The sequence below is a fragment of the Perognathus longimembris genome, chromosome 17 (genome assembly GCF_023159225.1).
Source record: "Perognathus longimembris pacificus isolate PPM17 chromosome 17, ASM2315922v1, whole genome shotgun sequence".
NCBI lineage: Eukaryota > Metazoa > Chordata > Mammalia > Rodentia > Heteromyidae > Perognathus > Perognathus longimembris.
Window position 1 is genome coordinate 51,507,314 of NC_063177.1, and position 63,651 is coordinate 51,570,964.

The 63,651-nt window shown below is 52.9% G+C and overlaps 2 protein-coding genes and 1 pseudogene across 6 annotated transcripts; all 3 read left to right on the forward strand.

Annotated features, from left to right (window-relative positions):
- The first annotated feature begins 2,768 nt into the window (after positions 1-2,768).
- Gprc5c (G protein-coupled receptor class C group 5 member C) lies at positions 2,769-19,335 on the forward strand. 5 transcript variants are annotated; one of them, XM_048365614.1, is made up of 6 exons: positions 2,769-2,954; positions 3,876-4,025; positions 11,351-12,448; positions 14,455-14,549; positions 16,975-17,124; positions 19,077-19,335. In XM_048365614.1, the coding sequence occupies exons 3-6, from the start codon at positions 11,383-11,385 to the stop codon at positions 19,107-19,109; spliced, it is 1,344 nt and encodes a 447-aa protein (XP_048221571.1). In that variant the 5' UTR covers positions 2,769-2,954; positions 3,876-4,025; positions 11,351-11,382; the 3' UTR covers positions 19,110-19,335. The 5 variants fall into 5 exon arrangements, with proteins under 5 accessions (XP_048221571.1, XP_048221572.1, XP_048221570.1 ...); XM_048365615.1 differs by lacking the exon at positions 19,077-19,335 and having other exon boundaries at positions 16,975-17,563; XM_048365613.1 differs by lacking the exon at positions 3,876-4,025 and having other exon boundaries at positions 2,805-2,954.
- A 20,449-nt stretch (positions 19,336-39,784) lies between these two features.
- LOC125366299 (CMRF35-like molecule 6) lies at positions 39,785-42,844 on the forward strand. Its single transcript, XM_048366886.1, has 3 exons — positions 39,785-40,004; positions 41,192-41,309; positions 42,663-42,844. Exons 1-3 carry the CDS (start codon positions 39,785-39,787, stop codon positions 42,787-42,789), a joined length of 465 nt encoding a protein of 154 aa, XP_048222843.1. The 3' UTR covers positions 42,790-42,844.
- A 6,033-nt stretch (positions 42,845-48,877) lies between these two features.
- LOC125366300 lies at positions 48,878-60,326 on the forward strand (annotated as a pseudogene).
- The last annotated feature ends 3,325 nt before the right edge of the window (positions 60,327-63,651 follow it).

Here is a 63,651-nt window from a genome sequence, read left to right on the forward strand (position 1 = left end):
TTGCAAAGCCACTGGTATGGGGAAAGGAAGCAGGAGTCTGCAGAGGACAATGGGGATTCTACAAGCATTTACCGAAAACATCTGTGTGCCAGGCTATGTGGCAGATGCTGGGGACAGCAAAATGAGTCACTGTTCTTGAGGGAGGCAGTTTCACCGGGGAGACAGCCATTTAGAGAGCTCATTATCACACCGGTGAGATCATAAATACGTAAATACATGCATAATGGGCTTGGGTAAACAGGGCAGCTCATTCATGGTAGTGGTTCCCCCTCACCTTCCGTCCCCCCGGGGAAAGCAAGGAGGAGACCTGGAAGCAGGGCAGAGGCCACGCACTGGTGGCTACTCTGAGGATCAAGGTTTGAAGCCAACCCAGGCAGAAAAGTCCCTGAGACTCTTATCTCCAATTACCAAAAGGCTGAAGTGGAGCTGTGGCTCATGTGGTAGAGTGCCATCCTTGGGCAAAACATCTAAGGGACAACGCCCGGAGTTCAAGCCCCAGGACTAGCTCTTACCAACAGACACCAGCAATTTGGTCAGATAAAGATAAGGCAGGGCAGGGCGGAAACACAGAAAGAAAGATAACACAGGCCTGGCTAAGAACACAGCGTGGCAATCTCACCCTGTGATGCTGATGATGAAATGGACTTGAAAGAATGTTGGAGAAGCAACCCTGGCCCTCAGGAATGTGGATGCAAACCGTTAGATGTCTGCAGCTGAAAGGCCTAATGCACAGAAGCTAGACACACACGGGGAGGGGAGACTGGCCACTGATGGTCTGTGAGTGCCAGACTTGTGGGAAATGCATATCTAAAATTAGACAGGCTACACTTTGTGCCTATACTGTGGCTTGAACTAAGGGCCTGACCACCATCCTTTAGTGCTTTTTTTTCTCTTTTTGCTCAAGGCTGGCACCGTAACATTCTAGCCGCGCTTCCGTGACCAGCTAGTTTGGCGGCTAATTGGAAATAAGAGTCTCACAACTTTCTGCCCCAGCGGGCTTTGAAAAACTGATCTTCAGATCTCAGCTTCCTGGGCCTCCTCAGACTCTGACATTGTGGTCTTCTTGGCAGCTCAAAGAAGGGGCAGGTGAAGAAAGGTAGCATCACCCTGCCTGCCAACTGTCGGTCCCGCAGCTGGGATTGGGTGCTAAGAGGAGGGACAGCCAGCCAGCAGTGCTTGGAGCACCAAGTGGGCGGGACCTGTCTGGTTACTTCCCGAGTTTTGTTGGTTTTTTTTTTTTGGTGAAAATGCCCAATGACTTAAACCAAGGGAGGGACATGGGGGGGGGTGGGGCACTGGTAGCCCTGTGGTCCAACTCAACTACAGGTCCACGGAACTTTCCTTCTAGAAGGCCTTGTAGGCTGTGGAATGTAGCTAAACCCACCAGGGTCTGATTCATGATGGGGTGAGGAGCAGGCCCTCCCCATCTCCCTCCCCCCCTTACCAGCTCAGGCTCTGGCAACCAATGATCCTGGAAACCCAGAGGTCCTGGTCATCTGTGGAGAGGAATTGTTTTATCCTTTGAAGGTAGATCTGGTACCAGAAGAGGTGGGGGGAAGAAGAGTAGGGGAACAGCATAGCCCCTCAGATGCTGCCCTAATTCTACACCGCCCCCCCCCCCCCAGCTGCCTGATGAAACTGGTGGAAGAGGGCAGGGCTCCCCAATGCCAGCCCCTTTCCAAATGACTCTTGGGGCGGGGGGTGGGTGGGTGGGGGGGAGGTGACCAGGCACCAGACATCTCAACCCCTTTCCCTGCCCAAGGCAGGAGATAAAGAGATACAGGTGGGAAGATCTAGGTAGGGAAAATAAGTTCCTGAATTCAGCCCATGGGATCCAAGATTCAACTTCAGCTCTGTGGGCCTTCCCTTCTCCCAGGCTGCTTCCTCCATAGTTCTGGGATCTATTAACTGGCTTTTTATTTATGTCAATAAGCAACTCCTCCAGGCCAACCGAGTTAGGTATTAATTTCTGTTTGCCTTTTCCGCATGGACACCCATCTGCTAGCACAGAGGTAAAAACTCCAGCCATCTGTCCATGGGGCCCCTGACTCCAGAGTGAAAGATAAAGGGAAGCTGGGCCACCCACCCGGTGGCTCCCACCTATAATCCTACCTGTTCAGGAAGCTGAGATCTGGGGATGAAGCCTGAAAACCAGCCTGAGCAGGAAAATCCACGAGACTCTCATCTCCAGTTAACCAGCAAAAAGCCAGCCGTGGAGCCGTGGCTCAAGTGATAGCAAGCAGCCTTACTTTAAAAAAGTGAAGGGACCCGGTGCCCGGGTACTGAGTTCAAGCCCCAATACGTGCACCCACTTCTCCCGGGGTAAAAGGGGAGGATGGAAGAGAAATCACACGCAGCTCTGCCCACCCCAAGGCACTGAAACAATTCAAGGTTTGCCACTTTCTCCAGCCGGACCAGCCATCCAAGACAAAGCACGGCAAGGGACAGGAAAGAGACCCAGGGTTCTAGGAAGGCCTGGCCCCACCGCCAGCCCCGCTGCTGAGCAAACATTCCCTCCCCGAGTCAGGCGGGAGCGCGCGGGGAGGCACGGGCTGAGGTTTATCACTCGGGCAACCCGGAGCGGTTCACTGAGTTACACAGTCTCTCGGGTAGCCGTGGACCGGGGCACGCGCGCGCGCGCACACACACACACAGCCCGGAGGTCCTCCCTCCTCCCGGCCCTCCCCGCCCGCACCTGGCGGTCCCCTAGCCCGTGACCAGCCGCCTCCCCTCCCCCCTGCCGGGCGCCCGGGGTTGAACAAACAACGCCCGGGCCGCCGGCCCCCGCCGCTGGCTGGCTGCGACCGCGCGCGCCGCTGGCGATCCCCCAGGCAACTCGGCGTCACGGGAGCCCGCACCCCGACACCCTGCCCTCCCCTCTCGTCCCCAGGGCCCCGGCCAGGCCCCACCACCGCCGCCTTCCCGGAGCGTCTCGGCCCCTCCGGGCCTTCAGCGTAAGCCAACCAGGCCGGGCACGAACCCCGGGGGCCGCGCAGTCCGACTCCCGCCCGGCACCGGGGGTCTCGGGGGAAAGTGGCCGGAAAAAAAAAAAAATCGCTTGTTTACCGGGCCCGAGAGGCCCCAGCTGGGATTCGCTTCCCTATTCCTGCGGTTCCCTTTCGGCCAATTCTTGGGACCAGAGGGGGAAAGGGTGGTAACCCGCGATCCACCCGGGCCGGGAGCGCAGAGGAAGCCGATTCCGTCCACACATTTCCCCCCCACCCCCCTCCTCCCCGCCGGCCGCCCGAGGGGCCGGGCTGGGAGGCCGAGCCGACGTGGCCGGGAGCGCCGAGGCCCCCGGGGGGGGGGGGTGGCGGGCTAAACCCTGCCCCCCGGGGTACAAACCGAAGGCTGAGGGGGACCGGTCGGGACGGGGAGCGGGGACGCGGAGCGGCGAGCGCGCTCCGAGTTGGGCCGGGTCCGGAACGCGGGGCGGGGCGTCGGCCCACGGTCCGCAGCGGTTCTGGGACCGGCCCCGCTGGGTAAGGGGTGTGCGCGGTGGCACCCCCCCCCCCCGGGTAATCCCGTTGAGCAGCAGAGTTCTCCGGACAGGACCGCGCGGTGCCAGAGCTGGGCGCACGGTGCACGGCGCGTCCACGTGTGCAAGTTGGGGAGGGGAGAGAGGGGGCGCGGGAGGCGTGACCTCCAGGGACTTGGTGTCTCGAGCGTGCACCTCGCTGCAGCCCAGAGCGGCGGACGGTGGGTGCCCCAGGTGTGTCTCCTGAGGCGGCCAGTAGGGTGACAAAGTCTGGGTGTTCACGGGGGGGTGGGGGGAGCCGATCGAGGGGGGCCCCCACGCCCTGGGGGTGGGCGCACGTACCGGGAGAGGCGGGCGGGGGGAGCGCGCTGAGCTGCACCCCCAAACCGCTTTACAGACGGAACGCGGAGCCCAGGAAAGTCAGCCCGTGCGCGGGAGTGCGCGCGCGCGCGGTGGGGGCGTGGCGGCCCACAGCACCGACCCACCCGCCAGCGGGGCCAGAAACTCCGATTCCCGGCCGGAAAGTGCGACTCGGCCGAGCCTGGAGGTGAGTGGAAAGGCGGGGGAGGGAGGGCGGGGAGAGGAGAGGAGGAGGGCGGGCTTTGTTACTGTGTAAACGGATTGCGCGTACCTGGAGCTCTGGGGGCGCCGGATCCGCGTCCGGAATGGAGGTGATGTCACGGTGATGCGGCCCGGCCCACCCTTACCGAGGAGAGACGCCGAGCTCCCGGAGGGAGAGCCTGCGGTCCAGCGCGCCCCGCTCAGCCTGGGTCCCCGGGAGGCCTGCGCCCCGCGCCCCGGCCCGGGCCCCGCCACCCCAGCCAGGGCTGGCCCTGGCCGCGAGCCCCGCGCGGAGCCCCTCCCACCCCGGCCCGCGCTCCGCCTCGGGCCGGAGTTGGCTCCAAACACGGTGCCGGAGCGGGGCTGGCTGCGCGTCCCAGGTAAGGGCAGCCGGCCGCGCGCTCCGCCCTCCCGGCCACCGCCCGGAAGAGCTGGGTCCGGCCGGCCGGGAGTGGGCGAGGACGGAGGCCTGGGGGTGGAGACCTGGGGGGGTCCGGGGACGCCGACCTAACTCCTCTCCGGGTGCAGAAAGTTTCCAGATTCGAGTCAGCTGGGGACTAGGGGTGGGGTGCAAGCCTGGCGCCGCGGCTTCGGGTGGAGGGCCGGGGAAGGACTCGCCGGTCGGTCGGTGTTCTCCGCAGCCCCTCGGCGCGCGTCCCCGGTCCGCGGAGCGCCGGGAAACGGGAGGAAGTGGGGGGCTCACCTGCGCGGCGAGACTTGCTGGGGCGTGGGGCAGGGGGTCGACCCCGGCCACCGGACCGGAGGGAGGAATGCCCTGGGCGGGAAGTTTAGAATGTCCCATTTCCAGGCGCCTGCCCTTCGGATAGCCCCACTTCTAGATCTCTCTCTCTCCTCTGGCTTTTCCGGCTCCCCTCCTATCTCCCCCCCACCCCAGTTTTACAATCAGGAAGATCCAATTGCTTTAGACTCCCGCCATCTGGATCCTTCAGCCGGAGGGCTGGTTTGGGGGGGGGGGCTTGGCGACTGCCCCCTCCCCAACAGTACGCCTTTAAAGGCGGTTGTGGGGAGGGCGGGGGTGGGGGTGGGGCGCATTCCAGGGTGACATTCCAGGGCAGACCCTTGCCTGCCTCGGAGACTTCAAGTCTCTCAAAGGCTCTGGGCATTTAGGTTCAGATGCCCACTCCTGGTAAAGTGGGGGGGGGGGGGGGGGAGAGCACCTGAAACTGGCGTGGCTGAGGCTCCTTCCCCGCCCAGCGTCTCCCAAGACCCTCCCCAGAGGGCGAGTTAACCATTGGCCCCCTGGAGGGAGGGCCGGAACTAGGCTGGGGTGGGGAAAGGTGGAAGCCGTGGGTGGGAGAATGAGCGGCAGCAGCGTGGGGAACGCTAGCTAGGTGGGCAGCCCTGAGAAGAGAGCTCAGCCCCAGTTACCGGCCCGGTAGTCCACGTCGTAACTCTTTCGAGCCTGAGATTCTGGAGCTGATTTTCCCCCATGAGTTTTCATGTGTGTAAGTGTGAGTGGGTGTGAAGGGAGGGAGAGGGTTGTGTACTGTAAAGGTGAGAAGGCCTGGAGGTGAACCCCCCTCTTCCACTAGTACTGCCAAAGCCTTTCTGGTCCCCCCCCCCCCCCACCACCAAGAAGGGGATTCAGGAACTGGATTAGACTGCCTGGGACCAGGACTGGGGTCTGGGTGGTTGATCTGAGCCCAGGGGAAAGGCCGATTTCAAAGGTGATTACAACTATGTGTAAGACTGACTTCAGAGAGGTGAATCCAGAGGGCCCCTCTCGTCCAGAAACAAATCTGAACGAATCTGAGGGCCTCTCACCTCTTCTTCCCCTGGGAATCTTTTACACCCATGCAATTTCAAAAATGGAGGTAGAGGAGGGCTGTGGGCTGTTGAGGGGGTTGGTGGTCAAATGCCCACTGTGTCTTAGGCCTGGTGTCTGTCTGGGTTGCCAACCTCAAGCTTACACTGCCTGGTAGAAGATGCGGCTCCACAGAATAAAGCTGTCTCAGTCAGAGAGCCTATCTGGGTACAGCGGGGTCCCCAGGAAGTGCCTCTGGGCAGGCCTGTTCTCACCTGGGGCCACTTACTCACCACTGGCTGACTGAATGACCATGCACTGCTGGGTGTCAAAGGTGTTCGGAGCTGACCTCCTCCCAGTTGTCTTCCCTTGGATCCTGTTTGTCGGAAGGGCCCCTGTCCTAGCAGGGGGCGGGAGCCAGACCCAGCTGGTCTCACTTTCCCTGCTACTACGCCTATGTATTTCTGTCTCCCCACTTGTCCTTCTCCATTTGAGAGGAAGCAGAGGAATGGAGAGCTTTCGGGGCTCTTTGGGTACAAGTTGTCTCAGCTGTGGCTGAGCTGTCGGAGCAGCTGGGCAGCCTGGATGGGATGAGCAGGCTTCTGGTGGATTCTTTTTAAGTTCTTTATAGTGAAGCCAGGTGCAGGTGGCTCATGCCTGTAATCCTAAATATCCAGGAGGCTGAGATCTGGGGATTGCAGGTTCAAAGCCAGCAGAAAAGTGTGCTTACGCACTTTCTCCAAAGAACCAGCAAAAAAAGCCAGAAGTGGAGCAGTCGCTCAAGTGGTAGAGCCAGCTAACCTTGAACAGAAGAGCTCAGGGACAGCACCCAGGCCGTAAGTTCAAGCCTCATATTGAGGGGCTGGGCGTCAAAGATGAGACTTTTGGGAGGGGGGAGTTGGTGGTGGGGCTTGAACTCTGGGCCTGGGTGATGTCCCTGAGCTCTTCAGCTCAAGGCTAGCGCTCTACCCCTTTAAGCCACAGTGCCACTTCTGGTTTTCCCGTGGTTAAATTGGACTTAAGAGTCTTGCGTACTTCCTGCCCTTGACTGGCTTCAAACCACACTCCTCAGACCCCAGCCTCCTGAGTAGCTAGGATTCCAGGCATGAGCCACCGGGCGCCCGGCTAAGATGAGACTTTTGAAGGATGCACTCCAGGAAGAACTTGGTCAGTCAGTATAAAAGGAGAAATTGAAGGTGAGGAGGCTGATCTAGGCCCTAGGGGCTAGCAAGACAACAGGCAAGGCTTCCTTCCCCTCCCTTTCCCTGCCTTTCCACTCCTTCCCACTCCCTCCTCCCTTCCTTCTTCTTTTTTTCTCCCCTCCCTTTCTCCTTCCACGTCTCCTCTTCCTTCTCTCCCCTCCCCCCCCCCTTTTTTTTTTTGCTTTTGTTCCACTATCAGGGCTTGAGCTCAGGCCCTTCTGCTCTTGCTCAGCTTTTTTTTTGCTCACATCTGGTGCTACCCTACCACTTGAGCCATGCCTCCAGTTTGGCATTTTGATGGTTACTTGGAGATAAGAGTCTCAGAATTTTCTGCCGTGGCTGGCTTTGAGCCACAATCCTCAAATTCCAGCCTCCTGAGAAGCCTGGATGACGGAGGTGAACCACCAGTACCCATGGAACCCAGGGCCTCATGCTCACCATGTAAACATTCCACCACTGAGTTCAACCCCTAGCCCTGCCTGTTGCCAGGTATGGAGCCGAGTTATGTGTGGCACCTTTTTCCGTACGCTCTACTAGTCAGCCCTTCAGTGGCTTGATAAGGCCATCGTTGTTTTACCCTTGGCTTTGCTCTTTAAGCGGAGATAAACATGTCTCCAACAAATTGATTGCTGGTCTCTTTTTTTTTTGCCAGACTCTTTTTGGGTGGTCCTAGGGTTTGAACTCAGGGCTTCTTGCTTGCTTAGGCAGATGCCTGACCACTTTTATCACTCTGCCAATGTTGTGTTGTATGGGTTCTTTCCAAGATAGACTCTCATGTTAGGCGTGGGCTGGCCTGGACTGTGATCCTCCTATTTGTTCTTCCTCGTGTGCATCTCTGCACCCAGCTCTTTTGCTTTGGGCACAATTTGGGACATCAGGCTCATATACCCCACAGCCCACCACTGATTGGATGAGGTCTCTTGAACTTTCAGGCTCAGACCACAATCCCTGACCTTTACTTCCCAAGTAGCTAGGATTACAGGCTGAAGTCACCAATACCCAGCTCAGGTTCATCTGTTAAAGCAAGCCCTGATATGTCCTCTTCAGTGAGTTCCCATTGCTTTTTTAGAATGCATTACTAAGTTCTTGCCATACAGCGTTTCTGTCTTGTCACCAGCCAGCTGTAGCCTCCTATACGAGTTTACTCCATACTTGGTGAAGCCATATATATATATATATATATATATATATATATATATATATATATAAAGTCTCTTTTGACTTTGGGCTGAACTCAAGACATCTGGTGTGTGTGTGTGTGTGTGTTTTGGTCTTGGGTCTTGAACTCATGGCTCCGGTACAGTCTGTGAGCTTTTTACTCAAGGCTAGTACTCTACCACTTGAGCCACAGCTCCACTTCTGGCTTTTGGGTGGTTAATTGGAGATAAGAGTCTCTTGGGCTTTTCTGCCAGGGGTGGCTTTGAACAATAATCCTCAGAGCTCAGCCTCCTGAGTAGCAAGGGTTACAGGTCTGAGACACTGGTACTTGGCCAGATCTTTCCTGTTCGGAAGGTGTGAATGTATCATGATTGCTTTTCAGTGTTCCGTTTCATATTTCCAACTATTCCCCAAGTTCTAGCTGGGTTATTGTGGGCCATCCTCCCCAAGATTGGGTTAAATCACCCATCTCCCAGATGGGTCCATAGTATTCCTTACCATTCTCTCCCATTGTTTGTGTTCCTAGTACTGGCTTTTTATTGATTCAGACCACACAAAGGCCCTAGGAAAGCAAGTCTCAGAGGAAAGGAGCTTTTTCATTATAAGCAAAGAGAAACTATAGCTTTTATGATCCCCGTATTTTAGGAAAAATAATGATAAATAAGCAAACTTAATTGGTGAACAGGGGGTTGAGTTGGTTTAAGATACCTAAAACATTTTGAAGGAGCAAGAAAATTTGAAAATGGGCTATTTGTCAGTTACGGAAGGATGTGGTTTTGAGATTTGGGAGTTGGGGTTATTACGGGAAATGATATAGCCAGAGCTGGGTGTGGTGGTACAAGCCTGTAATCCTAGAACTTGGAAGGCTGAGGCAGGAGGTTTGGAGTGTGAGACCAGGCTTGGCTGCTGAGGGGGGGGCGGGGGGAATAAAAAAGGTGGGTAAGTTGAGATAGTGAAGACCACAAGTTAGAGATGCTATTCTAGTATCAGCCACTAGTGGTCGCTACTGTCACAGTAAAGCTTGGTTGCTGTCTTTATGGAGACATAGGAAAGGCCCAGCTTCAACTAGTTACTTGAACATTTAGGGTGACATAAATGTGGAGGGCCTGCATGCCAAAGAATTTTGGACTTGATAACTTGACTTTCAGAACATCTAAGTTTTCTGTGAACAAAAAAGAGATCAGGGGCAGTGCCCTCCCTGGGTGCAAGCCTCTGGACAGCCACAAACAACAACAAAGGGACAGTCTTTTCCTTTCTGTCTTTGTTGGTCATGGGGCTTGAACTCAGGGCCGGGGCGCTGTTCCAGAGCTCTTTTGCTCAAGGCTAGCACTCTACCATTTTGAGCCACAACACCACTTCCAGTGTTCTGGTGGTTAATTGGAGGTAAGAGTCTCGTGGACTTTCTGGCCCAGGCTGGCTTTGAACTGCAATCCTCAGATCTCAGCCCCCTAAGTAGCTAGGATTACAAGTGTGAGCCACCAGCACCTGGCTGAACTTGGGTGCATATCTACAGCATTATTAACACCCTCCTGGTGTTAATAATTATTAAGATATGGGTCTTAGCTACAATGTCTTAAAATCTTCCATTAAATATTAATGTCTTTGGGTTTTGCATTGCTTTTGCCTGGCTGTAGCTTTTAAAATGGTAAAAGCTTTGTAGAAGAATTTTTGGATTAAGCCATTAACACCTTAGTGGCGAGGTTAGTTTATTTGTGTGTGCGTATGTGCACACGTGTATATGTGCCCGTGCTGGTACTGGAGCTTGAACTCAGGACCTGGGCACTGTCTCCTAGTTTGTCTTGCTCAAGCTGACACTACCACTTGAGACATAGCTTCACTTCCAGCTGCTTGGTGGTTAACTGGAGATGAGAATCTCTTGGACTTGCCCACCTAGGTTGGCTTGAAACTGAACGGTGATTCTCAGGTCTCAGTCTCTTGAGTAGCTCAGATGATAGGTTTGGGCCAGGAGTACCTGGCGATTGCTCGTATTCTTAGCTTCAGCCTCTGAGTCACACAAAGAACTCTAGACTCTCAAGAGGAAAGGTGGTTGGCACTAAAAAGGGGGAAATGAAAGACCGAAGAGGGAGGAAGTGGGAGGGTGGGGAAGGTTTGGTAAACACAACTTTTAGACTTATCTCTTCTTTTTTTTTCCTGGCTGGCAGCTGTGCCTGCCACAGGTACTTGTTAAGTCCTTATTAAGTGTTTGTTAAGTACTTGTTCCGTGATGAATGATTAATGTAGGAATGCATGGCTGAGGAGGCCAGGGACTTGGGCATAGAATTTGACCTGAACCCTGGAAACTCCAAGGCGGAGGAGGAAGTGCTGAACAGGTTTTCTAGCTCCAACCCCTGGATCTCAGGGTGTATTTAAACCCAGGATTTGATGGGTGAAACTCAGTGATAATTTTCTCGTTTCCCGTGGTTAGGAATAAGGTGACAAATGGATTTTTATCTCTGGTCAGTTGATAAATCTTTATGAGTTCTGTGTTAAGAAAAAATCTGAGCCAGGAACCAGTGGCTCATGCCTGTGAATCCTCACATTACTCGGGAGTCTGAGATCTGAGAATCATGGTTTGAAGCCAGCCTGGGTAGGAAAGTCCATGACACTCATACCTCCAGTTAACCACTAAACAGCCAAAAAGTGGAGCTGTTGCTCAAGTGGTAGAACACTAACCTTAAGCAAAAGAGCTCAGGGGCAGTGATCAGGTCTTGAATTCAAGCCTCAGGACCATCACACACACAAATAAAAAGGATTCTGAGGTGAGCTTTGGCTCATGCCTGGAATCCTAGCTACTCAGGAGACTGAGATCTGAAGATTATATAGTTCAAAGCCAGCCCAGAAAGACAAATCTGAGAGATTAATGGCCAATTAACCACCAGAGAAAGGCAGAAGTAGAAGTGTGGGTCAAGTGGTAGAGCTCTATGCCTGAGTGAAAAAGCCAGTTGAGAGCACAAGGGCCTGAATTCAAGCCACAGCACCAAACAACAAAACAAACACTATCCTTTTATCCCCCACCCCCACCCCCGGAAAAAAAAAAAAAAGAAAGGTTCTGAAGCCCAGAGCTCTGGGCGATCATCTCCTGATCGGCTAGCACTGTCTGTCCTGGTTCTGATGGAGGAGGAATCTCGCGCTGCTGGGAACCTGGCTCTGGGGAGCTGATTTTGCCTTTTCTTCCTCTGACTCCAGGGACCCAGCTGGAGCCTGGCCCGCGAGCCAGGATGGCCACCCACCAAACCCTGCTGATATGCCTGGGATTGCCTCTCTTCCTCTTTCCCGGAGCCCGGGCTCAGAACCACGCCCCGCCAGGCTGCAGCCCAGATCTCCACCCCATCTACTACAACCTGTGTGACCGCTCGGGAGTCTGGGGCATCGTCCTGGAGGCCGTGGCCGGGGCGGGCGTCATCACCACGTTCGTGCTCACCATCATCCTGGTGGCCAGCCTGCCCTTCGTGCAGGACACCAAGAAGCGCAGCCTGCTGGGGACTCAGGTCTTCTTCCTGCTGGGTACCCTCGGCCTCTTCTGCCTGGTGTTCGCCTGCGTGGTGAAGCCCGACTTCTCCACCTGCGCCTCTCGCCGGTTCCTGTTTGGGGTTCTGTTCGCCATCTGCTTCTCCTGTCTATTGGCCCACGTGTTTGCGCTCAACTTCTTGGCCCGGAAGAACCATGGGCCCCGGGGTTGGGTGATTTTCACCGTGGCTCTCCTGCTGACTCTCGTGGAGGTCATCATCAACACCGAGTGGCTGATCATCACCTTGGTCCGAGGAGGCGGAGGAGGCGGAGGAGCGGAGCTGGGCTCCCTGAGCAACGGCAGCGCGAGCTGGGCCGTGGCTTCCGCCTGCGCCATCGCCAACATGGACTTCGTCATGGCGCTCATCTACGTGATGCTGCTGTTGTTGGGGGGCTTCGTGGGGACCTGGCCGGCCCTGTGTGGCCGCTTCAAGCGCTGGCGGAAGCACGGGGTCTTCATGCTGCTCACCACGGCCACGTCCATTGCCATCTGGGTAGTATGGATTGTCATGTACACCTACGGCAACCAGCAACACAACAGCCCCACCTGGGATGACCCTACGCTGGCCATCGCCCTGGCCGCCAATGCCTGGGCTTTTGTCCTCTTCTACGTCATCCCCGAGGTCTCCCAAGTGACCAAGCCCAGCCCAGAGCAGAGCTACCAGGGCGACATGTACCCCACCCGGGGTGTAGGCTATGAGACCATACTGAAAGAGCAGACTGGGCAGAGCATGTTCGTGGAGAACAAGGCATTTTCCATGGATGAGCCGGGCTCAGGTAAGTCCTGGCGGACACTCTGTCCCTCCCTCCTTTGTCTCGCATCTTTCCACTGCAAGCCAGAGAGAGCTGGTCGTGAGCCTGATGGGAGGAGGTTGTGGACAATTTTCTACCCTAGAAGTCTGGATTCAGAGGTCTGAGTGTGTCAACCAGGGGACCCACTTAGGGTATCACCTAGTGAACTCTGCACTAGCATTTACTGAGCACCTACTGAGTCCCACGCTCCAGGCGAAGCCCCTCTTGCCTGGAAGCATCTTGGCAGCCTGATCTAACCTGACCCGGGAAACTGCGGGCACAATCTCAAAACTCTGCCCTGACCTCAGGCCCTTTGTGTTAAGTCGCTTGAGCAAGCCAGGAACAAAGTGGTTCAGGCCGGTTATCCTAGCTACTCGGGGGGCTTAAATCTGGCTCAGGTGTTAGAGCACTAGCCTTGTGTGGAAAAAAAACCCTAAAGGACAGTGCCCACGCCCTGAGTTCAAAACCCCCAGTACTTACACCCATGAAAGAAAGATGGTTGGAGCAGGTCTAATAGCTATGCGGGTGAATCCCAACATTCAGGTGACCGAGACAGAATGATCGCGAGTTTGAGGCTAGCCTGGGCTTACCTAGGAGACCATATTTTCAAAAAAAAAAAAGAACAAAATAGGACACACAAAACCCAGAAATTAAGTAGCAGGAATTGGTAAAGAAAGAAGGTAAACGTTGCAATCTCCTCATAACTGCGGCACCCCCCCCCCTGCAAAGAAGAAAAGGCTAGGTATGGTGGCACGTCCCTGTAACCCCCAGCACCTAGGAAGCTGAGACGGGATGTTTACGTGTAACTGCTGCGTCATCATGGTTACTGTGCACACGTTTATTGAGCCTGGGGGGTGGGGGGTGGGGGTGGGGAGGAGGGCCACTGGGTGTTCCAGAATGAATGCCTCTGTTTGCCCTGGGAGAGCCTCTTAGTCCCTGCTATGGGGACAGGAGTGACCTTTGCCCCCCTGGGCTCTGGGACCTGTGGCTCCCAAGCTACTTGCTGACCGCTGTCCACCCCTGGGGTGCTGGGCGGAGCTTCAGGGCTCAGTTCTTGCCTCCCGTCTCCCATCTTATTTTTGAGATGTATTTGTCAGGCCCCCCATGGTTCCAGCCCTGTGTTCTCCTGGCTGATACTTCTGGGCTGTGAGTTTCTTTTTTTTCCAATTTTATTTTATCTTTATTATTTTTTTTAATGAAATGGGAAAATCAATAGGATGAGGCTAGCACTTAGGAGCCATGTATATATGTCTATACAGCCTGTGGTCTGGGCCTGCAGGAGACGGACCAGCCCTGTGCTGCCGCCCTGTGCTTGGCTAGGCCAGGCACCCCAGGGGTGCCCAGCGGGGTGGAGCAGATCGGGAAATCAACACCCAAAGGCACAGGAAAGTCTTCTTGGAGCTGCAAATAGTGCCGGAGGCCTGCCAGGGGGCCGGGGACGGGATGGGCACGCCATCTTTGTGACCAGGCCCTGGATTGGGCCTGCCACACAACACCCTTCGTGGCCAGCCCTGACCCGTGGGGGCTTGGAGACTTGGGCTGGGGGAGGGAGGGTCTCAGCTGTCAACACCCCCCCCACACACACCCGCCCCCGCCATCCAGTGCCTGGCAGCTGTAGAGGCCAGAGCTGGAGGCTGGCCATCTTGGAAGGCTGCCGAAGGCCCATGTGCCCCTCTTGGCCTCTGGCCCTGAGGGCGGATGAGGATGTGAAGGTTGCTGACGGGGCATTTTTCTCAGCTGTTGAGGGGGGGCGGGGACTGGGGGCCCCCCCACACTGCAGAACCAAGCAGCACTGTGCTCTCCCGGGTATCTGTACTAAGGGGGTGTCTCGCTTTGGGGGAGGGGGCACCCCAAAGTCGGCTCCTCTGGGTCTGATGTCACACCAGAGGCAGTGTGGTTGTCTCTTCTTTCTGTTGCTCGGTTGTGGGAGGTGGAAGAGGGGGGACCCAGGTCCCCCAGGATTCTCTAATCACACCTATGTCTCCTTGCAGCTAAGAGACCCGTATCACCCTATAGTGGCTACAATGGGCAACTGATGACCAGTGTGTACCAGCCCACCGAGATGGCCCTGATGCACAAAGGCCCGGTGAGTGGTTCCTGGGGCTTCCCTGTGGGTAGGTGGGGTACAGAAGGCTGATGAGCGGGGAGGTGGTAAGGGGGAAGGCATGTGAGTCCTACTCCTTACCATTCTGTGTGTGTGTGTGTGTACTGGGCCCTGCTGGGTGCTGTCCCTTAGTTTTAATGGCTCAAGGCTGGCACTCTACTACCACTTGAGCCACGGACGGCTCCGCTTTCAGCTTTTTTTGGTGATTACTTGGAGGTAAGAGTCTCATGGACTTTTCCTTCCCAGGCTGGCTTTGAATTGTACCCTCAGATCCCAGCCTTCTGAGCAGCTGGGGTTACAGGTGTGAGCCCTAGGCCCCTAGCCTCGTTCTTTCCCTTCTTTGTCTGCAGTTGACTTGGCACCACCTTTGAGGACGTTGTACATGGGACCTGCCGGAGTCCCTGAGCCGCACGCATGGCCGGGGACCTGGTGCAGAACCCAGCTGTCATTTAGCTGAGCTTGAGACCAGGCAGAGGTGGGACTCAGCCAGGGAACCCCCTCACCGCTCCCCCCCCCAAAGTGACAAGTATCGCATGTCTGGATAAGGTGTCATTGCTTTTTTGCTTTTTTTATGCTGGACCTGGGCCTTGAACTCAGGGCCTGGGCACTGTTGCTCAAGGCTGGTGCTCTACCATTTGAGCCACAGCACCGCTTCAGCTCTTTGGCGGTTAATTGGAAATAAGCATCTCATGGACTTCCCTGCCACGACTGGCTTCGGACTGCGACCCTCAGAGCTCAGCCTCCCGACTGGCTGGGATGACAGGCCTGAGCCACTGGCACCTGGTCTGGATGGATATTTAGTTCTGAGCCACGGCTGTCCCTAGAGGGCCTCTGACTCCCCCCACCCCGCATCAGTCAGCCAGTCCTGACCTTAAAACCTCCTTTGGGGACTGGAAGCCAGATGCTGCCTTAGCTGCGGGGGGGGGGGGTGGGGGAGGGTGGGAACAGGAAGGCGGTGGGTCAGATTCCCACTCCATATATGTTCCGACTCCTGGCTGGCAGTGGCTGCCAGAGAGGTCAGCGACCTGCCTTGGCAGGATGCTGGGAACAGGAAACCGGAGGTCAGTGGGGGGCGATTCTCACCCCCTCGCCCCTCCTGCTGAGCCTGGCCGGGGGGGGGGGGGGGGGGGGGGGCTGGGGTATCTGAAACTTCCAACCTCAGCTTCCAGACTGGGGTGAGCAGGCTATGGCCAAGGGTAGGGATGGGCTGGAGTTCTCAGACCCAGAGCACAGTCCAGCCCCTGGCCACGAGGAAGGAGCTGCTCCGTGCCTCCCCGCTGTTTGTTTGAGTACGATGTGGACTGGCTAGCTGGGAGACTCTTTGTGCCTGGTTCTCAGAGCCTGGTCCCTGAATTAGCATCCCCTGGGGACTTGTTGGAAATGCAGATTTGGGGCTTGGCGGAGGCTCGGATGGGTTGTCAGCCTGCCTTGGCATCTGCAGCCTGGGATTGGTGAAACCACCAGCGTAGCCAGGCCAGTCACCCCAAAGACAAGTCTACAAACAGAACCTCAAGGCTCCCCGCTTCCAATCCCAGTAGTCAGACATTTGTTTACCAGTTCCCCTGGGGGTGGGGGGGGTGGGCCCCGATACATGGGGGTGTGGCTTAAACAGTTCCTGGGATTCTGGTTGGAGCCCAGGTTTGGGACCACCAAAGGATCTAGATGTTCCCGGAGTGGTAGGGCTGGCAGGGCGGACACCTGTACCTGATTAGATAAGGTCTTGGGAATCTAGAGGTCTGGTGGCATTTCCTTCCTGCTGGGATCTGGCAGGTGGGGCCTGGGGTTTACTGCCCCCCCCCCCAACCCCAGCCCCAGGAACCGACTGCCTTAGGACCCTGTTCTAGAGCCAGCAGGTCCCAGCTGTGCAGCTCCAGCATTTAGAAGTTGAGTCTCCACACCAGACTGGCCAGCCCCGGACAACCACACCAAAGTTCCATGGGCTTAGCCAGGGCCTCAGAGAAAGGGCACACTTGGTATTATCGTGGCCTTGGATGGGATGGGGCGTTGGGTAAGATTGAAGATTGACAAAAGGGAGCCTGGGAAGGTTCCTGGGTAGGGTAATGGCAGTTCAGTGCCGCTCAGCTTCCACTGGACTGGCCGTTTCCCTAAGGAACTAGAAAGCAGGAGAGGGCTTGGGGGGGGGGGCGAGGGGGGAAGAGGGTCCCGATCTGGGAAGCCCCACTGTGGCCAAGGGGCCACAGTCAGGATGAGTTAGGGGTTCCGGGCCAGCCCTCCTGTTCCCCAAAGTGGAATTATCTGTCTGAGGCTGCCCGGCCCTACTGGGCCAGAGAATGGGCAGAGGGGACAAGCAGAAGGTTGCAGGAAGTAGAGTATTGGTGCATCCCGCCCCCCCCCCCCCCCAGAAACGGGCTCCCGAGCCACCGTGACCACCTGTTGTTCCTTCCAGGCCGAAGGCTCTTACGACGTCATCCTCCCGAGAGCCACCGCCAACAGCCAGGTGATGGGCAGTGCCAGCTCCACCCTGCGGGCTGAAGACATGTACGTGGCCCAGAGCCACCAGGCAGCCCTACCTTCCAAAGACGGCAAGAACTCTCAGGTCTTTAGAAACCCCTACGTGTGGGACTGAGGAGGCGGCCTGGCCAGGAGAAAGCGGGGCAGATCTGGGGAGGGCCCTTGAGATCCAGCCTGGGCCGGGACCGCTCCCTGCTGCCCCAGGGACCTTGTGCTCTGCCGCTCTTTTCTGGCTCCGGGCGGCTTGTGACTCAGAGCCAGGAGGTTCCCCCATTTGCCAATGTTGTTGTGTGTGGGGGTGTCCTAGAGGCCCCCACCCATTCCTCAGTGTTTGTGGAGTCCAGGAGCCAGTCCAGCCTTATGCTTGGGCCACTTCCTGCTCTGGCCAAATAGTGTTCTTGGGGTGTCGGCCAGTCCGTGCTTGCACTCCCCGGAGCTCTCCGAGCTGGCACGGCGGGCCTAGATCTTGCTCCTCTGTGAGGACCAAGGGTGCCTAATAAACACATTTCTGCTTTGTTAACTCACACTGTGGCCTCATGCTTTCCGACCCTCTCTCTCCTTCTCCACAGCCAGGGTTGGTTCCCACCCCCCCACCCCCCAACATTCAGCCCATGGTACCAGATACTGCTGGGGCCATCAGGAGTTGACTCAGGGCCAGGGCGCTGTCCCTGCACTCTTTTGCTCAGGGCTAGCGCTCTACCACATGGGGCCACAGCTCCACTTCCGGTTTCCTGGTGGTTCATTGGAGATAAGGGTCTCATGGACTTTCCTGTCCAGGCTGGCTTTGAACTACGATCCTCAGATCTCAGCCTCCTGAGTAGCTAGGATTACAGGGGTGAGCCACCAGCACCCATCTTGGGCTTGGCTCCTGCCTGGGATGTAGCCCCACAGTATGACCCCCCCCCCTCCCCAGGCAGCTTTCCTCTGGGACTCCCTCCCTCTCCCCCCCACCCCCCATTGGCTGCATTCGGGGAGCAAGGATGGCAGGACCATCACTTGGCAGGCAGTTCTGGGGTGAGAGGGAGCTCTGCTAATCTCAGTTCCTCCTGGGAGGGAGAGAAGGAAGGTCCCTTAGGGGACTGGGGATGAAATGGCACTGGGCAGCGTGTGGAGGAGTCGCTTACCACGTGGACGTAACCAAGGTGGAGCCGAGTCCTGGCTGGCTCAGGAATTAGTGTTGCTTTGCGCAGGACTTCGCGGCCAGCAAAAGCCCTTTTCCCTCTAGCTGTCCCGGGAGGCGGACAAGACCACCCCATTCTCCTTCCTTCCAGACCCCACATCTCAGAATGGAGCTGCGCTAGGCTTCACAGAGCCTCGGGTTGTTGATCCTGAGAGCCCCAGTGAGGCTGCACGGGGCCTGAATCTTCAGGCAGCAAGACTAAAAAAGCTGACCAGCTTTCCTTTCTTATTTTATTTTTCATTTATGCCAGTGCTGGGGATTGAACTCAGGGCCTGGTGCTCTAGCTTGGCTTTTCCACTCAGAGCTGGTGCTCAACCGCTTGAACCACACCACTTCTGGCTTTCTGCTGGTTCAAGAGAGATAAGCGTCTCTTGGATTTCGTCCGTCCAGGCTGACTTCAAACCAGGGTCCTCAGATCTCGGCCTCCTGAGTAGCTAGGAAAACGGGGCGTGAGCCACCAGCTCTGGGCTGGGCCAGGTTTTCTTGGGACTGCAGTGTCCTGGGTTATGAGCTGCCCCGGGCTGGGATGGGAGCTCCTGTGTCCTGACCCTAGGACACAGCTTTTCTAGGGAGCTGGGGAAGGGCCTGCCCATTATCCCAGGCCCGGAACTTGTTTGTTTCCAACTAGCTAGAAGTTATTTTCTGACACTAGTTATAAGGGGAAACATGTTTGTGGAAAGGGAAAATGAAAGGCTGCCGGAAGCAAAATAAAACTCCCGGTCTCGTCCTGTGTTCAGATGGCAAATGCCCTCCTGGGAACTGAAACCTTTTTTTTTAAAGCACTGCATCAATAGTACTTGGGCCCAGGGCAATCCGGGTCCTTCCTCGTTGACGCTTGTTCTTTCTGGTTGCTTTAGGCTCAGTCCCCGCAAAATAAAACAAGATGGTAGACGCCCTCCTCCCTGGACCGCACGGTATCCTGATGCCCTCTTCCCTCACGGCCAGGCTGAGCAGGGTCCAGCACCTCTCCCGACCTTGCCCTTGGAGCTGGGAGGGACCGGAGGCCCGTCCGTCGGAAGCAGTGCGCTGAGTGAGGGCACTGGCAAGGCCTGAGGCGCGTGGCGGGGGCTCCCGGGGCCGCCCTCTTTCTGTGCATCCACTGTACGAGGAGCTGGCCTTAGCTGCCCACCTTCTGACACCTCGTCAGGCCTCTGCGTGGGCCTGGGGGCCGGCACTGGGGGCTGGGGACTCAGGGCCTCTAGCTTGACTTACTTTTTTTTTTTTTTAATTCATGGCTGGAATTCTGCCACTCGAGTCGCATCACTTCCGGCTTTTTGCTGGCTAACTGGAGATGAAAAGAGCGTCTCGGATTTGCCTGCCCAGGCTGATTCCCAGCCTCGGTCATCCAATCTCGGCCTCTTGAGTAGCGAGGGTGTGGGACATTGGATCTTCCTGGTCTTGCCGTCCTGGCGTCCCGTCATCCTGTTCCTACCCTGCCCAGGTGAATTTCCCGCAGGAGTTTTGAGAAGCTAAGCCATCCAGAAGCTGTCCCTCACTCTTCTCCCCAGGTGGGGCCTTCTGTCACCACCTGGGTTGTGGAAGGAAAGTCACGGAGCAGGGGACAGAGCTCAGCATGGCTGGGCGTTGTTTTCCTCCATCACCTGTGGGTCCCAGATGCCGTTGGACCTTGACCTTGACCCTGACCCTGACCCTGACTGAGCCTTCCCTATCTCCAATGAACTGGTTCCACTGGCTGTTCTCTGCTCCCAGCTGCCCCTCAAGGAGCCCTGGGGAGCGAGGTTCCCTCAAGGAACCCAGTGAGGAGTTAGAGAGGTGGCAAGTCACGGTGTCCCTCTCTCCCTGGCTCTCCTCCCATCTGGATGTATTTGGCTTCTCGCGCGGTTCGCAAGGCGGCCCTGTATTGCCTTCATCGCACAGGTTCTGGGGGCTCAGCTGGCACCTGCTGAGGCCACCTGTACATGTGGTTAGGGCCTGAAGCACCCTGTACATGCAGGGCAGTGCTCTCGGGCTACATGAGTTGAGGGTTTTAAGACTTTGCTGGCTCAGACTTGGGGGGACATGGGGAGGCTCCTGAGGCAGAGGGAGTCCAGGACTGAAGATTGTACTGGTTTTACTTTTTGCTTTTTTGTTGGCCGCGGGGCTTGAACTCGGGGCCTGGGCGCTGTCCCTGAGCTCTTTTGCTCAAGTCCAGTGGTCGACCATTTTGAGCCACAGCTCCACTTCCGGTTTCCAGGTGGTTAATTAGAAGTAAGAGTCTTACAGACATTCCTGCCCAGGCTGGCTTCAAACCGGGATCCTTAGATCTCAGCCTCCTGAGTAGCTAGGATCACAGACGTGAGCCACCAGCGCCTGGCAGGTGTGTGTGTTTTCGCCTCCCCCGGGGTAGCTTATGCCCTCGGGGCACCTGGAGATGCCAGGACTGCCTTCCAAACGGGAAGAGCTTGTGTTCTTGGCCTCAGGACAAGCTCCTGGGGGTCCTGACGGCTGCCATCCGGCTAAGAGGATGCCGTTTCTGGGACGTGCCTACGTCTGGCACCAAGGGCAGAGATGGAGCAGAGCTCAGACTCATGGGACGATCGCCACAGCATCCTCTGCCCTGCCCTGGGGCACCGAACAGAACCGGCTCAGCCAGCATCACCCTGCTGCGGTCAGATTGCGGTCCTCCAGGGCCACCCTCCTGTCCCCACAGCCTGTGCCTTGCTCACTGGCGTGTTCTCCCAGAGCTCACCTGGTGAGTGGTCCCCACAGAGCAAGGCTGTGCCCCAAGTATGACCTCCATCCTCACCTCTCTAATGAACTCAAGCTGCTTGATTCCTTAAACGGCCATTTTTCCAGTGGAGGGAAGTGGGGTTCCTTTATGCACCTCAGGATTGCTTTTGATCTGGGGTAGCAGCCTCAAGATCCCTTCCAGTGAGCACAAAGCACTAAGGTGCTAAGAATATCAGACAGCCAGGGGTGTAGCCCTTAGTGGATGGGCAGCGAGTGTGGCCTGAGTCTTCTGTGGCCTGCAGGCTCAAAAAGGAGGGGTTCCTGGCAGATGAAGGCTAGCCCGGATGCAGGAGCTCGAGGGGTCCCGAATCCTCCAGTCTGGGGCCAAATGGGGATCATGGATGCTTTTTTTTTTTTTTTTTTTTTTTTTTTTTTGGAGGAGAGAGGTACTTTCTCCAGGATGGCCAAGCTCTGTCACACACATCCTTGAATGGGAGATAACTCACCTGGGCCAGAACCAGGTGCAAGTGTGTCAACCAGTGGTTTGGTAAATGTCACACGCACCTTGTCCAATCCTGTAAGCTGGAAGCAGAAGCTTCCACTTCATAACTGCTTAGAATTAAAGGACCTGTCCCTTCCATCCGTGAGGGGGTTCCTGTGTATGGGATGTCTGTCTGTCTCTCTCTCTATCCAGCCTTCCATACCAGCAAAGGCTGTTTGATTCCAGCTAACCTTTCTTAAGGTCAGGGTCAGGGACTTCCATTAAAGAGGAAAATTGGGCCTCCAAAGATACTGAGTTATCAACGAGCCAAGCCCCAGTTGACCTCCACACAAGAGGTAGGAGGGGTGGGACCAGAGAGGGGCCATCTGTGATAGCAGCCCTGCTGCTTCCTGATAGGGCTAGAACACAGCCAGGAGAGCCCTTTGGGTGCAAAGGGGTGCTGGGCCCAGAAGGAGATCTATAGCTGCCTGGTCAGGAATCTATGTCACATGGTATCAGCATACTCATGGGACTCTTTGCATTTGAAGTAGGGGACAGGAGGGCGGTTGAACTCGGGGCCTTTAGCTCTCATTTAGCTTTTTTGGCTCAAGACTGGTACTTTACCACCCATACCACAGCTCCACTTCTGGCGTTTTGATGGTTCATTAGCCATAAGCACCTCACAGACGTTTCCTGCACAAGCTGGCTTTGAACCATAATCCTTAGATATCATAGCTGGGACTATAGGCCTGAGCCACCAGCACCTGGTTTGGCTGTGACTTGGATAGGAGTAATCTACAGCTAGACCACCAAACACAACCTAGGGTATTGGCTCATCCATTTTCCATATGAGGAAGCTGAGGGAAGGCCAGCATCACAGACAGAAAGCCAGTATCGCCGTCCAGTGTTTGAGTCTTTGATTCCTTAAGCTGTGTTCTGTCTGATCTGCACAGCAACCTCCTGCTCCAACGGCAGTCAAGTCCCTGGTGCCCAGCTTCTTCCTGAGTGCCTCTCTGCCCACCCATGGCCACCCCGCCTCTGCCTATTAGCAGCTGTCTTTCCTGCAGGAGGATGAGGTCACAGCCATGCCCGGGCCCAAGGAGGATGAGGTCAGAGCACTGCCGGCAGTGGTGGAGATGCTAAATAATTCATGGGGCTGCTGTGGTAGGAGCTGCAGCTTCCGGGCGGGCCCTGCCCCTGCGTGGAGACAGCAGACAGGAAGCCATGTCTAGTTACCAGCACCCGTGCCTGACCTTGGCACGTCCTCGGGGAGCTAGGGAAAGTGCTTTCGATCCTTCAGCAGATGGTCCTGCACACCAACTCCGGGATGCGACTTGGGGCGAGATGCCGGGGTCCCTCCCCTGCAGGTCAGGCCTGGGCTCTGGTGGGTTCCACTTACTTGGGTACTTACAAGTGGTGGCACCTTCCCGCCCAGTGGGGAACATCCTGGATCTGTCGTTCTGCCTTTGCCCGGGGTTGGGAGCCCCCCAGCAGCTGCCAGTGGACCCCGATCCTCAGCCCTGTGTGCCTCAACACCTGTTTTCCTGAGGGTCGGAAACAGAACTGGGCTGGTTGATGGCCGGGCCTTGGCCTGGCTGTACCTTTAAACAGGCAAACAGGAGCGAGCGCTCAACCTGCCAAGGCCAGAGTCCAGTGACCTTCCTCCCACCCAGGATGGATGAAGGAGGGATGGGGGAGAGGAGTGTCCTCCTTGGGGATTGCACGGGGCTCCCCTCATGTGAGGGGTACCTGCCAACCTGCTCCTGGCTCAGGCTCCTTCAAGCCTGGTAAGGCCACTCGGGAACCCAGGGACTCATTCACTTTCCCACGGGAATCCAGCCCTGGGGGAAGGGGTTGGGGGGCCGGTGGTATGGGGAGAGGAACCCCCAGCTCACATGCCACGACCACGCCCCCTTCCACAAGCCCCGCCCCCTCACAGGCCCCGCCCTCCTCCCCAGCCTCCTGAAGCGGGGCTGGGGGAAGTGGACTTGAGCCCCTGACAGCCGCATGTCACTCTCCGCCGAGGCCCCGCCCCACGCTGCCCCACAGCCAATCCCAGGTTTCCACTCCAAGCCCCGCCCCCTCGGTCCTGTAACCTGATCCCAGGACCCAGCTGTCCCTGTCCTCTGCCCTTTCCCTGGCTGCAGGGCTGGAGGTGGGGAGGGAAAGGGCAGGGGGGAGGGGAGAAGGGGCCTGGGGGATGAGGTGTGTGTGTGGGGTGGGGGGGGGGGTTGCTGCCAGCCCCACCTACTCTCCCGGGGTTGTGGTTATTCCTGAGTTTTCTGTTGACCTCTCCCGGGTCCCCAATTGCGACTCTGCAAGCTATGCCCCTCATTGGTCCCCACCCGGCCGCCCTACAGGCCCTTCGCCCCAAGAGGAGGAACCCCCTCTGACCCCTCAAGTTTCCCTGAGTGGGGCGGCGGGCTAGGCGGCACCCAGAACCTTCCACTGCCTTTGGCCGAGTTCTAAGGCAGGGTTCCTGGGCCTGGCACCGTTGATATATTGGGGGGTATTGTTTCTGGTAGCACCCCTGGCCTCTGCCCAGAACATCTCTAAGCGTGGCACATGCCACCTCCACCCCCCCACCCCTGTAAACTCCCAGCCAGTCAGCAGGGGCGGGGGGGGGGGTTGTCTCTAAGAGCAGAATTCTGTTTCAGCATGGCTGGGCCTCCCTCTCTTCTTCAGTTGATTGACAGCTGTCTCACAGGCTAGCCGAGACCCTTGGCCAAAACACCAGTCCAGTCCTTCCTCCTTCAGACACCCGCTGAGCCTGTCCTGGGACCCGGGATGCTGGGGATGCAGGCCTGTGTCCTGTCCCTTTATCAGGCCAGCTGGAGCGTTAGAAAGAAAGACCCCGCCAGCTGGAGCAGCAGGAGCTTCTGGTTTATAAAGAGGTCAGGGCAGAGGGTCAGGGAGCTCCCTGCCGTGGTGCTGGGCTGCAGCGCGTACTAGGGACGGGGCAGACGTGACGGCTGGACCCCAGTCTTCTTTTCCTCAGAGGCACACACACACACACATATGTCAAGGGTCTTTTGTGGGGAGGACAGCAGTGGCCCCAGCCCCGCAAGTCAAACAGACTTTGAGCAGTGGACCACTGGGTGCGTGTTTGGCAGGGGGGAGTGGGAGGGAGAGGGGTGGAAGTGTCACCTGGAGCCTGGCAGATGAGGGAGAAGACTTACCGTTCTGTTTCTTTCTCTCCTTCCTTTCCCTGACTTTCTCTTTTCTTCCCCACCCCACCCCCCAATAACTTACATATCTAATTGATTGTAGTGCTAGGAAATAGAACCCAGGGCTTTATGCGAGTGCTCTGCCACCGAGCTACACCCCTAAACCTAAATCACAGGTTAAAAAAAGAAAATCGACGATACGGTTCAAAATTGCAAGAGAGGGCTGGGGATATAGCCTAGTGGCAAGAGTGCCTGCCTCGGATACACGAGGCCCTAGGTTCGATTCCCCAGCACCACATATACAGAAAACGGCCAGAAGCGGCGCTGTGGCTCAAGTGGTAGAGTGCTAGCCTTGAGCAAAAAGAAGCCAGGGACAGTGCTCAGGCCCTGAGTCCAAGGCCCAGGACTGGCCAAAAAAAAAAAAAAAAAAAAATTGCAAGAGAAAGTCATGGGCGATCGTGGGCTCACGCCTGTCATCCTTGCTGCTGAGGAGGCTGACGGCTGAGGATCGCAGTTTGAGGCCAACCCGGGCAGAAACGTCTGACAGACTCCTAGATCCAGTTCATCAGCAAAAACGCCTTGAGCAAAAAACAAACAAACAAACAAAAAAAACCACAAATCCGAGGGGAAACAAGAGGCCGGGAGTTCAAGCCCCAGGATTGGGAATAAACGAATCCGAAACATTGAAAGAAAGAAAGAGTCCAGGGGTAGCAATGGGTCCTCTACGTCCTGTGTCCCTGCCCCAAGCGGACCAGCCCTCCTGGCCGCCCCTCCCGCCCCTCAGCCCTCCTTTATAGAAAGGTGGACAGTTCCTAGCCGGTCTACTGTTGCTACTTCACCGTCCCCTTTTGTGGGGGGGGGGCGTGATTTCTGGGCGGCGGAGGCCGAGGCCTGGGGAAGGGAGCGTGTACCCACTGTGTGTGTGAGATGCCCCTCTTTCCCACTCCAGCCTCGGCCAGTGTCTGCGGCTCGGAGAAGCCTGGATTCCAACGCCGCTCGGGGGACAGACCGGCCTAGTGTCACCCGTCGCCTTGTCTGGGCGCCCAGCTCCTGATCAAACAGGCTGCGTCCCTCCGGGCAGACGACAGCAGGCGTGGGAGTGCCATTTGGCTCATTATTTCATTCATTTCTCGATTCCTCATCAATATTTATGAAAGGCTGCTCCCTGTCATCGGTTTAACGGACATCCATCCCGGCACCGACTGCTCTGCTAGCACCCCGGGCTGTCTGCTCCCATCTAGCTCCTCCAGTCCAAGGATCCCTGGTCCCCACATCGCGGCAGCCAAGGGTTGTACATCTTTGGAGGTGTCGCTATTGGGGTGTGTGAATGCTACCTCTCCTCTCTGGTACCCCTAAGGTGCTGGCACACTCTCGGGTATGGGAAGGCAGAATCAGAGCTGTGTGCGTGCGTGTGCGTGCCTGTGCGTGCGTGTGTACCTGGGTTGGGGACTAGGGCTTGCCTCCCGGGGGCTGTTCTTAAATCTGGGTGAAGGAAGGACCCATGGAGGAGCAAAGCCTTGGGGTGAGGGGGCCTCTGGTGGGGGCTCCGCAGGAGGCTGAGATCCGAGGATTGTGGTTTGGGGCCAGCCTGGGACAGAAAAAAAAAAAAAAAACCATATCTTCCAGATTCTTATTTACATATAGCCAGCAAAAGTAGCTGGAAGGAGAGGTGTGGCTCGAGTGGTAGAGTACCAGCCTTGAGTGAAAAAGCTAAGGGACACTGTGCCCCGGCCTTGAGTTCAAGCCCCAGGATTGGCAAGGGAGGAAGGGAGGAAGGGAGGAAGGAAGGAAGGAAGGAAGGAAGGAAGGAAGGAAGGAAGGAAGGAAGGAAGGAAGGAAGGGAGGGAGGAAAGGAGGAAGGAAGGAAGGAAGAAAGAAAGGAAGGAAGGAAGGAAGGAAGGGAGAGAGAGAAGGAGGGAGGGAGGAAGGGAGGGAGGGAGGAAGGAAGGAAGAAAAGAAGAAAGGGAGGAAGGAAGGAAGGAAGGAAGGAAGGAAGGAAAGAAGGAAGGAAGGAAAGAAGGAAGGGAGGGAGGAAGGAGAGAGCGAGCATACTTCTATGTCTTTCACATTTCATGGAACAGGGAAGACAATGCTCCCTTTAGCCCCAAAGATAGCAAGAGGGACGGCTGAGGGCTCAGCATCGCCCCCTGAAAACATCATAAAAGTCACAAGCGTCTCTCCCGTGGCACCAGCCCCCCCCCCCCCCGCCAGGAGTGTGCAGTGCCGGCTCCGAGCCCACCACCTCCGGGGGTGGTGGGAGAGGCCGGTGACCCCAACTGCAGGCCTTCCTGGCTGGCCCATTGTGACCACGAAGAGCGCCGAGCCTCTCAGCGGAGCAGGCCCCATGGCGAGCCCCAGTGCCAGGCCCCGGGACAGTCCGCGGCACCCACGGGAGAATGGCCGTCCTCGGGATGATCGGGGGAGGGGGCGGTGCTGGTCGCCCCCAGTGTGGAGTGTTGAAGGACTCGCCGCCGGGCCCTCCCCGGGGTCCGCAGGAGCCGGGACGGTCAGGGGACCGTGTGTGGGACTTGAGTGGTTGGCAGGAATCTTGTTTCAGTTTGATGCCAACCTGGAAGGATCTGGGGTTCCGCTGCAAAGGTTCAGAGTTCCCTATAAACCTTTTCCCCCAGACCTTGGCTCCATGCTTTGCACGTAGCCCCTCAGCCTCCACAGGAGCACCCCCATCTCCCCAGCCCCACCCCCAGGCAGCCAACCCAGATGGCTCTGTTTGTAAACAGTGGCTGCTTGGTTGGGAGAAACCCAAGGCTTCAAGCGCATGCTAGGCAAGCATTGTGACCCTCATCTACAACCACAGACTTGAAAACAGTTTGTGTGGAGGAGACAAGGTTCCTAGGGAGCCCATGCTGTTCTTGAACTCTTTTTGGGTTTTTTTTTTTTTTTTTTGGCCAGTCCTGGGCCTTGGACTCAGGGCCTGAGCACTGTCCCTGGCTTCCTTTATGCTCAAGGCTAGCACTCTGCCACTTGAGCCACAGCGCCGCTTCTGGCCGTTTTCTGTACATGTGGTGCTGGGGAATCGAACCTAGGGCCTCGTGTGTCCGAGGCAGGCACTCTTGCCACTAGGCTATATCCCCAGCCCTATTTTATACAATTTAACCCAGCTCTGGGAGACTCTGGATCACAACCCTTGCTGTCTCCGTGGGGCTCAGTGGGTTTGGAGGCCTCCCCTCGGCCATTTTCTCCTGTCTTCTGGTAGGGAAGGCCGGGTTCTGCCTCAATCTGACCACTGGGACTTTGGTCTTGACCTCAGCAGCGATTCTTACCTTTTAAGGGGATGCTTTGTTTTCCTGTCTTTGTTTATGTGTTTCCCACTGCACTGTGAACTCCTGCAGAGGAGAAACGGTTGCATTTTTATCTCTAAGTCCCCATCTTTGGGCGCAGTGCCCGGCAAAACCGGGACAGCTAGGAACTAGTTGTTAAAACAAATAAATGGGGCCTGGCAACGAGCGCCATCTGGTGGAGGCTGTGGGTATGGCAGCATCTCAAGTAGCGCTGGAAAGATCCCTTGCAAAGCAACCAAGGGAGGGGTCAGGTCCCTGAACAGGTCTATTAGGGAAGGGCAGGCAGGGCCTCTGAAGGAAGGTGGAGCAGCGCTGCCCTCTTTGGAGATGTAAGACGAGGACCCCTGCACCCCTATGAACGTGGCTGGGTGCTGGAGACATGAAAAGGCTGTGGATCTGACGGCTCCAAACCTTCATGGAATATGGATGGATGCGGTGAAGTGGTGCTGGGATCACGATGCCAATTCATCAGTGGAGACACTGAGGCTCAGAGAGGATGGTCACTCAGCCAAGGCCACACAGCGGAGCCCACACAGGGGTGGGGAGCACAGCCTCACCGAGGGACCCAGATCCACTGAGCCCTTGCTTATAATCACCCTTCGTGTTTCTTCATGGCTCCTTTATTCATGGGGACCAAGTCGCTGGTCCTGATCTGGTCAGAGAACTGTGGCTAGGACACCAGGTCCCATAGCCACCGACCTTTGTCTCTGTGGGGTCCTCTCCTTTCCTGGGGGGGGGGGAGAGAGAGAGAGAGAGAGAGAGAGAGAGAGAGAGAGAGAGAGAGAGAGAGAGAGAGAGAGAGAGAGATTCAGAGGCCAGAGAGAGAGCTAGACAGAGTTTCCTAAATCAGAATCACTAGCTGACATCAACACTTCCTCCTCCCACTCCTGGCACCGTCCCTTTTGTACCCCCAGCACCCAGCCTCTTTCCATCCTTCTCCCAGCCTCCCCTTTTCTCAACAACAACAGAGTGAAAAGCTAGGGGTGCACATGGGTAGGGAAACTCATCATGGCTCAGGCATGTGTATCTTAGTTGTTAACTTGTTTGCTTCTCTGTAGTCCAGGCTGACCTCAAACTTAAAATTTCCCTGTGCTATCATGACAGGAAGGCACTATCTATTCCCTGCATCACCATAAAAGCTCTAACATGTATGACTTGAGCCCTCCGTCACTGTCCATGTAGAGAGATGTGGTTAGCCTGACCAGGAAGTGGCTTGTGCTGTTTCTGCTCCACCCAGAGCCCCTTCCAGCACAGGGCTCTTTCTGCATCCACACTCAGATACTCTGACCCCCTGGGTGGGCCATGAAGAAAGCTGAGCCTCCTCCTCTCTTAGGAGCAGGAAGCCTGGGAAGGGTTTAGAGTCACATCCTTGGGTCCCTTCCCCTGTGACTGAACCACGTGCTTAGAAAGCGTTCTCACTGGCTGAGATCTTGAGGTGCTAGCCCCCAACCCAGAGCTTGGTGGTGTTGAAGAACCAACTGTAAGGAGGTGGAGGGACAAAGGAAGGTTTGAGATGCACTTCTGTGGCTTTTCCTTCTCTGCCCCCCAGGTGAAATGAGCAGGTGGTCCCTACATCCTTACATCTATAGTTCCACCCCTGCCCTCTTGTGGGACAGCTCAACAGAGGCAGCAGGTGGAGCAGCAGCATGCCCACCTAGAGGTCCAGAGAGTGGGCAGTACCAGCTTGGCTACATGGCCTTTTGATATTCTGTGCATCTGATAAAACCTCTGGGTTTTATCATGCATCAGCCAGGAGCCAGAGAGAACCCATGGCCCAAGCTTCAGCAAATAACTACTGCCTGGGAGAGCACAGCCCTCATCCTCTCCCAGGGAGGGTGTGTGTGTGTTGAATAAGTGTGTATGTTGGTACTGGGGCTTGCACTCTGGTCCTCCTGCTCTTGCTTAGCTATTTCACTCAAGGTTGTTGTTCTACCAATTGAGCCACACCTCCACTTCCAGCTTTTGTCTGGTTAATTGGCGATAAGAGTCTGGTATTTTTCCATCATGGGGTGTGTTTGGGTCTCTGGGGTAGAGGCTGGTCCTGGGGCTTGAACTCTGGCCTGAGTCCTGAGCTCCTCTTGCTCAAAATTAGTGCTCTACCACTTGAGCCACAGCACCTGACCTCTGGCTTTTTCTCTGATTAATTGAATACAAGGGTCTCACACACTTTTCTGCCTGGGTTGGCTTTGAACCACCATCCTCAGATCTCAGCCTCCTGTGTTGCTAGGATTACAGGCCTGACCCACTGTCACCCAGCTTCCTGGGTTTTGAACCTGGATCTTCAGAACTCAGCCTTCTGAAGAGCTAGGATTACAGAGAGGAATTGTCTGTGCTCAGCTCATGATATTGCGCTTTGTCAAAGGCTTTTTCTTCATCTACTGAGATGATGATCATGGGACTTTTGTCTATTTTATTTTATTACCAGTTTTGGGTCTTGAACTCGGGGCCTGGGCAGAGTTTCTTTTGCTCAAGGCTAGCCCTGTACCACTGGAGCCGCTGCATCACTTCTGACTTTTTTTGTTATGTGGTACTGAGGAATCAAGCTCAGGGCTTCATGCATGCAAGAAAAGCACTCTATTGCTAAGCCACATTCCCAGTCCTTTCCCTTTATTTTATTTTATTTTTTGTAATTTATTTATTAATTAAAGAAAAGTTTTTTTTTTTGACAAGGTGTTGTGTACAAAGGGTACAGTTACATAGTAGGGCAGTGTGTACATTACTTGTGATATCTTACATCCTGTTTTTCTTTCCCTTTCCTAGGTCGGTAGGCATATATACAATATACAATGTACCAAGAACATATACAGTAGCCACATGGCCTATGCCAAAGAAAATTCGCCTAGGGCTTTAAATGTAATGTCGACAATAGACAATATGTCGACAATAGTCTTATATGAACGTACATACATGGCTTTTGAGCTATTGTGATCCACTGAGAGGTCAATTTTTTTTTCACCAAGGGCTTTAAATGTAATGTCAATATTAGACAATATGTCGACAGTAGTCTTATATGAATGTACATACATAGCGTTTGAGCTATTGTATTCCACTGAGAGGTCGATTTTTGACCTTTATATGTCTTTTTTTTTTAAGGTAGGAAGGGATTTTATTTACAAAGGTATTTTTTTATATTTAATTTATTTATTAATTGAACACAATTTTTTTGACAAGGTGTTGTGCAAAAAGGGTACAGTTACACAGTAGGGCAGTGTGTACATTTCTTGTGATATCTTACGCCCTGTTTTTCTTTCCCTTCTCTAGGTCATGTAGACATATATCCAATACACAATGTATCAAGAACATATACAGTAGACACGTGGCCAAGCCCAAGAAAATTCGCCTAGGGCTTTAAATGTAATGTCGATATTAGACAATATGTCGACAGTAGACTTATATGAACGTACATACATAGCTTTTGGGCTATTGTATTCCCCTGAGAGGTCAATTTTTGACCTTTATATGTTGAGTAGTTGTTTGGTTTTAGTTACATACTGTTGGGTTGCTGCCCCAATCCTGTGGGAAATACCATTTGACAAGCAGGTTTTGGTTTCACAGATCTGGTCTCTACTGTCTCTCTGTCTTCCTTTCTTAACAATCATATATCAGGGAGATCATGCCCCTTTGTTTTCTGTGTTCTAGGCTTGTCTTGCTCAACATTATTTGTTCGAGTTCTGACCATTTCCCTACGAATAACAATATTTCACCATTCCTAATCGCTATGTAGTATTCCATTGTGTATAGGTACCATATTTTTTGGATCCATTCATCTGTGGAGGGGCATCTGGGTTGTTTCCATATTTTGGCTATTGTGAATTGTGCCGCGATAAACATGGAAGTACAAATGTCTTTTTGATATCTTGGGACTTGCTGTTTAGGATAGATGCCTAGGAGTGGTATGGCTGGGTCATAGGGTAGGTCTATATTGAGCTTTTTGAGAAACCTCCATACTGTTCTCCAAAGTGGTTGTACTAATTTGCACTCCCACCAACAATGGAGAAGGGTTCCTCTTTCCCCGCCCCCCCTCCAGCATTTGTTGTTGCCTGAGTTCAGAGTATAGGCCATTCTAACTGGGGTGAGGTGGTATCTCAGGGTTGTTTTTATTTGCATTTCCTTTACTACCAGGGATGTTGAACATTTCCTCATATGTTTCTTTGCCATTTTTATTTCTTCTCTTGTGAAGTCTCTCTTTAGCTCCTTTGCCCATTTCCTAATTGGTTTATTGGGCTCAGAGGGGCTTAGTTTTTTTAGTTCTCTGTAGATGACAGATATTAGGCCTTTGTCTGTTACTGTGCTGGTAAAGATCCTTTCCCATATGGTTGGCTGTCTTTCTGTTTTGGTGGCTATGTCCTTAATTTTGCAGAAACTTTTTAATTTGTAATAGTTCCATTTTTCGAGTCTCTCCCCTATTTGTTGTGCCCCTGGGACTCTATTCAGGAAGTTCCTTCCTGTGCCTATAAGTTCTAGCGTCTTTCCTACTCTGTCCTTCAGTAGTTTCAAGGATTCAGGCCTTATATTGAGGTCCTTGATCCATTTTGAGTTGATCTTGGTGCATGGTGATAGGCTTGGGTCTACTTTGAGTTTTCTGCATATGGCTGCCCAGTTCTCCCAGCACCAGTAGTCGAAGAGGCTATGTTTATTCCATTGTATGTCTTTAGCTCCTTTGTCAAATATCAGCTGACTGTAAGAGTACGGTTTTATTTCTGGATCTTCAATTCTAATCCATTGGTCTTGCGATCTGTTTTTATACCAATACCAGGCTGTTTTTGTTATGATGGCCCTGTAGTAGAGCTTGACATCTGGTATTGTGATACCTCCTGCACTGCTTTTTTTGCCTAGAATTGCTTTGGCTATTCTAGGTCTTTTGCTGTTCCATATGAATTTATGGATTGGTTTCTCTATTTCAGTGAAGAATGTGACTGGGATTTTGATGGGGATTGCATTGAATTTGTATAACAATTTGGGCAATATGGCCATTTTCACTATATTGATTCTGCCTACCCATAAGCATGGGAGGTCTTTCCATCTCCTTGTGTCTTCTTTGATTTCCCTTTTTAGATTTTTATAGTTTTCATTAAATAGGTCCATCACGTCCTTGGTTAAGTTGATCCCTAGGTACTTTATTCTTTTTTTGGCTACTGTAAATGGAATTGTTCCCATAATTTCCTTTTCTGTTTGTATATTGCTGGTGTACAGAAAAGCTGTTGACTTTTGCGGATTGATTTTGTATCCTGCTACTTTGCCAAAATGGTTTATTAGGTGTAGAAGTTTGGGGACTGAGTTTTTTGGGTCCTTCAAATATAAGATCATGTCGTCTGCGAATAGGGATAACTTGATTTCTTCCTTGCCGATGTGGATCCCTTTGATGTCCTCCTCTTGCCTTATTGCTATGGCCAGGGATTCCAGCACTATGTTGAAAAGAAGTGGGGAGAGTGGGCATCCTTGTCTTGTTCCTGAGTTTAGGGGGAATGATTTAAGTTTCTCTCCATTTAATATGATGTTAGCAGTTGGTCTGTTGTATATGGCTTTTATTGTTTTGAGGAATGTTCCAGCTATTCCTGTTCTCTCCAAAACTTTTAATAAGTATGGATGTTGTATTTTGTCAAAGGCTTTTTGGGCATCGACTGAGATAGCAATGTGATTCTTGATTTTAGTTCTGTTTATGTGGTGAATTACGTTGATTGATTTATGGATGTTGAACCATCCTTGTGACTGTGGGATGAAGCCTACTTGGTCGTGATGTATAATTTTCTTGATCAGTTTCTGGATCCTGTTAGCTAATATTTTATTGAGGAGCTTTGTGTCTGTGTCCATTAGTGATATTGGTCTGTAGTCCTCTTTTTTTGTTGGGTCTTTGCCTGGTTTGGGAATGAGTATGATATTAGCTTCATAGAAAGAGTTTGGGATTTCTCCCACTGTTTCTATTTCGCGGAAGAGTTTGAGGAGTATTGGTATTAGCTCCTCACTAAAGGTTTTGTAGAATTCGTTGATGAATCCATCTGGGCCTGGGCTTTTCTTTGTTGGGAGGTTCTTGATTACCCCCTGTATCTCACTGTAAGTTATTGGTTTATTTAGTTGATTTATTTCTTCTTGGTTCAGTTTGGGGAGTTTTTACTTCTCTAAGAATTGATCCATTTCTGTAAAATTATTGTTTTTTAGTGAGTAGAGGTTCTGGAAATAGCTCCTTATGATTGTTTGAATATCGTGTGTACTTGTTGTAATTTTTCTGGTGTCCCTGATTTTATGTATATGAGTCTCTTCTCTTCTTTTTTTTTTTTTTTTTGTAAGTCTTGCGAGGGGTCTGTCAATTTTATTTATTTTCTCAAAGAACCAGCTTTTAGTCTTATTTATTTGTTGAATGGTCTTTCTATTTTCAATCAGATTTATCTGTTCTTTAATCTTTGTGATCTCTCTCCTCCTAGTCATTTTAGATTCAGTCATTTCTTGTTTCTCCAGTTGTTTTAGTTTCATCGTGAGGTTATTCACCTGCTCTGCTTCCATTCTTTTCATGTGAGTGCTGAGGGCAATGATCTTGCCCCTCAGTACTACCTTAGCTGTGTGCCATAGGTTTCTTTTTTTTTTTAATTTAATTAATTAATTAATTATTTTTTATTTTCAAGGTATATATAAGGCCTATTTTATTATGGGAAGGAATTTTTTTTTATTTGTTTATTAGTTGAACACAAATTTTTTTTACAAGGTGTTGTGCAAAAAGGGTACAGTTACATAGTAGGGCAGTGTGTACATTTCTTGTGATATCTTATGCCCTGTTTTTCTTTCCCTTCTCTAGGTCAGGTAGACATATATACAATATACAATTTATCAAGAACATATACAGTAGCCATGTGGCCAAGCCCAAGAAAATTCCCCTAGGGCTTTAAATGTAATGTTAATATTAGACAATATGTGTCGACATATTGTCTTACATGAACGTACATACATAGCTTTTGAGCTATTGTATTCCACTGAGAGGTCAATTTTTGACCTTTATATGTTGAGTAGTTGTTTGGTTTTAGTTACATACTGTTGGGTCGCTGCCCCAATCCTGTGGGAAATACCATTTGACAAGCAGTTTTTGGTTTCACAGAGTTGGTCTCTACTGTCTCTCCATCTCCCTTTCTTCACAGTCATATATCAGGGAGACCATGCCCCTTTGTTTTCTGTGTTCTAGGCTTGTCTCGCTCAACATTATTTGTTCAAGTTCTAAACCACATTAGCTTCATAGAATGAGTTTGGGATTTCTCCCTCTGTTTCTATTTCATGGAAAAGTTTGAGGAGTATTGGTATTAGCTCCTCACTAAAGGTTTTATAGAATTCGTTGGTGAATCCATCTGGGCCTGGGCTTTTCTTTGTTGGGAGGTTCTTGATTATCTCCTATATTTCGCTGTAAGTTATTGGTTTATTTAGTTGATTTATTTCTTCTTGGTTCAGTTTGGGGAGTTTATACTACTCTAAGAATTGATCCATTTCTGTAAAATTATTGTTTTTTAGTGAGTAGAGGTTCTGGAAATAGTTCCTTATGATTGTTTGAATATCGTGTGTACTTGTTGTAATTTTTCCAGTGGAGTCACTGATTTTACGTACATGAGTTTCTTCTCTCTTTTTTGTAAGTCTTGTGAGGGGTCTGTCGATTTTAATTATTTTCTCAAAGAACCAGCTTTTAGTCTTATTTATTTGTCCTTTATTTTATTAACCTGATGTATATCCATTTCAGCATATCAAACCATCCTTGCATTCCTGGAATAAAACCAACTTGATCATGGCATATATTCCTTTTAATCCTGGGCTTCCAAAGGCACATCTTGCCACCCTCTATACCCCAAATGAGGAGACCTGGCAAAGGGCAGGAGAGGACTTGCTGGGTGTCATGGGAGCTGTAGGTAGGCAGGACATCAGTCCCTCACCAGAAGGAAATTCACAGCCCTCCTGAGGACCTTCCAGCCAAATGGAGGACATTCATCCAAGACCAGGCAGCATGGATGGGACCTGAGGCCACTGTACTAACATGGGGGAAACAGACCCAGAGCTGGAGCTCCTGGGCGGGGAGCCCTGCAAGAGGGCTCAGGGTGGGAACCTAATAGTGCCTGCCCCCGCCCCCAGCGGCCAAGGCTCTGCCAGTCCCTCCCACAGGGCTCCTATGCCGACCACAGGGAAACTGGGTACCCAACAGAAAAAAAATTGGCCCTCCTGTTCAGAGGGTGTCTTCACAGTTGAGGAGCAGACCTGTAAGTTTTGGGAGGGGGACCCCGAGAGGCTGTGTTCTCAGCACTGGGCAGCACTGGGTCATGTCCACCACCCTGTGGTCGTCTTCTACCCTGAAGTCATCTCTCTTGGCATCAAGCCAAGCCACCTGCCCCCCTTAATTTCCTCCATTCTCTCACGAGCCTCAGGAACAGAGCCAAAAGAAGCCAAAAAGGAAACAGCAAGAAGAAAAGCAGAAGTCGGAGGCCTGGGGACCGGCCCATCCCCAGAGGGGCTTCAAGTCCACCAACAGCTTGGCGTGGCTACAGGGGGAAAATGAAGTCGTCAGTCCTGGCTGTGTGGCTGCCTTTGCATCTGCTGCTTCCCTGGCTCCCAGGTGAGGGGTCTCTTCCCAGAGGGTGGGGGCAGGAGTTGGAGGGAGGGCAGGAGGGAGGGGCCGGGCTCTGGGGAGATGTCACCTGAGGCACCCAGCCTGGGCTCTTTGTCCACACACAGCAGTGCAGGTGCGTGTGTCCACCCTACAAGGGGGACTGGCTGAAGGGCCTCACCCCTGGGAGGGAGGGGGTGCCTCTGACATTTGATGTACCCCAGTTGAGGGCAGGGCAGAGGGGGGCAGTGGAGAGGCAGGGGGGATGGAAGGTGTCTGGCTCCCCAGGGAAGATGTGCCAGCCTGGGTGGAGAGTGACCAGATGAAGTCACCTGAGGATTATGTGTTTGGGGAAGGTGCCACTGGGTCACCAGTTTTGGGGGTGTAAGAGGAAGACTGGGGGCCAGAGAAAGAAGATCTCAGTCCCTGAGAGCCAGGTCCAGCCAGGATGGATGCCTGATTGGAGTCCTGTGGGGAGAACCAGAGATCAGCTGTCCCTATGGAGGGGAGATGGAGCTGGGGGAAGGGACAGGTGGGTAGAGGGAGGGGGAGACCTTCCTGAAGACAGAAGGACACAGAGGAGGCCCACCAAGGACAAAGCCTCCTCCCTCATCCTGGTCTCTGGGTCCTCCTTACACAGGCCCCCAAACAGTCCTGTTGTGTTGTTGGACTCCATCCTTGTTTCAGTGCTAGGAATGCAGCCTTTCTCCCACTGCTCCCCTTCTCTGTGTGCCAGACTGGGTGGGGTTTGAACTCGGAGATCCTTCCTCTTGTCTAGATCTTTTGAGTTCAAGGCTGGTGCTCTACCACTTTAATGGTAGCTCTACTTCTGGCCTTTTGGTGGTTCATTAGAGAGAACTGTCTCATAGACTTTCCTGTGTGGACTGACCTTGTATTTCAATCCTCAGATCTCAGCCTTCTGTGTAACAAGAATCAAAGGCATGAGCTACCATTACTTGGCAGGCCAAAGTTTTTTCTTGTTGCAGGTTTTTGTTTGTTTGTTTGTTTCTTTTTGTCCAACTTGTGGCTTGAGCTCTGGGCATGGGACTGTCCCTGAGCTCTTCAGGTCAAGGCTAGTGCTGTACCATTTGAGCCACAGCGCCAGTCCTGGTTTTCCTGGTAGTTAATTGCAGATAGAAGTCTCACAGACTTTCCTTCCCTGGCTAGCTTTGAACAGTGATCCTCAGATCTCAGCTTCCCAAGAAGCTAGGATTACAGACGTGAGCCCCCTGGGCCTGGAAGTCATAAGGTTTTTTTGTTTGTTTGTTTGTTTTTTGCCAGTCCTGGGCCTTGGACTCAGGGCCTGAGCACTGTCCATGGCTTCTTTTTGCTCAAGGTTAGCACTCTGCCACTTGAGCCACAGTGCCACTTCTGGCTGTTTTCTATATATGTGGTGCTGGGAAATCGAACCCAGGGCCTTCATGCATATGAGGTAAGCACTCTAACACTAGGCCACATTCCCAGCCCCCTGTCAAAAGTTTTTGAGACCACATCTTATCAGTGAAAACCTGGGTAAGGTCGTGTTTTTCTGTCATCTTAGGGGAAAGTATAAATACTAGGATCACTGGATGCCTGGAGCACAAATGCAAGAATGACCTATGTCAAAACAACCCAAGGAGGGCCGGGAGTGTGGTAGAGTGCTTGTATAGCATGCATGAAGGCCTGGGTTCGATTCCCCAGCACTACATAAACAGAAAAAGCTGGTAGTGGCGCTGTGGCTCAAGTGATAGAGTGCTAGCTTTGAGATAAAAGAAGCCAGGGAGAGTGCTCAGGCACTGAGTTCAAGCCCCAGGATTGGCAAAAACAACAGCAACAACAACAACCCCAAAGGATCAGGATCAAGTGGAGAAAACTGGGACAGAGAGTAAAGGAAGGGGTAACATTGTCCAAAAAGAAATATAGTCATTATCTGATTTATGTACCTGTAACTGCTCTGTACATCACCTTTAGAATAACATTTTTTTCCAGTTCTGGAGCTTGGATTCAGGGCCTGAGCACTGTCCCTGGCTTCTTTTTGCTCAAGGCTAGCACTCTACCACTTGAGCAACATCCCCACTTCTGGCCATTTTCTATATATGTGGTGCTAGGGAATGGAACCCAGGGCTTCATGTATATGAGGCAAGCACTCTACCACTAGGCCACATTCCCAGACCCAATTTTCTTTTAATCTTAGAAAAAGAAAGGACTTAAGCAGAAGGACTGTCAGCATGGCTTACGGGTAGAGTGTCTGCCTTTCCAGTGAGAGGCCCTGAGTTCAAACCTCAGCATTGGCCCTCTCCAAGGTGGTAAAATGAAAGAGTTCCAACCTAGGTGAGGAGAGGAAGGCACCCAGACCCCACCACCCCTGAAGATAGGGCCTACGAGGGTTCCAGGAAGACGGACACACAGCCATCCCTCAGCCAGGCATGAGGCCACCCCAAGGCCAGCTCCAAGATCCATGACCGGGGGCAGCCTTAGCTTCACCGCATCCCTCTCCCAGCTTTGTGCCTGAGAAATGTTAGGGAGGGAGGGAGGGAGCGATGGAAGACAGAGAAAGATAGAGAGGAAGGAAGGAAGGGAGAGACGGAGGGAGGGAGAGGGGGAGGAAGGAGAGAAAGAAAAGAAGATCGTACTTGAAAATTAAAAGCAACAGATCTCGGCCAGCTGAGGTAAGTCTGGAAGAAGGAGGCTTGTTGTGACTGAGCCCCTACAGTCAGCTATTTTCACATATTCAATCAATTGTGTGCATTGCCCTTGTCAATAACTCCCACCCTGGTCAGGCGCTGGTGGCTCAGGCCTGTAATTCTAGCTACTCAGGAGGCTGACATCTAGGATCTGAGGTTTGAGGCAGGGTCTGGCAGGAAAACCCTTGAGACCCTTATCTCCAATAAAGTACTCCCAAAATCCAGTAGTGGAGCAAAAGAAGCTCAGGGAAAGTGCCAGATCAAGCACCAGGACCTGCAAACAACAAAGGAAAGGTCTCCTGCTGGGGTTGGGCAATCCTTCCCATAGTGGAGCCCAGGGGCCTATGGAGGCTGATGGAGGAGGGGCCAGCAAGTGTGAAAGCAGCTTGAGAAACTTCGGAGCAGAGGCTGAAGGAAGGCACTGCCGGGTCACACTCTTGGGGTGCAATCGTGCAAAGGGGTGATGTGGCTTGGAGCCATGACACCACCCATCTGTGAGGACCCAGAATTAGGGCTCATGACACCACCCAGCTGCGAGGGCCCAGAACTGAGGCCCCTGACATGGGCCATCTGTGAGGGCCCAAAATCCGGGCTTGTGTTTTCCAGGCTGCTGTCTTCTGAGATGTCCCAGCAGAGTCATGGGCACTGAGGGGGAAACCCTGAGCTTGCAGTGCAGGTATGAGAAGGAATACAAGACAAATTACAAAAACTGTTGCAAAATGACTTCTGCGGGGCGACAATGTATAAATATGAAGACCGAAGGCGAAAAGGGAGAAGTGAGCAGAGTGTTCACCCATGACCATCCTGAGAACCTCACCTTCACTATGATCTGGAAGAGCCTCTTGCTGGAGGACACAGGCTCCTACTGGTGTGAGATTGAGGAACCCCTGGCTAAAGGAAGTCATGACAACTTCAAGTTTGAGGTGTCTGTGCTCCCAGGTGAGCCCCAACTTGTACCAGAGCCTGAACTGCCACAGAGGCTCAGGTGGCAGAAGCTGGGGAAGGAACCAGATCAGAGCCTGGGAGCCACTGTGTGTGTGTGTGTGTGTGTGTGTGTTTCCACAAGCACAGTGGAATGCATGTGTGTTGTTTGAGGCCTTCTGTGGACTCTGCTTGACAGCCTCAGCCCAGAACACCTCCTTGGAGACAGCAGAGGAACTGGACCTGACTCCTAGGTCCTTAACAGCCTATGTGCCCTGATGAAGGCTTTGATCTTCCTGGAGTGGGGTGGGGTGGGGGATGGGAGGAGGGGAAGACCCCTGTGTCACAGACACCTGTCTGCCCGCTTCCTGTGGGAACAGGACCCCAGGACATCAGTTCCCCTCTATCAAAGGCCTTCTGATCCTTTCCTCTCTTCTCCTCAGCTTACTTTGCTCCCCTGCCCTCCCCTTCTTGCCCTCCCTTTCTCTCCCTCCTTCCTCTTTCCCCCTTCCCAGTGCCAGTCCTGAGGCTAGAACTCAGAACCTTGTATTCTCACTCAGCTTTCTCCACTCATGGCTGGCAGTGTAAGACTTGAGCCACAGCTCCACTCCTGGCATTCAATGCATTAGTAGAGGGTAGGACTCTCTTGGTTTTGTCTGCCTCGTCAGGCTTAGCACCTCGATCCTCAGGTCTCAGCCTTTGGAGTAGCCAGGAACACAGGTGTGAGCCTTGCCAAGAGATGCTTAAACTGTCCTGCCCAGAAAGACAGTGCTCCTGTCTGAAAATGCCACAATGTGGGGCTGGGAATATAGCCTAGTGGCAAGAGTGCCTGCCTCGGATACACGAGGCCCTAGGTTCGATTCCCCAGCACCACATATACAAAAAACGGCCAGAAGCGGCCGCTGTGGCTCAAGTGGCAGAGTGCTAGCCTTGAGCGGGAAGAAGCCAGGGACGGTGCTCAGGCCCTGAGTCCAAGGCCCAGGACTGGCCAAAAAAAAGAGAAAATGCCACAATGTGCCCTCAGGCAGGGCTAGGGAGGGCAGCTGGACAGGCCTAGGTGTGTCCAGGGGTGGAATGGACCTAGGACACCTGTCTGGCATGGTCCAGGTGACGTGCCTCTGTGAGTCAGAGCTGCCGAAGCCCAGTGAGTACTGAGACAGGAGTCTAGAGTCCCTGAAACTGCCTTGTGTTTCACCCCACCACAGCCTACAGCTCCAAGAACAACAAGATCTCCCTGGAGCCCCCCACCCTGGGGCCTCCACCAATGTACACCTGGCCCAGCACCACAAGGAAGGTTACTCCGGGACCCAGCCCTCAGCCAGGGTAAGAGCCTGCATTGGAGCTGTTGTGCCTTTGGGTGGTGGGGAGGAAGGGGGGCTTGTGTCTCCCCCTGCCTGGCCTCTCTCGCACTTGCCAATCCCACCCCTAAGTGTGAGAAGCCCACAGAGTGGCATGCCTGTTGCTACTCAGGCGAGAGGGCCCTCTTGACAGTCACCCTGCCCCATCCGGCTGAGATGGAGCCTGTGGTCTCCCCCTTGAATCCAGAAGGAGACAAATCAGTGCAGAAGTCACCACATGAACACAGCAGCCCTGAAGGAATCTGGGGACAGGATGAGGGAAGGATGCTGGCATGGTGTTCTTCAGAGGAGGCCAGATTGGTTAGAGGTCACATGAGTGGAGGACCCTAGGGGTCTGGAGACAGAGGTCTGTGCAAACGCCCTGCACAGAAGCCAGGACCTGAGCCCGCTGCCTGGGTCACTGTGCCAGCCAGACTCCCAACCCAGTCCACATCCTCCACCACTCTGAGAGCAGTTGTCACTTTTCTTTTAACCATTCCTGGATCTTGAACCACAGGTTTAGGCACTGCCTCTGAGCTTCTTTTGCTCAAGGCTAGCACTCTACCATTTGAGCCACAGCCCAACGTGTGGCTTTTTCTGTGTATGTGGTGCTGAGGAATCAAACCCAGGGCTTTGTGCATGATAGGCAAGCACTGTACCGCTAAGCCATGTTCCCAGTTAGCTGTGATTTTACAGAGTCGATATGCACCATACACGGACTGTCTGTGAAGGTGACCAGGAGAAACAGAGAGGAGGAATAGAATCCAAACACATGAAATGCATGTATGGAGGTGTGTACGCTGATTAGATGCATAGAAGGTCTGAATTTGTGCATATATTAATACATACAATAGCCAACAATAATTTGTGGGGCATGACTCAAGTGGTACAGCACATTCTGAGAAAGCACAAGGCCCTGAGTTCAAAACCCAGTACACATAAAAAAAAAAAAAGTCCAGAAAGCAAAATGGAGCAGGTGAGACCCTGTCCTCAAGGGACATGGTGTGTGGAGAGAACAGACATTCACAGCCACATTATGGGCTCCAGAACCTCACAGAGCAGTTCCCACACCTCAGCACCTCCTGCCACAGGACCCTCCTGATGCCCGGCTCCCTTCACTTCCTTCCATGGCCACAGCCTCCCCCACCCACAGTCCCAGGTTCAAGGGCCTCCTCTGCTGTCAGCAGGGCAGAGGTGTTTCCTGCAGGGCTGTGCTGTGCAGTCTTGGTCCCCGCGTGGCTCACTGGACACAGGCCCTGGGTGTGTGGGGTGAAGGGCAGAGCCAAAGCCCCTTCTCCCCGGGGCAGCCACTCACCACCAGGGCTTCTGTCTCTCACAGGTCCCTGATGTGCAGTGTCCACTTCGTGGTGCTGGTCTTTCTGGAGCTGCCCCTGCTCCTGAGCATGCTCAGTGCAGTCCTCTGGGTGAACAGGCCTCTGAGGAGGCCAAGGCAGGAGGTGGATTAAACCGGATTATGAGCACCAGTGACATCCGTGGCCAGCTACTGCAGCCCTTGGGGATGGAGACCTAATGACAAGCAGCTCTGTTTCCATTAGGATACTGTACGCTTTCCAGAAACACCTGAGAAAAGTCTCCTTGTGTTATGTCACACCTAGAAAAGACGATGCCTAATAAATGCAACTATTTTCAACCAGTAACTCTCCTCCACACCTGTGTGCTGCTTTAGCTCAAATGATAGAATGTGGTTAAGACCAATGAGCCCCTTTCTGACCTCCTGTGCCTGCTTCCCACCCCCTGCAGACAAAACCAGCCCTGAGCTCCAAGATCTTTGTCCTACTGGCCTCAAGGGTTTTCCCACACACCTGCCTAAGTTCACCAACGGTGCATTGTTAGCTTGTTTATATTTTTGTGCTTTATGAAAACAAAACTGTCCCTTCCCCCTTCAGTGCTCAAGATGCAACTCATGTTTTCTCCTTTCCTGGGAAGATATTGTGTGTGTGTGTGATTCAAAGGCCAGAGAGAGCTAGACAGAGTTTCCTAAATCAGAATCACTAGCTGACATCAACACTTCCTCCTCTCAAGCCTGGCACTGTCCCCTTTGTACCCCCACCACCCCAACCTCCTTCCATCCTTCTCCCAGCCTCCCCTTTCCTCAGAGCTCCACCCAACAACAGAGTGAAAAGCTGGGGGTGCACAGGGGACGGGAAACTCCTCATGGCTCAGGCATGCGTATCTTTCAAAAGCTCTCCATTTTGGAGCTCTTGACTTGTTTGTTTTTCTGTAGTCTAGGCTGACCTCAAACTTACAAATTCCCCTGTGCTATCATGACAGGAAGGCACTATCTATTCCCAGCATCACCATAAAAGCTGTAACGTGTAAGACTTGAGCCCTCTGTCACTGTCCACGTAGAGAGATGTGGTTAGCCTGACCAGGAAGTGGCCTTGGGCTTGTGCTCTTTCTACTCCACCCAGAGCCCCTTTCAGCACAGGGCTCTTTCTGCATCCACACTCACACACGCTGACCCCTGGTTGGGCCATGAAGAAAGCTGAGCCTCCTCCTCTCTTAGGAGCAGGAAGCCTGGGAAGGGCTTTGAGTCACATCCTTGGGTCCCTTCCCCTGTGACTAAACCATGTACTCAGAAAGGGTTCTTACTGGCTGGGATCTTGAGGTGCTAGCCTCCAACCACCACCTTAAGGAGGTGGAGGGACAAAGGGATGTTTGAGATGCACTTCTGTGGCTTTTCCTTCTCTGTCCCCCAGGTGAAATGAGCAGGTGGTCCCTACATCCTTACACCTATAGTTCCCCCCTGCCCTCTTGTGGGACAGCTCAGCAGAGGCAGCAGGTGGAGCAGCAGCATGCCCACCTAGAGGTCCAGAGAGTGGGCAGTACCAGCTTGGCTACATGGCCTTTTGGTCTTCTGTGCATCTGATAAAACCTCTGGGTTTTATCATGCATCAGCCAGGAGCCAGAGAGAACCCATGGCCCAAGCTTCAGCAAACAACTACTGTCTGGGAGAGCACAGCGCCCATCCTCTCCCAGGGAGGGTGTGTGTGTGTATGAGTATGTGCGCTTGTGTGTGTGTTGAATAAGTAAGTGTGTGGGTACTGGGGCTTGCACTCTGGTACTCCTACTCTTACTTAGCTATTTCACTCAAAGTTGTTGTTCTACCAGTTGAACCACACCTCCACTTCCAGCTTTTGGCTGGTTAATTGGAGATGAGAATCTTGTATTTTTCCATCATGGGGTGTGTTTGCATTTCCCGGGTAGAGGCTGGTCTTGGGGCTTTAACTCTGGCCTGAGTGCTGTTCTTGAGCTCCTCTTACTCAAAGTTAGTGCTCTACCACTTGAGCCACAGTGCCACCTCTGGCTTTTATTGTTTATGTGGTACTGAGGAATCAAGCTCAGAACTTCTTGCATGCAAGAAAAGCACTCTATTGCTAAGCCTCATTCCCAGCCCCTTCCCCTTATTTTATTAACCTGATGTATTATGTGTATCAATTTCAGTATGTCGAACCATCCTTGCATTCCAGGAATAAAACAAACTTGATAATGGTATATAATCTTTTTAATCCTGGGTTTTCACAGTCACATTTTGTGAACCCCTACACCCCAAATGAGGAAACTTGGCAAAGGGCAAGAAAGGACTTGTTGGGTGTCATGAGCGCTGCAGGTAGGCAGGACTTCAGTCTCTCAGTTGCCATCTGCTGGAGCCCTTATGAGAACTATAGCTTTAAATAAGGAATTAGGGGAGCAGGGTGTTGGTGGCTCCAACCTGTAATCCTAGCAATTCAGAAGCCTGCGATGTAAGGATGTTTGAAGCCAGTCCTGACACAGAAATTAATTAATTATTTTTAAAAAGTGTCCATGGATCCTTGAGTAGAACCCTGGGGACAACAGCAGAAGGAAATTCACAGTCTTCCTGTGGACCATTGAGCCAAACGGAGGACATTCATCCCAGACCAGACTTACCACTGATGGGAACTGTGTCCACTGTGCTAATGTGGGGGAAACAGACCAAGAGCTGGGGCTCCTGAAAGGGGAGCTCTCCAGGTGGCCTCACAGTGGGCACTGAAATGCGGGCCCCACAGACCTCCTATGCAGAACACAGGGAAATTGGGTACCCACCAGAAAAAAAAAATTGGCCCTCCTGTTCAGAGAGTGTCTTCACAGTTGAGGAGCAGACCTTTGAGTTTTGGGAGGGGAACCCTGAGAGGGTGTGTTCTCAGCACCAGGCAGCACTAGGTCATGTCCACCGCACTGTGGTCATCTTCTACCCTGAAATCATCTCTCTTGACCTCAAGCCACCTGTCCCCCTCAATTTCCTCCATTTTCTCACAAGCCTCAGGATCAGAGGCAAGGGAAGCCAAAAGGGAAACACAAAGAAGCCAAGCAGAAGTTAGAGGCCTCAGGACTGGCCCACTGCAGAGGGGCCTTGGATCCACCAATACCTTGGCGTGGCTACAGGGGGAAAATGAGGTCATGGGTCTTGGCTGTGTGGCTGCCTTTGCATCTGCTGCTTCCCTGGCTCCCAGGTGAGGGGTCTCTTCCCAGGGCTGGGGAAGGTGGAGGGGTTTGGGAGGTGGAGGGAGGACAGGAGGGAGGGGCCAGGCTCTGGGGTGATGTCACCTGAGGCACCCAAGAGTGGCTCCTCTGGCCATACACAGCGGTGTACCATGTCCACCCTACAAAGGGGACTGGCTGAAGGGCCTCATGCCTGGGAGGGAGGAGGTGCCTCTGACATTTGATGCACCCCAGTTGGGGGCAGGGCAGTGGGGGCAGTGGAGAGGCAAGGGGGAGGGAAGGTGTCTGGCTCCCCAGGGATGATGTGCCAGCCTGGGTAGAGAGTGGCCAGGTGAAGACACCTGAGCATTATATGTTTGGGGAGGGTGCCTCTGGGTCACCAGTTTTGGGGTATAAGAGGAAGGGTGGGGGCCGGGGAAAGAAGGTCTCAGTCTCTGTGAAGCAGGTCCAGCCCGGGCAGATGCCTGATTGGAGTCCTTGGTGGAGGACCAGACATCAGCTGTCCCCATGGAGGGGAAGTGGGGCTGGGGGAGGGGACAGGTGGGCAGAGGGATGGGGAGACCTTCCTGAAGACAAAGGGGGAGGAGACCCACCAAGGACAAAGCCACCTCCCTCATCCTGGTCTCTGGGTTCTCCTTACACAGGCCCCCAAACAGTCCTGCTGTGTTGTTGGACTCCATTCTTGTTTCAGTGCTAGGAATGCAGCCTTTCTCCCACTGCTCCCCTTCTCTGTGTGCCACTACTGGGTGGGGTTTGAACTCGGAGATCCTTGCTCTTGTCTAGATCTTTTGAGTTCAAGGCTGGTGCTCTACCTCTTTAATGGTAGCTCTACTTCTGGCCTTTTGGTAGTTCATTAGAGAGAAGTGTCTCACAGATTTTACTGTGTGGGCTGGCTTTGAATCTCAGTGCTCAGATCTCAGCCTGCTGTGGAACAAGGATCAGAGGCATGAGCTACCAGTACTTGGCAATCAAAAGTTTTTCTTTTTCTTGTTGCAGTTTTTTTTTTTTTGTCATCATGTGGCTTTACTTCTGGGCATGGGTTGACCCTGAGCTCTTTAGGTCAAGGCTAGTGCTGTACCATTTGAGCTACAGCGCCACTTCTGGTTTTCCTGGTAGTTAGTTGGAGATAAGAGTCACACATACTTTCCTCCCCGTGCTAGCTTTCATCGATTACAGACGTGAGCCCCCTGTACCTGGCAGTAAAAAGTTTTTGAGACCTCATCTCATCAGTGAAAAGCTGGGTAGGGTTGTGATTTCCTGTCATCTTAGGGAAAGTATAAATAGGAGGATTGCTGGATGCCTGGAGCACAAATGCAAGAATAATCTATGTCAAAATAACCCAAGGAGGGCTGTGAGTGTGGTTCAGTGGAAGAATGCTTGCCTAGCATGCATGATGCCCTGGGTTCCATTCCTCAGCACTACATAAACAGAAGAAGCCAGAAATGGTATTGTGGCTCGAGTGGAAGAGTCCTATCCTTGAGCAAAAGAAGCTCAGGGTCAGTACCCAGGTCTAGAGTTCAAGCCCCAGGACTGGAAAACTCAACAGCAACAACAACAACCCCAAAGGATCTGGATCAAGAGGAGAAAACTGGGACAGAGAGCAAAGGAAGGGGTGACATTGTCCAAAAAGAAATATAGTCATTATCTGACTTATGTACCTATAACTTCTCTGTTCAGGACCTTTAGAATAAGATTTTTTTTAAATCTAAGGAAAAGAAAGAACTTAAGTGGAAGGACTGTAGGCATAGCTTACAGGTACAGTGCCTGCCTTTCAAATGAGAGGCCCTGAGTTCAAACCTCAACATTGCCCCTCTCCAAGGTGGTAACATGGAAGAGTTCCAACCTAGGTGAGGAGAGGAAGGCACCCAGACCCCACCACTCCTGATGACAGGGCCTATGAGGGTCCCAGAAAGACGGACACACAGCCATCCCTCAGCCAGGCATGAGGCCACTGCAAGGCCAGCTCTAAGCTCCCTGACTGGGGGCAGCCTTAGCTTCACTGCATCCCTCTCCCAGCTGTGTGTCTTAGAACTGTTAGGGAAAATGGCAGACATACTAATGGCAACCAAAAAGTGAGCTATCTGGGGGCGGGTGGCTCACATCCATAACAGTAACTATTTAGGAGGCTACCATTTAAGGATGACCCTGAATTTAAGACCTATAATGGCACAAAAAACAGGAAGGTAGGGAGAAATGTAGGGGGTGAGAGAGGAAGGAAGGGTGGGAGGGAGGGAATAAAGAAGGAGAGAAAGAGAAAAGGAAAGGAAGATTTTACTTGAAAAATAAATTCAGCAAATCTGGGCCAGCTGAGGTAAGTCTGGAAGAAGGAGGCCTCCATTCATGAGCCCCTACAGTCAGCTATTTTCACCTACACAATCAATTGTGTGCATTGCCCTTGTCAATAAAGCCCACCCTGGTCAGGCGCTGGTGGCTCAGGCCTGCAATCCTAGCTACTCCGGAGGCTGACATCTGAGGATCTGAGGGTTGAGGCCAGGTTTGGCAGGGAAACTTTTGATACTCTTATCTCGAACAAAGTACTCCCAAAATCCAATAGTGGAGCAAAAGAAGCTCAGGGATAGTGCAAGGTCAAGCACCAGGACCTGCAAAGAACAACAAAAAGATAGCCTTCTGGGGTTGAGCAACCCTTTCCCCAGGCCCAGGGGCCTGTGGAGGCTGATGGAGGAGGGGCCCGCATGTGTGAAAGCATCTTGAGAAACGTGGGTGCTGAGGCTGGAGGATGGTACTTCTGGTCACACACTTGGTGTGCAATCGTGCAAAGGGGTGATGTGGCTTGGACCCGTGACATTGCCCATATGCGAGGGCCCAGAATAGGGACCCTTGACACTGCCCATCCGTGAGGGCCAAATATTGGGGCCCCTGACATGGGCCATCTGTGAGGGCCCAGAATAGGGGCTGTGTTTTCCAGGCTGCTGTCTTCTGAGATGCCCCAGCAGAATCACGGGCTTTGAGGGGGCAACCCTGATCCTTCAGGGCTGCTATGAGGAGAAATACAAGAGAGATTGCAAATACTGTTGCAAAAACACTTCTGTGGTACCACGATGTGGGAATACTATGAAGACCAAAGGCGTAGAGGGAGTGAGCAGAGTGTTCATCCGTGACCATCCTGAGGACCTCATCATCACAGTGACCTGGAAGACCCTCTTCCTGAAGGACACAGGCTCCTACTGGTGTGGGATTGAGACACCCCTGGCTAAAGGAACTTATAACGACTTCCTGTTTGAGGTGTCTGTGCTCCCAGGTGAGCCCCCACTTGTACCAGTGCCCAGACTGTCACAGAGGCTCAGTAGGCAGAAGCTGGGGAAGGAACCAGATCAGAGCCTGGGAGCCACTGTGTGTGTGTGTGTGTGTGTGTGTGTGTGTGTTTCCACAAGCACAGTGGAATGCATGTGTGTTGTTTGAGGCCTTCTGTGGACTCTGCTTGACAGCCTCAGCCCAGAACACCTCCTTGGGGACAGCAGAGGAACTGGTCCTGACTCCTAGGTCCTTAACAGCCTATGTGCCCTGATGAAGGCTTTGAGCTTCCTGGGGTGGGGTGGGGGGGATGGGAGGAGGGGAAGACCCCTGTGTCACAGGCTCCTGTCTGCCCCCTTCCTGTGTGCCGGGATAGATTCACCTCCCCTGGTGCAGACATGCTAAGATTACTCCCTTATCAGTGCTCCCCTTTTCACCCTCTCCCCTGGGCATCCAAACCGCGGGCGGCCAAGGTGGAGCGAAGGGACACGGCAAGCCTAAGGTATACGTGGCCGATCGGGATACCCTTTTCCTCCCTCCTTACCCACCAAGGAAGCCGGGCGCACACGGATCTCGGGGACACTTCGGAGAGCAATCTGGTTTATTCGGGAGGGGCTCACAGTAATATAGTGATGATGACGAGGATTGAGCAGGAGCCGGCGATAGGCTGGCCAGCATGTCCGTCCAAGAGCAGCTCCCAAGGACCTCCCTCATGGGCTAACGTCACTTCCCGTAGTACCACCCTCTGGGCAAAGCCCGAGAAAGGGGAGCACACGTGCTTGCTGGCGCAAGGTGGGGGGGATGGTCTCAAAGCTACCCCTTCTGGTTACAGACCCAGAAGGAGATAGGTGTGGCTCACTTCCACACTGCCCCAGGGCTGGGGAAAGGGTGGCGTCTCAGGAGCGCTCTCATCGCCCTTCCCCCTTCAAGGCCAAGCTGAATCCCCAACACCTGTGGAAACAGGATCCCAGGACATCAGTTCCCCTCTATCAAAGGCCTTCTGATCCTTTGCTCTTCTCTCCTCTGCTTACTTTGCTCCCCTGCCCTCCCTTTTTATCCCTCCTCTCCTTCCTCTTTCCCCTTTCCCTGTGCCAGTGCTGAGGCTAGAACTCAGAACCTTGTATTCTCTCTCTCTTTTTTTTTGGCCAGTCCTGGGGCTTAGATTCAGGGCCTGACTACTGTCCCTGGCTTCTTTTTGTTTTTGCTCAAGGCTAACACTCTGCCACTTGAGCCACAGCGCCACTTCTGGCCATTTTCTGTATATGTGGTGCTGGGGAATTGAACCCAGGGCCTCATGTATACGAGGCAAGCACTCTTGCCACTAGGCCATATCCCCAGCCCGAACCTTGTATTCTCACTCAGCTTTCTCCACTCATGGCCGGCAGTGTAAGACTTGAGCCATAGCTCCATTTCTGGTCTTCAGTGGATTAGTGGAGTGTTGGGGTTCAGCCTTGGCCTTGAGGGGGAAAGGCAACGGAGAGCACGCCAGAGACGCGGCCATTCCCCCAGCCCTGGGGGAATGCGGAAGCAGGCCACAATTCTCTGGGTCTGGAACCAGAAGAACTGGCTTTGCAACCAGCCCCCAAACTTTCTCGCCAGCCCATGTGCCCCCCAGTCTCGCGGGCTTTCACCCCCGGGGTGGCGCTATCCAGATGACGTTAGCTCATGAGGGGGTCCTATGACAAGTTCGCCGGCCTATCGCCAGCTCTCTGGTCGATGACCCCTTCTCTGGTCACCTTCTACTATATCAGCTCTAGCCCCTCCCTTATTAAATCAGATTTGCTCTTGAAGCATCTCCGAGATCCGCGCACGCCTGGCTTTCTTCACGGGCAAGGAGGGGGGTAAAGCGATCTCTTACGGCCGCGTGCACCTGAGGTCTTTCCTGAGCCTCCCACTCCACTCTGGTCTTACCTGCGGGTCGGGTGACCAGGGGAGAGGGTGAGAAAAGGAGCTGTTAGAGCAGAGCAGAGCCTGGATCTCCGCGCCAGAGGAGGCGACCCAAGCCCGGAACTTTGGCGCCCAGCGTGGGTTGGCAGAACCCATGCGAGGAAGTCCGGCTCCCGATAGACCCTCAGGGAATTGGGGTGTAAACCCCGGGACGGGCAGTCTTCCCATCCAGGTCAGCAAAGAGGATGGGACAAGTTCAAAGTAGGCGAAGTAATTCTCCCCTTAAAATCCTAAAGTTCACCCTCCAAAACGCGGGGATAAGTATTTCGGAACCCTGTGCTATACAAATTTTGGAGGAGCTGACCCATAGGGTCCCGTGGTTCGCTGAGGCCAACCCACTCTCGTGGGAAACTTGGGACCAACTAGAACGGGAGTTAGAGGAGGCAGAATGGGGAGAAGAACTCCCACTCGTGGCCCTGCAGGCTATTAAAACCCTCAAGGCTTGCTTCTCCTCGGACCCAGGGGAGAGTCCCTGGACTCAGGAGAGGGCAGCCGGAGGGAATTTTGGTCCGGAGGGGGCCCCGATGCCCCGCTCCGAGAGGCCCGGGGCGAGCACGAGCTTGATCCCCGGGACCCCAATCCAGACGGCGCTCCCACGGCAGCCGAGAGATGCGCAACGCTGCCGGCTTGCTACCCCTCCCCCACCAGAGGCCCGGCTCGGCTCCATACATATGCAAATTCAAGGAGCCCGGCTGAGGGGCAGCAGCAGCCCAGTGGCTGCACGCATTCACCGAACTCAGACGACTCAGCAAATCTCAACCTGGTAGCCATCTCAGCCTCGTGGCGGCCCCAGGAGATACAGGATTTCAGAGAATTCAGGAGAATAGTTCTCGAAGGAGGGGAACCAAACACCCGCTGGGAGGAGAGCCTACTCGAGGGCGTGGCCCACCGGTTTTCTACCGCTCAGGAGTGGAGAAGCCTGGCCCGGTCACTGCTTGATAGAACAATGTATGAGGAGTGGTGTTCCCTCTTCAGATATGAGTGCTATGCTCAGGCAGAGAGAAATCAGGCCACCGATCCGCCAATCCCCATAACCTTTGGCATGCTGTTTGGATCCACCCACCCCCAACGGGCTGCCTTCCCTGCCCCCTACCGGGAGCAGGTACAGGCTGTGGGACTGGTCGCATGGTGCGGCTTGAGAGAGGGGTCCCTAGATTCCCCGGCAATAAAAGCTACCCAAGAAACCAATGAGAGCCTTGCTGCCTTCGTTGGCCAAGTGAGGGACAATCTCCGCCGACAGTTTCATGGGCCCCAGGTAAATCAATTTCTGAGGACCCTGGTGTGGGAAGGGATGACATCAGAATGCAGATTGGCTTGTGCAGGAGTAAAGGAGAGATCAGTGGACAGCTGGATCTACGCTTGTTGGGGCATCAGCGCACGAGCCTACCAGGCGCAGCCGCTGACCACTCTGCTTACTGAGGAGCCCGCCCCCGCCCCCACCGGTGAGGCAAGCAGGGAGCGCTGTTACATATGCAGCGGCTGGGGTCACACTAAGAGAGTCTGCCCCTCTAACCCCGTAAGATCTAGCCCTGTAAGATCTGGCACCTTGAGGGGACAGTCCCCAAGCTGGAGGGCTAGGGAGGTACCCAAAAGACTTTGCCCCCGCTGCCAAAAGGGATTTCATTGGCGAAGAGAGTGTAGGTCCAGATTTGATGCTAAGGGAAGGCCTTTAAATGACTAATGGGGCGCCCTCCAGCCCCGTCACCTGAAGGAGGTGATCAATCCCGGGACAGGCCCAATAAACAGCCTGAGGCCAAGGCCCTCTGGGCAGTCCCCATCGTCCCGGAGATGAGGCCAAAGACAGAAATTATCATAGCTGGAAAGAAGTTCCGAGTCTTAATTGATACCGCAGCAGACCAGACTATATTAAAGAAGGAACTAGTGCCTCCATGGTGGGACCTAATCCCTGGCCCCAGACCTCGGGGGTGGGAGGCACAGCTGAGAGTGAAACAACCAGGGATTGGCTTCCCTGGGATGACATGAACGGTGGAAAGGGGGTAGTGCGTCCCTTAATAATGACAAACTCACCAGCTAACCTGTTGGGACGAGATATCTTAGGAAAGATTAAGGCTGCGGTCATCACTGGCCAGGACCTGTCAGGTGGCCCTAGTGGCTGCCAAAAAGCGCCTCCCTCTGAGGCCTCGGGGCAGGAGGCTCCTGTTTCTTCTACAGGGCCTCACCCCCAATCCTAAGGGCCACTGTTCCAACTGTCCCTGCCATTCGATGGCACCCGGGAGCCCCAATCTGGGTGGAACAGTGGCCTATTCCCTCAAACAAATTAGAAAAGTTAAAGGAAATAGTATCAGAACAACTATCCCTTGGGCATATTAGACCTTCGCTGAGCCCTTGGAACAGCCCTGTATTTGTTGTACAAAAGGCCTCAGGTAAATGGAGGATGGTACAGGACCTAAGAAAGATTAATGAGTGGATAATCCCCGCTGGCACTCCTTTATGGGGGCTGCCATGGATCCCCTCTATTCCTCGGGATCTTAATTTCATTATAATTGACATCAAGGACTGTTTCTTTTCCATTTCCCTTGACCCCCAGGATTGTGAGTAGTTTGCTTTCTCTGTGCCCTCGGTTAACTATCAGGAACCAGACCAGAGGTATGAGTGGGTAGTCTTACCTCAGGGCATGGTTAATAGTCCTGCCTTCTACTTGGAAAAAGTTATACTAAGTGAAGTGAGCCAGACCCAAAGAAACATGGACTCTATGGCCTCCCTTATTGGGAATAATTAGTACAGGTTTAGGCAAGCCATAGCAGAGCATCACAAGGCCCAATAGCTATACACTTAGAAACACATAAGATGATGCTAAGTGAAATGAACTCCATGTTATGGAAACAAGTGATATATCACAGTTGTAACTACTTTCAACGTCCTATGTGTATGTGTAGTTTCTATTATTGATGATGTTTTGTATCACCTTCCTATGTTTGTACCTACACTATCTCTGTAATCTTATCTGAGTATATTGGAAACCGTGTTTACTGGTATTGGAAGTAGGAAATTCAAAGGGAATACCAAATTCGAGAGACACAGGGTAAAAAAAAGAGAAATAACTACAAAAGCAATACTTGCAAAACTGTTTGGTGTAAGTGAACTGAACACCTGGGGGGGGGAGGAAAAGGGGGGGAGGGAGGGGGGCATGAGGGACAAGGCAACAAACAGTACAAGAAATGTATCCAATGCCCAACGTATGATACTGTAACCTCTCTGTACGTCAGTTTGATAATAAAAATTTGAGAAAAAAAAATAGTCCTGCCTTCTGCCAACATTATGTGTCACAAGTTCTTCAACCTCTTCAGAACCAGTCAGATATTATTTTATATATTTACATGGATGACATTATTATTGGATCAGCAGATGTTCAAGTGCTAGACTTGGCCTATAGTAAGGTACAAACACTCCTACAAAGAGGAGGACTGCGTATAGCCAGTGACAAGATTCAGAAAGTATAACCCTTTAAGATCTTGGGGGCAGAGCTTAAACTAGACTCTGTGTGCCCCCTTAAGCCCCAGTTATCCTTCCAGTCATCTTATACTCTAGTGGAGATGCAAAGACTGTTGGGGGAGATTAATTGGCTAAGACCCTGGCTTCACCTGCCTCTACCAGGCCTCTTGTCAAGGCTGCCAATGTGTTTACAGATGGGGGATGAGCCGGCTCTCCTGTAGTGGTGTGCTCCGCCTCGCCCCCTGCCGGTGGGAAAGAAAACACCCATTACTTTGAAGCAGTCACTGGGTCTGCGCAGTTTAAGGAATTGTAAGCAGTCGCCCTGGCACTGACCCATGTCAAACAGCCAATGAACTTGTTTTCTGATAGTCTGTATGTGGTTAATTTGCTACCCAACCTGGTATTTTCATACATTAAATTAGATGAAAACCCAATCACCCCTCTGATGATCCAAGTCAGGTCTCTGTTAAAAGAGCGGGGTGAGCCTATATTTTTACAGCACCTTCGTGGACACCAAGGACTGCCTGGGGACCTGGCACAAGGTAATCGTATGGCTGACCAGCTGGCCACTAATGGAGCCATTATAGCTCTGGCCATTGTACAACCTCAAAACCTTCAAATGGTCCAAGGACTCCATGAGCGTACTCACTTAAATTGGAGAGGGTTACATCAGAGATTTCCTTCAATTGCTATAAAAGACTTAAAAAAGATTATAAGGACTTGCAAATCATGTATGCCTTTCGTGCAGGTCCCTCCCCTGCAATCTCCTGGGGTCAATCCCAGAGGCTTAAAGCCCAATGTTATCTGGCAGACTGATGTAACCCACTATGCTCCTTTTGGAAGGCTAAAATATATATTTATGTCTATTGACACATGCTCTGGTGCGTGTTGGGCCTCTCTGCATGCGGGGGAAAGAGCACGGCATGCTGAAAGCCACTTCTTACAATGTTTTGCTATCCTAGGGCTTCCTTTACAGGTAAAAACAGATAATGGACCTTGTTTCATCAGCAAGCCTTTACAGGCCTTTTTCCAAATGTGGAATATTTAACATACCACTGGAATACCATATAACCCAAAGGGTCAGCCATAATGGAGAGGCATAATAAGACCATAAAGGATTAATTATTAAAACAAAAAGGGGGGAAGCCCCCATGACCAGCTGAGGACAGCGATGTTTACATTGAATATTTTAAATTTCTCTAAGGATCAACCTCTGTCGGCTTTCCAGAGACACTGGTCAAGCCAAACACCCTACTTAAACGTGGAAGTCTGTTGGAAGGACCCCCTTACAGGGGCATGGCGAGGCCCAGACCCACTTATCAGTGCGGGAAGGGGTTTCACATGCGTTTTCCCAACTGGGGAACCGAATCCAATCTGGATACCAGCTAGAGACTTAAAATATTGTTCATCAGAATGACCGCCCAAGGTAACTTGCTCTTGAGGGATGTCTCTCCTTGTTTCCTCTCAGGAAAGCAAAGACCGTGGTGGAATTTCCTATGGAGAAACGGGAAAGCCTGACTGTACTGGCGATGGACCCAGTGTCGGCCCTGTTTCTTCCCTGGACCTTGCCTGGTGCCCTTTGGAGTAATGTTTGCTGTGGCAGCGTGGCCCACAGCCTTGCACAAGAACCAAAGGGAAATTTTGCACACTGTTGTTCCTTCCTTCACTCCCCCCTTTGCTGCTTATCTTAGGGGCCCCCATTGGAGGGAAATAGGAGCTAAAGAATTTGGACACCTTAATGTTTTATGATAAATGTTTACAATAAGCAAGGAATTGGCACCTTGCTGCAATGTTTACTATAAAGTGTTTACTAACCTCAATTGTTAAGTTACCAGCACCCTGGCTGCCAAATCGCCAGGACCTGAACCTACCTCTACCTCACCATCGAGGAAAGGGAGTGCCATCTGCACTACCTTGAGTGACACCAGAATGGACCAGGATTCCTCTATTTCCTATGGACTAAGCCAGATAAGAGACCCTCCATTGCTTTGTGCCTGTGTTGTAATTGCTCAGGTGTTGCAGTTACTCATGTTTGCATTTGCCTTGTATTACGATTGCTTATGCTCATGTCTGCTTGATGCTCCCATTTACATTATGTCTACATTGCCCTGTGCTAGACACATGGGTCTCTTATATTGTAAGCGATAGGCCAGAGCTGTCTAGGTAACAAGTGGCCTTTGGCCTTTTAGCCATCTAGGAACCCCATGAGGCTCGTCACACAACCATTAGGAGCTGCTGCTCACTGAGGTCCGCTGGCATGAGAAAAATTATCAGGGCTTTCTTTCAAGTGCCAATCCCACTCTCCACGAGTCCTCTCATCGGGCCGGCCAGCCCGGCAGGAAGGTCAGCCTGAAGAGCTAGGGCATAGCCCAGGACAAGTACGACTCCCCATGGGGGGGGCAACCTAAGACATGGCACGTTCTCAAGTAGGGCGCCTCCTGCTGTTCAAAGAAAAAATAAGGGGCTGGGGATATAGTCTAGTGGCAAGAGTGCCTGCCTCGGATACACGAGGCCCTAGGTTCGATTCCCCAGCACCACATATACAGAAAACGGCCAGAAGTGGCGCTGTGGCTCAAGTGGCAGAGTGCTAGCCTTGAGCGGGAAGAAGCCAGGGACAGTGCTCAGGCCCTGAGTTCAAGGCCCAGGACTGGCAAAAAAAAAATAAATAAATAAAAGTAAAAGGGGCAGATGTTGGGGTTCAGCCTTGGCCTTGAGGGGGAAGGGCAACGGAGAGCACGCCAGAGACGCCGCCCATCCCCCAGCCCTGGGGGAATGCGGAAGCAGGCCACAATTCTCTGGGTCTGGAACCAGAAGAACTGGCTTTGCAACCAGCCCCCAAACTTTCTCACAAGCCCATGTGCCCCCCAGTCTCCCGGGCTTTCGCCCCCGGGGTGGCGCCATCCAGGTGATGTTAGCTCATGAGGGGGTCTTATGACAAGCTCGCCAACCTATCACCAGCACTCTGGTCGATGACCTCTTCTCTGGTCACCTTCTACTATATCAGCTCTAGCCCCTCCCTTATTAAATCAGATTTGCTCTTGAAGCGTCTCCGAGATCCGCGCACGCCTGGCTTTCTTCATGGGTAAGGAGGGGGGTAAAGCGATCTCGTACGGCCGCGTGCACCTGAGGTCTTTCCTGAGCCCCCCACTCTACTCTGGCCTTACCTGCGGGTCGGGTGACCAGGGGAGAGGGTGAGAAAGGGAGCTGTTAGAGCAGAGCAGAGCCTGGATCTCAACACCAGGGGAAGCGACCCGAACCTGGCAGTGGAGGGTAGGACTCTCTTGGCTTTGTCTGCCTCATCTGCCTTAGCACCTCGATCCTCAGGCCTCAGCCTCTGGAGAAGCCAGGAGCACAGGTGTGAGCCTTGCCAAGAGATGCTTAAAATGTCCTGCCCAGAAACACAGTCTGAAATTGCCAAGGTGCCCTCAGGTAGTGTGGGCCCTCTCTCTCGAATTCCCCTCGCTTGGGGGGGAAGGGGCTTGTCCGCCCCTTCCTGGGTGGTTCTTTATCGCTCTCACGTGGGAGCGATGGCCACAGGTAGCCTCGTCTCTCTCTCTCTCTCTCTCTCTCTCTCTCTCTCTCTCTCTCTACTTCCCCTAGTTTTGGGGGGAAGGGGCTTGTCCGCCCCTTCCTGGGTGGCCCATTATCGCTCACGAGGGAGCAATGGCCACGGGTAGCCTCGGTGGTGTGTGGTCGCAGGGTGCCCCCAAACCGCCAAGAACAACACGGACGCATGGGCCCCAGGAGAAAAACCTCTAGGGCTTCTGTTTATTCAAATAAGGAGCCTCCCAGATATACCCTAAAGGTGGGCACAAGAGAGGGGCCCCTGATTGGTCCCAAGGGGCTGTCCCTCAAGTGATGTCAGACTTCCTTCTCTTCCGGTTAAAGACGGGAAGGGGAGGGACAGGCTGAGGTCAGCTGTGGCCCCTTAAAGGTGCAGCTGACCCCAACAAGGTAGAGCTAGGGAGGGCAGCTGGACAGGCCTAGGTGTGTCAAGGGGTGGAATGGACCTAGGACACCTGTCTGGCATGGTCCAGGTGTCAAGCCTCTGTGAGTCAGAGCTGCCAAAGCCCAGTGAGTACTGAGACAGGAGTCTGGAGTCCCTGAAACTGCCGTGTGTTTCACCCCACCACAGCCTACAGCTCCAAGAACAACATGACCTCCATGGAGCACCCCACCCAGGGGCCTCCACCATTGTACACGTGGCCCAGCACCACAAGGGAGGCTACTCCGGGTCCCAGCCCACAGCCAGGGTAAGAGCCTGCATTGGTGCTGTTGTGCCTTTGGGTGGTGGGGAGGAAGGGGGGCTTGTGTCTCCCCCTGCCTGGCCTCCCTCGCACTTGCCAATCCCACCCCTAAGTGTGAGAAGCCCGCAGAGTGGCATGCCTGTTTCTATTCAGCCGAGAGGGCCCTCTTGACAGTCACCCTGCCCCATCCGGCTGAGATGGAGCCTGTGGTCTCCCACTTGAATCCAGAAAGAGACAAGTCAGTGCAGAAGTCACCACAAGAACATAGCAGCCCTGAAGGAATCTGGGGACAGGATGAGGGAAGGATGCTGGCATGGTGTTCTTCAGAGGAGGCCAGATTGGTTAGAGGTCACATGAGTGGAGGGGTGGAGAGAGAGGACACTAGGGGTCTGGAGACAGAGGTCTGTGCAAATGCCATGCATGGACACCAGGACCTGAGCCCGCTGCCTGGGTCATGGTGCCAGCCAGACTCCCAACCCAGTCCACATCCTCCACCACTCTGAGAGCAGTTGCCATTTTTCTTTAACCATTCCTGGAGCTTGAACCACAGGTTTAGGCACTGTCTCTGAGCTTCTTTTGCTCAAGGCTAGCACTCTACCATTTGAGCCACAGCCCAACGTGTGGCTTTTTCTGTTTATGTGGTACTGGGGAATCAAACCCAGGGCTATGTGCATGCTAGGCCGGCACTGTACCGCTAAGCCACATTCCCGGTCAGCTGTGATTTTACACAGAGTCGATGTGCACCATGCACGGACTGTCTGTGAAGGTGACCAGGAGACACAGAGAGGAGAAATAGAATCCAAGCACATGACATGCATGTACGGAGGTGTGTACGCTGATTAGATGCATAGGTCTGAATTTGTACATATATTAATACATACAATAGCCAACAATTTCTGGGGCATGGCTGAAGTGGTAGAGCATATTCTGAGAAAGCACAAGGCTCTGAGTTCAAAACCCAGACCTCATAAGAAAACTCCAGAAAGCAAAATGGACCATGTGAGACCCCGTCCTCAAGGGACATGGTGTGTGGAGAGGAACAGGCATTCACAGCCACATTATGGGCTCCGGAACCCCACAGAGCAGTTCCCACCCCTGCAGGGCTCGGGGTAAATCCCTCAGCACCTCCTGCCACAGGGCCCTCCTGATGCCCGGCTCCCTTCACTTCCTTCCATGGCCACAGCCTCCCCCACCCACAATCCCAGGTTCAAGGGCCTCCTCTGCTGTCAGCAGGGGCAGAGGTGTTTCCTGCAGGGCTGTGCCGTGCAGCCTTGGTCCCCGCGTGGCTCACTGGACACAGGCCCTGGGTGTGGGGGGGTGAAGGGCAGACCCAAAGCTCCTTCTCTCCGGGGCAGCCGCTCAGAACCAGGGCTTCTATCTCTCACAGGTCCCTGCTGAGCAGTGTCCACTTCCTGCTGCTGGTCTTTCTGGAGCTGCCCCTGCTCCTGAGCATGCTCAGTGCAGTCCTCTGAGTGAACAGGCCTCTGAGGAGGTCAAGGCGGGAGGCGGATTAAACCGGATTATGAGCACCAGTGACATCCGTGGCCAGCTACTGCAGCCCTCGGGGATGGAGACCTAATGACCAGCAGATCTGTTTCCATTAGGATACTATACGCTTTCCAGAAACACCTGAGAGAAGTCTCCCTCTGTTATGTCACACCTAGAAGAGAAGATGCCTAATAAATGCAACTCTTTTCAACCACTAACTTTCCTCCACACCTGCGTGCTGCTTTAGCTCAAATGATAGAATGTGGTTAACACCAATGAGCCCCTTTCTGACCTCCTGTGCCTGCTTCCCACCCCCTGCAGACAAAACCAGCCCTGAGCTCCAAGATAATTGTCCTACTTGCCTCAAGAGTTTTCCCACACACCTGCCTATGTTCACCAAGGGTGCATTGTTAGCTTGTTTATTCTTGTGTTTTATGAAAACAAAACTGTCCCTTCCCCATTCAGTGCTCAAGATGCAGCTCATGTTTTCTCCTTCCTGGGAAGATATTGTGTGTGTGTGATTCAAAGGCCAGAGAGAGCTAGACAGAGTTTCCTAAATCAGAATCACTAGCTGACATCAACACTTCCTCCTCTCAAGCCTGGCACTGTCCCCTTTGTACCCCCACCACCCCAACCTCCTTCCATCCTTCTCCCAGCCTCCCCTTTCCTCAGAGCTCCACCCAACAACAGAGTGAAAAGCTGGGGGTACACAGGTGTTGGGAAATTCTTCATGGCTCAGGCATGTGCATCTTTCAAAAGCTCTCCATTTTGGAGTTGTTAACTTGTTTGTTTTTCTGTAGTCTAGGCTGACCTCAAACTTACAATTCTCCTGTGCTATCATGACAGGAAGGCACTATTTATTCTCAGCATTACCATAAAAGCTCTAATGTGTAAGACTTGAGCCCTCTGTCACTGTCCATGTAGAGAGATGTGGTTAGCCTGACCAGGAAATGGCCGTCGGTTTCTGTTCTTTCTGCACAACCCAGAGCCCCTTTCAGCACAGGGCTATTTCTGCATCCACACTCAGACACTCTGATCCCTGGTTGGGCCATGAAGAAAGTTGAGCCTCCTCCTCTCTTAGGAGCAGGAAGCCTGGGAAGGGTTTAGAGTCACATCCTTGGGTCCCTTCCCCTGTGACTAAACCACATGCTTAGAAAGCGTTCTCACTGGCTGAGACCCTGGGGTGCTAGCCCCCAACCCATCATTTGGTGGTGTTGAAGAACCAACCTCAAGGAGGTGGAGAGACAAAGGGAGGTTTGAGATGCACTTCTGTGGCTTTTCCTTCTCTGCCTGCTGGAGCTAGCCGACAACGAAAGGGAATCCTGATTGAGGGGGCGAGGATAAAAGAAAAAGAAAGATATTAGACAAGAGAAAAAAGACAAAAGACAAAAGATTGGTTTCCGGAGGTCTGCAGCTCAAAATTGTAGCTCAACACTGCTGCCATGTTTATTCTTAACGTCCAGCTTATATGCAGTTTGAAACCAGGAAATAGCATAGGGTTACTAAAATTCAAGAACACAAAAAGGCTCGGAGTTGGCAATATCTGATAGCAGCTAAGACAGGATGAGGTTGGTTAACATAAGAATGGACTCCTGTGGACACAGTAAAGCATTTCCTATTAGTCCTCTCTTTCCAGTAAGCCATGCCTTTGCACGTCCTTAAGAACACAGCCAGAGGTCAGGAAGAACTTTACTGCCAGCTTGGCTCCCAACATCTGCCCCACAGGTGAAATGAACAGGTGGTCCCTACATCCTTACATCTATAGTTCCACCCCTGCCCTCTTGTGGGACAGCTCAAAAGAGGCAGCAGGTGGAGCAGCAGCATGCCCAACTAGAGGTCCAGAGAGTGGGCAGTACCAGCTTGGCTACATGGCCTTTTGATATTCTGTGCATCTGATAAAACCTCTGGGTTTTATCATGCATCAGCCAGGAGCCAGAGAGAACCCATGGCCCAAGCTTCAGCAAACAACTACTGTCTGGGAGAGCACAGCGCCCATCCTCTCCCAGGGAGGGTGTGTGTGTGTATGAGTATGTGCGCTTGTGTGTGTGTTGAATAAGTAAGTGTGTGGGTACTGGGGCTTGCACTCTGGTACTCCTACTCTTACTTAGCTATTTCACTCAAAGTTGTTGTTCTACCAGTTGAACCACACCTCCACTTCCAGCTTTTGGCTGGTTAATTGGAGATGAGAATCTTGTATTTTTCCATCATGGGGTGTGTTTGCATTTCCAGGGTAGAGGCTGGTCCTGGGGCTTGAACTCTGGCCTGAGTCCTGTCCTGAGCTCCTCTTACTCAAAGTTAGTGCTCTACCACTTGAGCCACAGTGCCACCTCTGGCTTTTATTGTTTATGTGGAACTGAGGAATCAAGCTCAGAGCTTCCTGTATGCAAGAAAAGCACTCTATTGCTAAGCCTCATTCCCAGCCCCTTCCCCTTATTTTATTAACCTGATGTATTATGTGTATCAATTTCAGTATGTCGAACCATCCTTGCATTCCAGAAATAAAACCAACTTGATAATGGTATATAATCTTTAAAATCCTGGGCTTCCACAGTCACATTCTGCGAACCCCTACACCCCAAATGAGGAGACCTGCCAAAGGGCAGGAAAGGACTTGCTGGGTGTCATGGGTGCTGCAGGTAGGCAGGACTTCAGTCCCACAGATGCCATCTCCTGGAGCATGGATGAAAACTATAGCTTTATATAAGGAATTGGGGGAGCAGGGTGTTGGTGGCTCCAACCTGTAATCCTAGCAATTCTGAAGCCTGAGATGTAAGTAAGTTTGAAGCCAGTCCTGACACAAAAATTAATTAATTAATTATTTTAAAAAGTGTCCATGGATCCTTGAGCAGGACCCCTGGGGACAACAGCAGAAGGAAAGTCACAGCCTTCCTGGGGACCACTGAGCCAAATGGAGGACATTCATCCAAGGCCAGATATACCACTGATGGGACCTGAGTCCACTGTGCTAAGGTGGCGGAAATAGACCATGAACTGGAGCTCCTGGGAGGGGAGCTCTGCAGGACGCCTCACAGTGGGCACTGAATGGTGGGCCCCAACCAGCAGCCAAGGCTCTGCCTGTCCCTCCCACAGGCCTCCTTTGCTGACCACAGGGAAATTGGGTACCCACCAGAAAAAAAGTTGGCCCTCCTGTTCAGAGGGTGTCTTCACAGTTGTGGGGCAGACCTTTGAGTTTTGGGAGGGGAACCCTGAGAGGGTGTGTTCTCAGGACCGGGGCAGCACTGGGTCATGTCCACCACACTGTGGTCATCTTCTACCCTGAAGTCAAGTCTCTTGACCTCAAGCCACTTGTCCCCCTCAATTTCCTCCATTTTCTCACAAGCCTCAGGATCAGAGGCAAGGGAAGCCAAAAGGGAAACACAAAGAAGCAAAGCAGAAGTTGGAGGCCTGGGGACTGGCCCACTGCAGAGGGGCCTAGAATCCACCAATAGCTTGGCGTGG

Coding starts and splice junctions, on each gene's coding strand:
- Gprc5c (XM_048365611.1), top strand. CDS start 4,164: ATGCGGCCCGGCCCACCCTTACCGAGGAGAGACGCCGAGCTCCCGGAG. Junction 12,449..14,454: donor CATGGATGAGCCGGGCTCAG/GTAAGTCCTGGC, acceptor GTCTCCTTGCAG/CTAAGAGACCCGTATCACCC. Junction 14,550..16,974: donor CCCTGATGCACAAAGGCCCG/GTGAGTGGTTCC, acceptor TGTTCCTTCCAG/GCCGAAGGCTCTTACGACGT.
- LOC125366299 (XM_048366886.1), top strand. CDS start 39,785: ATGACTTCTGCGGGGCGACAATGTATAAATATGAAGACCGAAGGCGAA. Junction 40,005..41,191: donor TGAGGTGTCTGTGCTCCCAG/GTGAGCCCCAAC, acceptor ACCCCACCACAG/CCTACAGCTCCAAGAACAAC. Junction 41,310..42,662: donor GGACCCAGCCCTCAGCCAGG/GTAAGAGCCTGC, acceptor TGTCTCTCACAG/GTCCCTGATGTGCAGTGTCC.